We start from the raw sequence: 72,089 nt of genomic DNA, 5'->3' as shown, positions 1-72,089 counted from the left end.
TTTTCTAACTTAATAACTTTCTTTCTAATAGGATTTTTTGTTAAATTTATTATTTGAAATTTGACGAATCAGATTTGACTCAAGCATGACGATGGAGTCATCTACTCTACAAGAAAAAGAATATATTTCCCTATCGAGTAATTATAGTAATTCTAAATTTAAATGAATTATAAATAAACAAGGTACTTCGTCAAATCTATCGGTTTCATTAAAAGGTTCAAACAACCTTTATGAAGAAAATTTAGATTTATACAGAAATTCATGTTTTCATATTTTCATTTATCCGTAAAATAATATAAAGAATGTACACTTTCCACATATTTTACCGAATTTCAACTTCAAATTTGTAGGCACTTTCAAAGTAACTAATATATTATTCCGCTAGGATATTGAGGATTTGTAGCTTTATTAAAGTATCGTACAGAAAGGATACCTGTCCAACCTGTGAAATACACAACTTATGTAAAGGGTTAGCCAGTGAAACGGGAAGATTTAAATAAGTAACTAATTCTTTAAGAAAAATAATTTTATTATTTAATGGTTATAAATATAAAGAAAAAAGGTAGCCATTTACTGTACAATAAGTGAAAAATTATTTTTCGAATATATCACTCGTCATATGTCCTCCATTGCAATCTATGCACTGCTGCACCCGTGCCTGGGTGTCTCTTATGAAATTTTGCAGCATAAAAGACTGGTATTCCTTCGATTTCGTCCCGAATTCGTTGTTTTAGGGCTGGGATAGTTCTAGGTGGATCATTCTGCAAAACTCTTGTTTTTAAGTAACCCCATAGAAAAAAATCACAGGCTGTAAAATCTAGAGAGCGATGGGGCCAAGGGATATCCCCGTTTCGGGAAATGACGCCACCTGAAACAAAGCATTCATGGCAACTCTTGCAGTGTGGCTTGTTGCCCCATCTTATTGGAACATTGTGTGTTCATTCTCTGGAGTTGTGGCGTAAGAAAGGTCTGGATCATTGCAACGTAAAGCACAGAGTTAACAGCCACGGCACTTCCATTGATATCCTCAAAGAAAATAGGTCTATGATTCCTCTTGCTGCCATTGCGCACCAAACCGTCACTTTTAGCATAAAGAGGCGTTTCATGAAGTGCGCCAGGATTTTCCTCCGACCAGTATCTGAAGTTTTATTTATTAACAAAACCAGAGAGGTGGAAATGCGCCTCATTGCTCACCCACAAGTTGTTTACTTGGTCGACATTTTCTTCAAGTCTTCTGGCCATTTCCTCATAAAACTGTAATCGTTTCTGATGGTCAGTTGGTTTGAGAGATTGCACAATCTGTATTTTGCATGGGTGAAAATTTAAATCTTGATGAAGAATCCTTCTCACCGAAGTGTTACTTATTCCAAGGCGTAGAGCATGTTGTTTGGCAGATCGGCGTGGACTTCTAAACATTGCCTGTTGAACAGTAGCGATATTTTGATGGGTTCAAACGGTTTTTGCAATCCCACCTCGTTTTTTAGATGTTGATCCAGTTTGTTCAACGTTGTTTATCCACGAACAAATTGCGTTATCCGAATGAACAGGCCTGTTGCGCGGTTTGTTGAAATGGCCTCGAAAAGCATGTCGCGTTTTCACCAAACTCTCACCATTCATATAATACGCTTTAACCGCGTAGCTGTGATGTTCACCCGTCCAACGATCCATCTCAACTAAATGGCAGGACACGCAGGTAGAAAGGAGCCGGCCACTATTACCCCCACCACACACATTCCAACTGTCAAAGCCATATCCAATCTTCCCGTTTCACTGGCTAACCCTGTACATCACAATATTACTATTGAGCATAGCTGGATGAAATACAGGTTCACCTCAAGGCTTGATCATGCCACCGGACGTGGTACGTCACAACAAACGGGATCCTCAGAATTGTTATACATTAAGGGATATTTATCCTGGAATACATCGACATACGGCAAAGCAAACTGTTGACTGACCAAGTTGTGACGACAGCACTGTCTTACTTGGGGTTCGAAATATGTATCAACGATCTAGAAAATAGATTTCGTCCTTCGTACATGGATCTCTTGCTTTCGGAGGCTGATACTATTGATAGCCACCGATAGATACTGGGTAGAACGAAAGTAATTTACGCGAGAAAAAAATCCTCACTAACCTAAAATCCCGCATACAGATCTTAACAAGAACGATTAGGCCCAATGTAAGAGATCGGTGCACAGAGAAGACGATTGAATATAAGCGAGATTCGGTGGAAAGCGCGAGTAAAAGCAGTGGAGTAAAATTTTACTATTTATTATTATTATTATATTATTTTTATTTATTTTTATTTTTTTTTTTAATATTTGTTAAGCTAGATGTAGCTTAGTTGTTGAATACCGTAAAGTTTAGACGGTATAATTGTCCTTCAGGAAACAATAAATACAATGCCATCAGCCACATATTCCTACAGAAGGTAGAAGGTAGGTACGTGGAAGTTTTAGAAAATTATTATCCCAGATCGTTGGGTCATTGTTTATTTAAATAGTAGAGAGTATCTTATCTTAGTTTATTGTTCCTGGAATTTTATGTAACACTATCGTTTGATTTATTAAAAATTTCCATATTAATAAGTCTTCCGTGTTATTTATTACTATTTTTATTATTTTTTGTATGTAAAAATCACCTACTATATTTGTAGTTAGTTAACAGTAGTAGTTAACAAAGCCCAAACAAATTAAACTTACGTATATATCTTGGCTTTTGTTCATTAGCCATATCGGAATGCTATTTCATTCAATTTAATCGTAGAAATATCACAACTTCATTATTAATTACACTAATTTTTATAACATCATTTTTAACTTTACTTATCGTTTATTTTCTACCTCGAAATGCTTTTGAGGAGACGATGAAACATGTTAATTCGACGAAAGTAATTAATTATATTTCAGAGTAATTTAATTATATTTCATAATAATACTCATTACTTCTTACTGCTAGAGTTTGTAGGTTACACATGTGCACAGTAATTATATTGTAGACCATTAATTACGGATAAGTTAATAGAAATTGCTAAGGTTATTCGTTTAGCGTTACAAAACTGATCTATTGTTGAAATTTAAGACCCCTATAAATTATAAAAGACCAAGCATGAAATGTTAGAATTTAAAATTCTCATAACCAATGCCCCACATTATAATTCTTAAAAAACATTAACCTGCCAACACGGAGCTACACAAGAGCAATATAAATCGTTCTAATCGGCAAACACCACATAGTGCCAGGTTAAAACACATTAAATCCAGCTTATCCGCCCTTCACTTATCCGATCTTCGTTTATTCTGATTTTGCTTAATCGACAATCCGTGTTACCCGACGTATAAAAACAAAGGTGGGAGTTGCGTGGCAAGGGTTTAGTTTTTGTTCTCATCAACTGTTCCACAGTCCTGCTGTTCGATTTAGCTTTATTATTTGTCAGTTGTACCTTATTTTTGCCAGAGATTAAAATCTAAATTGTATTTTAAAATCCCAAACTATAATTGTTTATAAGTGTAGAATCTTTTAAAGACTATGTTTAATTTGATAATGTGTGCAATTAGAAACTTGTTTGCTTTTGGCCGGATATTTCAAAAATACATATAACACTGTTATTCAGATCTTCCTTATCGAACGTCACAGCTACATTTCTATGTTGAATAACTAATATTTACTGTAAACCTAAATGTCATGCCGAAAATATTGTTTATTGCCGTGAATCTGGCTAATGCCGAGTTTACTAAACTTCCAGTAGTAATTAAAACAGTCCGGAGCTACCAACAATGTGTTACGCCTTTGTGTTACCGAGATTCAGGCTCTGATAAAAAACAGCCTTCCCATTAGTTACTTACTTATCGCTCGTTGTTAATTATGCCTCTGTACTCTTAGGTCAAACGAAGCCGCTTCCTAAAGTCTGAAGGGTTTTGATTATAGCTAATTTATGTTAAAATGTTTCATCTAAGTATAAATAATCTGTTTTAATATATAGTAACTAATATATACCCGCAAATTGATATGCACCATTCCGTGTATTTAATTGACTAGATCCCACGATTTGAGTAACACTTTATCTATTTTACACCAATCTAAAGAAAATGCAAAGCCAAAGTTCACAGCTTTCTTATTTATATTAGAGATGTAGCCTCAAAAAAGTGTTTGATAAGTATGTATAACACAATATGAATAAACCTTTTAACACTTTTTTAAACTTTTAATTTTCATACTATGTTCATTTAGAATTCTGTAAATTAATCTTCAGGTACTAAGATTAGGTTAATTATGAAAATAAATAATTAAAACAAAATTTTCATGGGTTTTTCACTACCTTGGGTGGCTAAATTTGTTGTATGTAATTGTTACGTGTAATAAAATGTATATTGTTTAAATGATAAAGATTTTTTAACAAACAATTTATTATTCGATAGACTTTTAAACAATATTCGTTGATAACACATAAAATTAAATACAACAAATTTAGCCACCAAGTTAGTGAAAAAACACATGACAATTTGGTTTTAATTATTTATTTTCATAATTAACTTAACCTTAGTACCTGAAGATGGATTCCCAGAATTCTCAATGTACATAGTATGAAAAATAGAAGTAAAAAAGTGTTAAAAGGTTTTATACATATTATGTTTTACATATTTCTTATTTAATTCCGTATTTTTTTAAAACGGAATTAGTTATGTACAATATACTAATTTTTCATTGATCATGAATAAGAGGACCGATGTTGAGCAAAGCTGAGAGTAATTCTTATTTCAGGTTTTGACTCCTAGTTCAAATAAATTCCTATAATACCTATATATATATTATATATATATATATATATATATATATATATAATTTATTTATTTGTATATATTTTCATTTTTCAACACACATTGAACCACAAAAAGTACATGCTCCGCCGGGACTCGAAACCGGATCTCTCACTTGCCAGATGAATGTGCTACCATTACCAATTACACCACAGAGCACTTACTTTTTACGGTTCAATTTTTTGTATTTGGCCATATCTGTCACATTTATATTTGCCATTATTTATATTTGGCATATGCGTTTAATAACCAAATAAACATATGCTCTGAAGACCAAATACCTGTCAAACGACTTTTATTTACATGAATTAAATTGGCATATAAGTGGCAATAGACGAATTTAATTTTCAATAAACATTGAATCACAAAAAGTACTTTGCTCCGCTGGGACTCGAACCCGGATCTCTCACTTGTCGGGTGAATGTACTACCATTACACACTATAATAGAATCGTAAAAAAATAGGGCTCTGTGGTATAGGCCATTTCAAGAAACATAATAATAAGATTGCAAACACCAAATCCGTAATAAATTATTCGATTACAAATAAGTTTAATGAATTATACACGTTTTAAGATTTATATAGATTTTTAGAAATAATGTACAATTTTTCAATTTTGTTTTTCGGAGGAATGATTTCAATTGGTTTCTCCATAACCAAATTTGGAATTTTCCTTGAGTATATTAAACCATACTACTTCCTTGAAAATTTTATATAAAAAAGAACATCATAAGTATCCTTAGCAAAAACAATCTAAATTCAGATGTTCCACTGATTATTAGTAGTAAGAGCTACAGCTGAATTCGCCAGTATTACTAACATTCACCTCAAATTGTAGTTCCTAGAACTTGCCGTTTGATTCTGCAGTGAACATTATTCCGGTGGGACTTCTGTGTTTTCTGTTACTTGAATGTTATTTTGAAGAAAATTAGCCTTATTTTCAGACGAATATACCCTAGATATAATATTGTAATTATCAGAAACCTAAAGACAAAATATAAAATTTGAAAGCTTCATAATATTTGCGTTTTTGAAATAGGTGTATCGTTATGGCTCTTTGTCCAATAACCTAGGCTGCCGCCTGGGACGCAAGATTTTGAGGAACGTAAAATTTAGAGTTTCTAATTTTAGGATTTAAAAACATAAACTGAATACATTCGTTTAATTTTTCTGTACCTATATAGTCTAGGATAATAATAGTATAGGATAGTCTATATTGTAGACTCTTGGAGCAATTGGAAAATTCTTTAAATATTACTAACTGTTAATAAAAACACAACTTTTTCCAAATTGTTTATTTTTTGGAAACATTTTTGGAAAAAATTTTCCAAAATTGTTGTATTTACATTTTTACACCATATGTTATTTTAATATTAATTGTAACAAACAATGTGTAAATATTTATTTGTGGAGTTGGCTGAAGATGAAACCTTTGGTTTTGAAAGGCCTCGTCCAAAAAATAAACAATTTGGAAAAAGTTGTGTTTTTATTAACAGTTAGTAATAGTCTATATTACTAGATAATAAAAGCTGTGAAGGATGTTTTAATTTATTTAAGTTGTCTTACAAAATTAGAACGTACACTAAACAATAACGCTAAGTTTGGCAACCTCGCTGTGCGTAACGGAGTGCAAAGCGGCAACCTCGCACTTCACACCGACAAAGTCAAATTCGTGAATAGTTAGTCGTGACGGCGTTGATTTGTTTGCACTGGCAGTTCTGTTGTTGGTTCGATGATATAAATTTATTAAATACTCGTTTGTGTTTTAAAAGGTATCCTGTAATCTTACTGTTCGTTAGTAAAAAACTGTATATACTATTATTATAACACCTTTAAACCCCTATAACCAAATGTACAGCTGTGTTACGTACTTTCCCTAATACTAATTTATATTTTTAACTAGTAATATATACAAAGTCATTTTTAAAACTAGTTTTTCAACTATTATATAGCAATAGTATTAAATAATTTGTATTTTAAGTTGATTGTTTATATTTTCATCATCCAGTCACCACATGTAGTAAATTAAAATTATTTGGTACAAGATATTGATAAAAAAGTCTTTCCGAAGTTTCATACTCGACACAACTCATCGAAGGCGTTCATATCTAAGAACAACACTTTCATAAGGGCGCAAAATTTGTTTTCTCACACGGTGCCAAAAACAATAAAGCCAGTTCAGCGTTTTAACGTTTTGTATTTATTATGTCGTTCCATCTAGAACGTTTCCACATTATTTAAAAAATGTTTATCTGACTATATCTGTTATATTTTCCTAGACATAAAAAAATTATTATTTATTAACGTCCTTTTAAATGTTAAATTTTAATATTTAAATTACTTCTTGGCTTTTGTGGAGGTTTATCTATATATATAAAAATGAATGTTTGTATGTTTGTCCTTTATGGAATCGTGAACTATTGGACCGATCATGATGAAAATTTGTACGTATATGTATTTTTCCACGGAGAAGGTTTATAAGCTATGCCCATCCCCTTTCCCGATTCAGGATTCCGCCCCCACTGGTTACAGAAATACCCATAAGAAATGCATTGCAGCAAACATATGTTAACGTCTTTTCAAATTTTTAATCAGCTGTTCTTTGTAAACATATATTACACTTATAGTTTTTAAAGCATAGAGTAAGCTTAAGAGAAACGACAAATTTTGTTTTAAACTGTTTCTGCAATCACTGTTAAAACATAGACTTTACTATCCAGATAATACAATTCAAATTTGACGTAAAAATTCACCTTTAACTGCAATATTTATTTAATATAAACCATGCTCATGCTTGATCAGAAGAGCAATGCAGATATCATAATTACTATCTTACGTTGGCTACAAATATAAAGAATGTTATAAAATCAACCTTAGTTGTTTTTTTTTTGATAGAAGTATGGTTCTCAAAACTCCGTGTGTACATATTCTCTCGATCGAGACAACAAAGCAAGCTCAATCGTGGCATCGGAGATATAAAACTAATTTAATCTAAAATTTATTATAGTAAAAAAAAAAAATTTACTAAGTAATTATAAGGACTTTGGTTCTTAAGATTTGCGTGCGAAGCCGTGGGTAACAGCTAGATAGAGGCAGGAATATGGTACATACCTTCATAATACGCCCAAGAGGCTCACGATGGAACGACTATCAATTATCTCAGCAATGTTTAGAATGTGATAGAAAAAGAATAAGTGAATATAGTGTACTGTTTTCAACGGGAAATTGCGTGCGAAGCCGCGGGCAACTTTTGCAAAAAATTATTGAAATGCGCAGCAAAGCGCGCCGGGCCCGCTAGTGTTTTATAAAAGTACACCGTTTTCATCTCCATTAAATTTGGCAGAATTTTATTAGAAGCGGAGAATAAACGTGTATAGCAAAGAACTAATCGAGATGAAAACTGCAGGAAATATTTTACAACTAAAGCAGGAGATATCTTTTTATCCTGCCTTGTAAAGTCTCAGATACACAGAAGATTACCTTTTCTCTGGATCTAATAAAAAATAAAAAAATCAGTCTCTGATGCTCCAGTAAACTAATTAATTAGTTTCATAAACTTCACTGAGGACTTTTTCATTCCTTTATGACTGCATCGAGATTTTTCATAAAGAATTTCAATGTCAATAATATATTGTTTGGATTACCTTTGTTTTGCGGGTCGACCTTACTTTGCTATGAGATACCTTTCTCATTCCTGGGATCCGAGATTCAGCATTGTATATTCAAATTTATTACCTCCTATACCATTTCGTAGAATATTTATATTTTCAGTTGTACTTTTTATTGGATCCGTACATTCTTAAACACGAACCTTACTTATTCCATGCATGATCTCTTAGATTTCATACAAGATTCTGGACAGATATACAGTTATACGATGACTATAATGAGTTTCATTGTGTTGTTGTAGATTATTTGTGCCATCTATATTTTTATCTTTCAACACTGGATATCTATTTTGTATTGTTTTAAACTAAAGATATATTATTACAAGGTAGGAGTAAGCTACATCACGTGTGCAACACGTTAAAATCTATAGCTAATTTCATTTTTGGATTTCCTGCGGCCAGATATACAGAAAAGCAGTCACGCAGAGCATTTCCACATCCCAGCGGCGGAAAAATAAATATAAATTATGTCATCCTATTGAGAGATAGAGAGTTGAACATAGAATTGAGTTATATATTACGACGAATCAAGTTAAATGCATAATTTTAAACAGATGAAATCTTTCTTAAGATATTTTACACATTTATACTTTCACATTTTGGTTTTATAGCAGCGTTGAAATAAAAAAAGTTCCTGTGAGCTTAGAAGAGTGAGCTTATATTTAATCTTCTCACCGACTCTTAAAATTGACTTTCCATTTAATTTGTAGTTTTCTATTATACGACTATATCTCTCACATGTTAAAAATATTTAGGGCCATAATGGCAACTAAGAACACAACTTCATTCATGAAAATCTTAGTTCATTAAACATCGGATAAACTTGGAGAAAACTACAATCATAACCATTAGAGAAGCCATATAAATAGTAATAAATAGTTTTTAGTATGTTACTACTATAGACACCACTTTGCCTTACAATAACTATGACCTATGTAGTTTTCCAGGAAGAGGGTGAGTGATGTGCCAGAATGAGTGTGCGTAACTTGTGTAGTCTCGTATGCAGTGATTGACTGAGATTGTGTAGTCTACAGAGTTTGCAAACTAATTTAATGAATTCTAATAATTCCATGTCAGAATTTTCAGAAATTCATACATTCTTCGGAAATTATGACCCTCATTTTACAAAACCACCCTTATATATATATATATATATATATATATATATATATATATATATATATATATATATATATATAATACTTCAATCTCCTACTTCAGAGCCTGAAAAACATTATACAAGCATATAATATTAAAGACAACTGAAACAACAGTAAGGTTTGAAGAATGTTTTGTCTCACTTTACTCTGCTCTGAAATATCAACTCTTGCCTATGACACAAAACACTCCCCGTTGAGTTCTCACGACACACGAAACTACCACAGAGAATACTCCTGACGTAAAATAACGTTACTGTTTTCAACAACTTGTTTTACTGCTATAACATATCTTCCACAGTTTATATAACTTTATACACAGTTTATCTTTAAATATGGTACCACTCTTTCATAACCACTTTTTGGATTTTAATCCATGTGGTTAAATCGCGAAGTTTTCTATTACGACAACATTTAGTACTGGGTATGAAACATACATTATTAGTGGATTATTATTCAGAACATTGATTGATGAGGTTGCATTTATTTATGATTTTGTCCAAATATTTGATTTAATGTTCCATTTATTTATTATCAATTAACATTAACCTGTTACCGAGAGAAGTAATGTAGACCAATTTCAGTCTCCCAATAAGTATGGATAGATTTTAATCTTTTTTATTCTATAAATACTGTTTTAGAAGGTAGTATTCTACAAAACCCAAAACATCTGTTGAATTTTTAAGAGGCACTTAGGCCTGAAAAAATGTATATTTTTAACTGTTTCCTAAATAAAGTGAATGAGAGTTTACGTTTGTCTCTGATAAGTCCTAAGTTCACCCCCAATAAATTCATGTTTCATTCTATCTCCTACCCCACAGTCCAACCAAAAGTTATGGCATATACATAATATTTATAATGTATACTTTGTATTTATAAACTTCTGTTATAATGAAGCTTATGATGATGATGACGAATTACGAAATATTGGTAATTTTTTTTACAGCACAATACCGTTGCAATAGTGGTAAGGTTGCAATAATAGTACGATATAATTTAAAATTAGCAATGTAATATGGAAATAATTTCAATAAATACTTATAAGCAATAAGATCAATTTCCAAAAAAGTATTCGTTGTTCCAAGGGGAGAGTTACAGCTACATCACAGAGACTTCACTTTATGTGAAACAACATTTCTATTACGCTTGTATTTAAATAAGTACCTAACATGTAAGCAAATGTAAGCTTTAAAACTATATAATATTATAACATTTTAATTAATTATAATCTCAAATAATCTTGAGATTACCCAGAGATGAAATCATACTCCTCTAATGTGAGTATATTTTATCTACATAGTAACACTTGATTGCATTTTACTGTTAATTTTGATTTGATTTATTTATACTTATATTAAATAAATTGTCCCTCTAAGTCATTCTCTATATATACTAATATCATATAAGCACTTAGCATACGGTTTGGATATCCATTTTTAGTATTCCAAGTGTAACAAATTAAATGGTTATATTAATAAAGTACTTTTATCTATCGGAAGTATTTATTTCACGAATTAAATGCAATATGTGAAGAGTGAAGAAGGATGTAGAAAGAAATGAGACTGAAAATTTTGGCGCTAAATTATTTAGTACTTACGGTGAAGTTGGGTTACATTTTTATGAAGATAAGCTGGAGCAGAGTCAGTTCAATTAAATCTGTACGAGATCTGTTCTCTTGAGATTCATAACACTAACTGCCAGAATGACTGAAGTAGCAACAGTTAACATTGCATGGCTCATACTGTGATCTTTTTACAGTTCCACATTGCTTATACTATGGACTATTAACTCATAAACTGAAAATGTTGAAGTTTTACTTTTCTATCCATAAAGCACAACAATAGACTTAATAATAATTGCACAATCTACCTTAGACTTCCAGAAAGGCATTGTTACATCATTCTGTTAACCAATTTGTGCCAGTTAAAATAAGAACATTTTAAATAATTAGATGTAAATATTTTCTCACCTCAACTATACATAGATGCACATGTCATATTATGTTTAAAAACTGCTATGACATCTAACGCTATGATCTTAATATGTTTGTATCAGGTAGCAGTATATGTCAATAAGGATCACCTTCAGGCTTTAAATGTTTCATGAAAATTTATTTCCTCACGTACAAGAATAAGCTATTATAGTGTTTGTTCAAACATGGACTTTGGCTTAGTTTCATTTAAGCACTTAATAGGCTGACACACATTCTTGTTTTGCTAAGGGTATAAAAAGCGTAATAGAGTCTAATTGTCTTAATTGTTTATATTTCGTTATACTTGTAGATATTTAATAAACAACCCCTAAAATACCACATTTTTGCAATAATTTTAGAAGTCTTATTTTTACCTGTTAAAGATGAAATGAAGCATAAATAATGTTAAATGATTTATTTCGGAAATGTATTCATTTTCATTACCAGGAATTTTTATATAAACTTTAATCATACCTTACATGTTTTATATTAATTTTATAGCTTTTAAAATTTTACGAATGGACAATAACAACATTAAATTATATTGTCAGGTCTATACCAACTTTAGTAACGTAAATCAGTCACAGTGAGAGTAATATAAGATGTTGAAATTTTTGTAACATATATGTCAGTCTTTTTTATCAATTGAACATGGCACTATACAATATCCGTTGTTATTCCGCAGTGTAATGCAATCAATCTGTGTCCGACGATGTGAGACTTAATTAAAAATTGACCTGATATTCTGGGATGTAATCGTGTCCGTATTAATTTAATTGGTCATCTCATTGAGGAGTTATCTCGGTACAAGTTCTTCATCATAATCATTTTGATCAATCATATTTCTACTCAATCATATTTGTGCACATACATAATTATTTATTTTCATACACTACATGAACGTATATAATATAATAACACACAATGACATATATAATAATAGCTAAGTTTATAGTTACCTTAAATTTCAGCTTTTAAGAATTGTCATGCTTGAAAAGAAAGCTAGCAATGTGAGGGGGCGCCACCCCGTCGCGCCCAGTGACTGATGGCGCAGCCCCATGGGGTTATGACGTCATAAAACATTCTTCCAGCTGGTGTTACTAGATTGCCTCCCCTTTCTTATTCGTTCAGATGTAAGTAACTTATTCGGTATTTACTTACTGCTCGGTATTGATATTATACGAATTTAAGTGTTATTTAAGTTCTCTCAGTAGTAATATACTAGCATTGTAAGGTGAAATATATAATACCTTATACTGGCTAGTACGTGATAAATCTAATAATAATAATAAGCAATATATAATGTAAATACTGTTTTTTTTATTTTTTACCACTGTTAATTTATAACATGTTATAACTTAATTTGGAACTAAACATATTTTCTTGTCTTACCTATGTAGTTCAATAATGTGAACGGGTTAACATTTTCTGAATAAATTCTATTCATCTTGGGTTATGCTGCCTTTTATCACTCTAAACCATGTTTGCAGATTAATTGATCTTTTTTTACACGCTTAAGCTTATGATGCAAGATTGCTACACTATGATGCAGATCACACTCTCCGAAAGCTCGTGTTTTTGTTTACTCATAACCATTGTAAATGTGGGTGATATTTTTATTCTTCCATTTATTTATTTAACTAAGAACTTAATTAAAATGTGTTTCACAACTAAAAAAATAGGTTGTGATATTTTATAAGCGTATATCTATGGATTATTTTACGTTTTATTAAGCCTGTCATGAAAGCTTTTGTAGGGGGGGAGGTTGTATATTCCAAAATATTGTTTCTCAAAGAGCAGGGAAATAAAACGAAAGCCAGTTTAAAGCCCATTATGAGCTACGCTTTAAATGATCCATCCCCACTTTAAAAAGCAAACGAAACAAGATTTCATATATGGCAACTCATCATTTTGTAAATTACGAAAAGAATATTGAGTATATTGTTTCTATTTTATATTTATTTTCAGATTACGAATTTTCTATCTAATTTGGATTTTGTGTAGCATATACTGTATTAGGAGTTGAGTATACATAGAAGATGTGACGTGGTTTCATTTAAATGTTTGTTGGAGATAACTAATAGATGAATAGATTATTGTTGTCATACCCCTCCTCACCCACTGTTAAACAATAAACTGTAAATAAAACTGGGAAAGCACAATAGAGAGGTTATTTTTGACGATGGAAGGATTGAGAAGGAAACAGGATTTTTTCGGACATCGTGTTTTAGCCAGCCGTCACGATTGCCATTGGCTAGTCCCTCTGGTCAGTCGTAGGTGGTCAGTAGACGAGTGAAGACGCATGGTGACCTGTTTCCGTAGTTTACTTTTAATGATTAGTGTTTTGTATAGTTTTGTATAAGTGCATGTCTTTAGTGTTAGTGAAGTTGACAACAACATGTAGGTTGTGATTCCTGACTTAGGCGTGCCACAACGCTTTAGTAAGATTTGTTTATTTTAACTTAGTTTGTAATTATGTATTAGGTTAGTTCTTTACCTGAAGAAGAGATCAGATTGCAGATCTCGAAAACGTAGTGTTACTGTTTTCTTGTTTCACTGAACGATGGCAAATGTCCGAAAAAATCCTGTTTCCTTCACAATAGAGAGTTTACTAAATAGCGTACATAGCCGTTTGTGACGGAGATGTGAAATAATAAACACCGTTTTGTCACAACATTTACGGTTTAGTAAAGGGATCTTTTGATTAAACTTTATCTTCAATGTAACTAGGTAACGTTTTAGTTTCAGTATATTAAACAACACGTCAATAATATATAAAGGTTTAATGCATTAAGTTATTGAATTATTATATATAATAGATAAATAAATGACGAATGTATTAAATAAACGCCTATTGCAAGCCTTGTGCAAACTGCTTTTTACACATTAGCATATGTAACAGTACATTTTTAAATATTCAAAAATAAATTCGATTTATCAATGGTCATTTTTATAAAATAAATAAGTTAAAATTTATCCCTAACTATTATGACCGGATACTACTTATTTATGTGGAATTCTTATTTTTATGCTTTTAAATAGTAACTTGTTTTCGTCCAACGAGAAAATGCACCCAAAAAAAACCTTGCTAAAATAATTTTTTAAGTATTTTAACTGGATTTCCATTAGTTAATAGGAAATATTATTGATTTACTAGCAATCATATTCAATATAAACATTTTTGTTTTCTGAAGCGGAACTATTGCATTAGGATCAGCATGGACATATGTATAAAAGCAGCTACAACCTATATTTGAGCAATGTCTAATTTAAAATTTGAATCAGTAAACAGAAAAACGTGTAGTTTCAAAATACGTGAATGCAATTTATTGTCCTGATCCTATTAACATTTAGAGGAATTTTAAAATTGAAGTATCGAAAAAAGCATTATTACATAATCTTTTATAGATTATCCACCACCTCATCCTATTAAATACTCAATCGGTAATTTGCGGCTGAAATTTTAATTCAAAGACATTCAATAAAGTCAGATCTTTTTTCTTAGATGAAAATAAAATTTGGTCCGTAGTAAAAGTTCGAGATAAATAAGAGGTTGTGTTTTTAAACAGCAACAAATGTTTTATATATATATATATATATATATATATATATATATATATATATATATATATATAAAGAGTTATATAAGGAGTTACCAGTCTAGGTTCTTAAACCGGCGTGATATATCCGTTACTAGAGGGACTAAAATTCTTGTCTGTAAAGTATGACAGGAAACGCGGTATCTGATGTTTTCCGAATGTTGTGTCCTACCATAAGGAAAGGACTCGCACTCAGGAATCAATATAGATACATTTTTCAATCTTGAATAATTGTTCTAAAACGAATGAATATTTTAAATACAATACTTAAGCAAATTAATCAAATACTGAACTTAAAATTCTGTGCAGTTATCAAAAGGAAAATCATATTAACTATAACATGTTTGGATAGTTATATATGGGAGTTAATTATACCACCACGATAATTCATTTTTCTGTTACACTTTATCTTGAACAGTGTAATGCATTTAAACTTACAAAGTTATCTGCGCGGCTTCTGAGTGATAGGATATTCAGGTTTTGTAAGAGGGATTTATATGTTAAATAGCTACTGCCAGTCAAGAGTGTAAGGGGAGGGGAGTACTCCCTCACGTTGATGCTACTAAAACCTTTAACATCAAGCGAGTCACTTCCACTCAATAACCATTCTTCGCAGTAAATTAAACCTATAATTAAAATTATCAAACCAATGTATAGACACAGTTTGTGGTCACTCCTGGAACCTTTGAGTCGCACAGTTGTAAGTGGCAATATTGGCTTTTGTTGTACCAGTATAGGTTCTATAGGAAGTACAGACCTAACCTAAAGCGAACTTTTTTAGGTAAGCAAAAAGACCATATTAAATAAATCCTATATTTTTTGTTCAAACATCTTAGCTACGGATATTTGTAAATCTTTCATTTTTTAAATGGTAATATAATATCGCTAGCGAATAAAAGAATGTTTTATATGGGTCGTTCTTCCACGTTTAAAAACAATAGCCATCGAGAGCATTAGGAATTATTGCTATAAAAACAAAGTTTAGTGTTCATTTACACTAAAATATTGTTTTAATTTTAATACTAAAAAATAATTATACAATTGTTTTCATATCAAAAGTATTATTACCATACTTGGTTTCTTTTTTATTTCATACCTGTGGTACGTAAATAATTACGCTATTACAAACTCTAACGTTATATCCAAGAAGCTATTCATTGTTTTAAATTTATTGATGGTGCTTTTAACGTAAGGTGGAAAAATAATATCTACTTGAATTTTATTAGGATAGTCTTGTGAGAAATAGTTATTCAAACATCGGATAACCTCAATTATGACGAACATATGGAGTGAATAGCGCTGTAGTTTTTTTTTATTTATGAAAATTCATCTATATACAGAGTATTTTACAAAAAGTGTAATTATAAACTAGTTAGTAAAATAAGCAGAAAACCCCTTGAACTACAATCACTGATAGCTGCTAGGTAGTCTCAGGTTAACAATACAGGGTCTAGGGTTCTAATCCCGGTTTTGGTACCGCGTATTCGATCTTTACCAATAAATACTACGTATAAGCTTAAATTAAATGTTCCATGAATTTTATTTCTGTATAATCAACATCGAACTCGATAGCGTTTATATCACTCGAAGAGATTTGGCTGACCGGTAGCTATCACTTTTAAATTTTTTTCATGGGTAACATTAATGGCAACTATGAAATTGCAGAATAGACTAATTGTTAAATAAACTGTACAATCATATAACATTTTAACATTTTATATAGTGACGGAACATGTGGGCTTAGAAAATGAGGCAAAGACTCTTTTGCATACAACCACTGCAAACGACACGTGGTGTGTTCTTCTCTTACCTTGTTTAATATAGCTTTACAATTCGTAAACAATAATCAAGTATCAGATAATTCTGTATTCTGTATTCTGTATTCAGATTTATTGCAATATAATGAAAAATTGGTTAATGTAATTAAAGGGATAGACAATACCTACAACTTCCCAGGATTGTTTATTATTACCATAGTAACCAACATTATATAACCATTTAACCACTATTGTTGTGTACCTAATAGCTAACCTAAATTTTACTTTGAAATGAAATCGCACTTTCCTGACTTGATGGAAATTCTTTTCTATATTAATTGGAACACTACGAATTTATTTATTATACTTACAATTGGTACGGACACACTTCCCTGCTTTATTATACATACTCGCATTGATTTTATGGCAATTATTTTATATATTATTTGGAACACTACGAATTTATTTGTTATACTTACAATTGGTACGGGCACACTTCCCTGCTTTATTATACATACTCCCATTGACTTTATGGCAATTATTTTATATATTATTTGGAACACTACGAATTTATTTTTATACTTAACAATTGGTACGGACACACTTCCCTGCTTTATTATACATACACCCATTGACATGATGGCAATTATTTTCTATATTATTTGGATCACTACGAATTTATTTTTATATTTACAATTGGTACGGACTTGCTGCACTTCCCTGCTTTATTATACATACTCCCATTGACTTTATGGCAATTATTTTATATATTATTTGGAACACTACGAATTTATTTTTATACTTACAATTGGTACGGACACACTTCCCTGCTTTATTATACATACACCCATTGACTTTATGGCAATTATTTTATATATTATTTGCAACACTACGAATTTATTTGTTATACTTACAATTAATTGGTGCAGATACACCTACCACGATTTATTATACCCACTTTCACTGACTTGTTGGTCACTCTTTCTTATCCTACATTTCCCAATCAATAACGAAGAGTTTGACCTACTATGTATGAGTAGTGTATGCATAATTTTATAAATTATGTTTTAACAGTTGATAGCATTAATAATTACTAAATGAATAATTTATATACCATTCAGTGAAGCCATGTGATAAGTGCTATAATAATCTCAAAGAGGAGTGTGTAATAATTTTAAAAAGTCTTGCTATAAAACAAATAAACTGATCCAAACTAATCCTTTAGATGTCCGTCACACCTTGCGTGACAAAAAAGTGGACACTTTGCTAATGCTTCACTGTTAGAGTTTAGAAAAATACAATTTATTTCAAATACAACTTTTAACAGTGAAAAATAACCTAATTCATTTTTAAAGTTAAATGTTTCCTCTGAATAATACAATAGAATATTATTTTATTACAGATCCCTTTCTTCATGTGAACCAACCAACCGCATTGTCGACTATATCGATTGTAACCCCATTATAACAATTTTAATCTCAAACAATTTGGCATTCTTACTTTCGTACAGTTATGGCATTTTAAGATCTCATTTTACAGATATATCTAATACGCATTAAAGCGATATTAATTTTTGTACACCTTTTATTTTTATTCTAAACATTTGAACTGTAACTTTTTCTATTGTATTGCACACACACACACACACACACACACACACACACACACACACACACACACACACACACACACACACACACACACACACACACACACACACACACACACACACACACACACACACACACACACACACACACACACACACATACACACACACACACACACACACACCACACACACACACATATCAAACTATCTTCACATTATCTTCGTACTCAAAGATTACAAACTTTATAGTAAAATATAAAACTGGTTTGGGATCAATATTGATAAAATCTTTAAAACGAGACATTATCCACAATTCTCTAATACAAATGAAGAGATTCGGAATATTTCAGGATTAACGGTAACCGTGTGGGTTTAAATTCGAGGTCATGCCATAACAACCAACATCTTTTAAAATGGAATTTGTTATAGTTTTAAGGATATTGAATGTAAATATGTATATATATATATATATATATATATATATATATATCTGTATATTATGTGAGGTTAAGTGGTAGAGAGGGCTAAATAGCCCTAACTCCGCCTCTTGAATAAAGGTATATTTCATTTCATCTTTTGTTGTATAATTGGTTATAGTCGAAATAACTGAACTAATATGTAAAACAAAATACACTTATGACAAACTTATAAGTAAACAAATAGGTCAAAACTGTACATAGATGTGAACACTGTTCAGTTTTAAACCTGTTGAGGAGTAGCTAAAAATGCGTTCAAAAGATTATTGACGGTTACAGCCGTTTGATCCCAAAAGGGGAATGAGGGTTTTAACAGTCTATCACGGGCTTGTTCAAATAATCAATATTACGGCTGTTAACGTTATCCAGTAGCATTCTTAGTACTATTTTTGACAAGGAAACTATCAAAGTAATTATTACTGCAATGTGCTGGCTCCTAACGACAGTATAAATAATCACAACTTTACCACCAAATGTTCTGTAATGTTTTTGTAGGAACTGCTTTATAGGCAAAGTTTAGTTATTTTACTGGAATTAATATAACCGTTTTGTGAATACCGTGCTAAAATGACTAATGATCTGGACCAAAGCGAACTTGTATTAAAATCCTTCTCTATGGGTGAGTATATAAAAGAAAAGTAACTTAGGAGTGCATGATTGTAAATTTTCGTGTTTAAAAAAATGATCATGCATTGGACAAAATTCAATATATAATTTAGAGTTTTACCACATAGACGGCGCAAATGAGGCATTATTCTGATCTTTTAATAATGTTTAAATTTATTTTATATTAATACAGCTATTAAGTGTTCTTTACTATTTCCAGGGACTCCAGTCATTAATGATATTTTGGCCTACTATATTAGACCCTAGGTAGGTTGTCGGTTATAGCTGTCAGTACTCCTCAACAGGTTTAAAACCTTGAATATATTTCAAGAACTTACAACATAAAATGTGTTACCATTCAACATACGTACTAATGAAGTGGAATAACATTGTCTATTGGTAAAAATAACAATAATGCAATGTTATTTCACATTAAAAAGAAACGCACAAAACTAGTTATAAATTTAGTAAAATTTTTTGAACATATATAATTAACACCTTTAATATAAACCAGAGTTATTTTTTAAACTGCTTGATTATCCTTGTATAAAATAATAGTTTATGTTTAAAATAAACAGGCGAATTCTTTAATTCCGATTTGAATCAGGCCACACCCAATTTTATTTTTGATAATTACCTACAATTCAACACAAACACAACACTTTTAGATCGTTTAATGGTTGAGTTCTAGGTATACATATAACAAATCTATCAAATTTTATAATTACATACACTGGAGTGATTTAAACTTATCTTTAGTGTTATATTAAATTTTTTTAATTCAATGATCGATTTTTTTTCAAAGAGGTCAAAGGGTTTAAGCTTCTATTGTTAAAAAAAAGGCTCAAACAATTAGAAACATTTATTGTTCTGCGCATTAGTTTGAATTGAACCTTCAGCCTTAGCCTATGGTTCGCACTTTTTGGTATTAAAAATCACTTCCCAAACATCGTGAAGTGATTTTCGATGGGTTCCAATCAAACATATTCATTTTAATAAGTTCCCTAATTTATTACTAAGGCTCTTACACGAATACCAAAGCAAAGAAGACCTGCAGCATAAGTTAAAAAAACACACTATCTGCATCTGAGTGCTATTTCTTTAGGCGTCCAAGTAACAAATATAAGCTCTAAATTTCCTTAAAGAAATATATTTTCTATGTTTCCTCTAAAGTAAAGGTCGTTGCAGATCAGAAATTTATACTTAAGCACTTTGCTTTGAGCTGTAAACACTACTTTGCAGTTTTTTTTTTATTTTTAGCGCACAATAATATATTATCCTAATGACGAAATATTTAATAAACTATAATATAAAGGTTCCGTCGTTATAAATTTGGGATAACGATAGGCTTCATTTGAGCAACCCACCTTCCCAAGGTGTGGCGCTGCAGCGTCAGAAGTTGTAGTTTATGCAGATGCTACTCACATATTTACATACACAGAGGGCTGTATGTCTAAGTTCACGTTTATAATTGAACGAAGGTTGAAATTTTCATGCAAATTTGTGCTGAGTGAGTTTACAGCATAATAAGTACCAGTCATTTCACCATAAACCGTACACAGGTGAAATATCTTAATGTAAATTTGTTGCATATTTTAGTATGATGCAATTTAAGACTATAAGTTCTTTTATGATGTTCGGTTTGAATTTAATAAATGTTCTCCACCATAGTGTTCTTACGGTATTATAAACTGTTACAAAACAAAACATTTAATTGCTTTTTATTCGGAATACTCAGTGTTTAGTTGACAACTGTATCTTTAACAACAACGCGTGTTACGCGCACTCATATACCTTAGCCTGGGCTCACAGTTTGCTTCAAAATTAAAAAGAAATATATTTTATTCTTCGCATATTTTAATTTTTATTCCTGTACCAGGAGTTACCTTGCCCTCCTAGCCAAATTTATGTAAAAAGTCCATTCGTTTTTAATTCTACTAACGCATTTGAAAATTCTACTTGACTTCTCTTGGAGATGAAACTGCGACCTCTTGTTCAAGGAATCGTCGCCCCTCTTTGCCCATGCTACTAAGCAAACCAGATTCTATCTTTAGTATTTTAAAAAACTGGTATATGTTGCTTAAAATTATTTATTTTCAGTGGTGAATTGGTAGTTATGTGTTATTTCCATTTCCTTAAAATTTGCCACCGAGCTCACATATAGTATTTACCTCTAAGTCCATGATGCTTTATGCTACGCTGTGGATGTCTGGCCGTTTATTAGATTCTGGAAAGACTGGGGTACTTTCATGGAAAGTGGTTTAGCATTGATAAAGAAATTGATAAGCACAATGTAGTTCTTTGAAGACGTAACGATGAGGGTGTCATCGATTATTGGAGTCAGGTGGTACAAGTCACTGTGTATGTAAGCTGAGACAATTGTACGTCTCACAGCATGGTTACAATGTGAAAATGTAAATATAATCACAATACTAGGTTTGCAATAGTGTACTATTAATAGAATTAAGATGTTATCATGTTTATTATAATTGCTAGTATGCTATTTTACACTTTTAAAAATTCATATGAATACCAACTCAAAAAGACAAGTTATGGAAAAACATAAGCAAACTTTCTCAGTAGTTAGTAAAGATTGCTTATATACTATTTAAGTTTTCTGTGTGTTCTATAGTTTTACATTACTCCAGGTTTTTAAGATGGGGTTAAATGAAAGGAATATCAAGAACTGATTTATTAATGCTGTTATTTTAATTAATTTATAATTTTTTCTATAATTTAAATAAAACAGTTGCAAATTTTGCATTAATGAATAAGCTATCATCTTGTAAATGTTTAGTTGAAAAGATTGGCCAGAAAACACAGCGCATGGACATTCATATATTAAAGATTGATATTAAAATGTCGATATACTATCCAAAAACCCTGTTTCACCGGAAAGGATTGCAGGTCTAAAATTCCTGAGGAAATGTAATTTAAACTCTCAAAAGGTATTTTTGGTACTGATTAAAAAAAATAGGGGAATAATATTGTCTAATAATGGAAAACCTTGGAAAAAACAGCATATTTAAAAAACCTAAAGACACGTGAAATTTTATACAATAAAATGTGGAGATGTACTCTACCTGTCTACCGAAATAAGAGACACTCCTTACAAGATACGAACGTTTCATTATTGCATTACACTGTGCGACTGTGTGAAGGAGATACTACATTGTGTCGCAATAAATAATTCATTGCAATATTGCATGTGGAATAATATTTCGATCTTTTTCGATTTGATATAGTATACCTATAATAAAACTTTATTATATTCGGTATAGTATTTATATTATTTTGCATCTGCACGATATCATTATTGCAAAAGTTTAATTCTATATTTTATTAAATTTTCTGATGATTTCTTACCTTCAAGGATTATTTAACTGATTTTTCTTCTTTTAAACAGATAAAACCTCGATTAAATTCAAGACAAATAAAAACAATTGAAACAAATAGAGTTATAATAATAATCAATGGTTTATACAATTATGTATTCCAAAACGCATTATAAAGATGTCTAACTATGACCAATACAGATATGTTAAAGGTTTTTGAATTGTGCCTGTTGTAATAGTGTTTTTTAAAATTCTAAATGCATGTGTTTGAAGTGAATCAAGAGTGAGTCATGTGTGAATATAGGAGAAGAGGAATATATCAATAGGAATATAGATTGAATGTAAACGTATTGCGTTGACTTAATAACGATATTTTATAGTTTAATATGAAATAAAAATGGTTGTGGGATTGTATTGTAAAACCTGTTATATTTTTATTTAGTTTCTAGTGTGTAACTGTCACAATCAAGTATTCATCTTTTATACCTGTTTCAATCAGTAAAAGTGTGTTTGTAGTATGATACTTGACAGATTGCCCATAGAACATGTATTATCCTCTTGGACACTCCAAGCCGTACATAGCAGCAAGTTGGACACTTTCATCACACAAGGGTAGTGCTCCCTCCAAACCCCCACCCCACCTTCCTTTCACATTGATTACTCACCATTACAATAAGTTCACTGAGAGTTGCACAATAGTATATATCGTTAAACAATTAATTGGTTAGCTCAAACAATACAGGTAACACATCAAACTCTAATATACCTTTATAACATATAAAATTTATGTATTTAATTAACTTATTAATCTGTATGTAAGAATTCGATAATAAATTGTCTTTTAATATAATAATAGCTTTCAATATAAATTAAATCAATTTTGTAATTAGTAAACTCTGTAAAGACGTTATAACAAATTTATGTTAAAACTTTGGTTCTTATTTTAAGCATATGGAAATGTTTGACATAAAAAAGAATAATTTGCTTTTTTACTTTTCAAAACAACCAACCAAGACCCAACGTGATTCTGGTGTCAAAAGATAGAGATGTCTCAGAGAATAAGACTGATGTGTCAATATCTAGGTGTGATGTATGTTCGTAGGACGTGTCATCTCGTCATCTTTATTTTTATTTTATTACCATCATGTAGAAATAACATCATTAATCTGCCAAATTCCTCTCGGGATCTTGAACGCCTGGAATAAACCATTAACAGTTATTGCTTATAGAATTCGTAAAACATATAGGGAAACAATAACATTACAGTAGAGTGTGGCTCTGCATACATATGCTATAGCAACTCTATGTAACGGGTTATTAAGTTTTACACCTTCAACAGATAACGTGTAGATTTTCTTTACAAGATTGTGTCGAATATGCAATACGTTAGTAGCATGACTCCAATTTTGTTGTAATGAGTAAACGATGATTTTAGATAGTGAAGTAATGCACAAAAAGAGGTAAAAGTGACCAAATCAATATGATTTTATTTAATGAATGTGGAGATCTCAATATTTAAACTCTTAGTATCAATACATAACGTGGTAAGTTGACAAATATATACAAATATGTGTGCGGTGTTTTAGTATTTTTACATACATCATTGATCACCAGTACTTTGTCTCTTACAAAAGAGGCTAGTAACGCAATGTTCACAAAAAAACATTCCATTAAAGCCTGGAGAAAGCTTGTGAGCCTCCACAGCCACTCGATATCAGGTTTTATAAGGGGTTTACCGGCTGGGATACTTAGTTAGGTTTAAACTTGGCAATTAATTGTTTCCATTTTCAAAACGTTGTTGAATTACGAGGAAAATTTAACCCCTTGATAACATCCCATGACTGTCTACACGTGCTTTAATATCATCTTTGTATTACATGAGAAGAGTTGTTATGCAAATATTAGTGGGCACAGACATTCTCACTTTATAGATATTTGATTGCACAACTTGACTAAATTAACACAAAAATATTTTTATCAAGGATTCAATAAGCACTATATTTCAGAAGTGACGCTGGTCTAGGCAGGGTTGAAACGGAAATGTCCAGAATCATGCGTGTGTGATTTTTGGAAGAGTTTAAAAAAGAGAATTTAAACATGTTTGTTTAAATTTTGCGGCGCAAATAATTCAAGACACATCGGTTCATAGTTTGCCATTCGAAAATGATTGTAAATTAAACTATATCAACGTATATGTGATAACGCTAATCTATGGTAACGCTCAATAATCTCCATAGAAGATATCCATCATCAACGAACTCGTTCTCGTCCATTTAAAAATGAATGTTCATGCTGAATTTAAGTGTATAAATTAATTTATTTACCACCCAGCCTCATTCCATGCAAATACAAGCATTGCCGCCGTACTTAATGTTCCTTATATGGAAATTAAGATTCGTGCAAAATATATCTTTTTGACAGACTAAGAAGTACTATTTTCAGGTCTCAGTAATTAACTTCCCAATACAAAATATTTTTCATCTAAAAGTGACCAGTTTTACGTCGCATTATAATGATTATTCTTACTTATAGTTATTCGTACATACAGTTATCGTGCTATAACTAATTATTTGTTAACACATTAAAAAAGTTGCATAGGTTTGTTTAAGACGTGAATGAATTAATTGAGATTTGTTGCATCAAAAATATTATTTCATAATAAGTGATTTAAAAATAAAACTACAAAAGTATATTTTGAAGTCAATATAATGGGAAACAATTATATAGAAATTGGAACTAACAAATTTAGCAGAACAAAGGCAGTACCTTTATTTTCTGACTTATTTATTTTCAGGAATTTCAGGAATTTTCTTCAGCCAAACAGGATTTGGGATGTTGAAACGAGATCAAAGCCTGTTTACTTTTACGATGTATAGAGCACTTAGTGTCAAGTGTGTGACTACGGTATTTACCAGACGTTCACTTCACTGTTTGCGCTACCGATGTAAGTGATGCGGAGGTCATAGCGCAGAGTCGTGTCGACTCAATGAGGGAAAATTATTAGATGAAATTCACACAATAACGTTAATGAATTATATAGCGGTTTCTATGGCGTACTTTATTCGAAATATTAGAATTTTTACGTAATTTCCTACAACTTAAACGTTCGAGGATAATAGGTCCTTCAACCTCATCCCTTATCTATGACCCTACATGTAAACATGGAGAAAGGTTTTAAGTTTAGGTTCTTAACAAAGTATTATACAGGTTTTATAAAGGTAATTTACTCCTAAATAAAAATAAATAAAATAATGTCCAAAAAAACACAAGAATCTTAAATTAACAGAGATTTATCTATGACTAAGAACTTATAGGAATTAACAAAGTAAGTGAATTTTAAAGGAGTTCTCGTAGTTACTAACATATGTCACTACTGGTTTTTACTGAGACAAACCTTTTATGCCATAAATTTAGCACATGCTTTAAACTCTTAACGAATATAAAGGAAGGTATAGAATCTCTCAATAAAACCAGTTAACAACCAGTTTCAATTAGAATATGGGGAGCCTAAAATATATATTTATGATTACGAAACAGCATATTACTACAAACATATTTCCATCGTATGTTTTTAAGAATTTACTTCAACTTACTTAACATTTATTTTAAACACTGTGGTCTTTTAAATGAAATTTGTTAATATACGAGTATTATTGTTTTTATTAACTTGGAGCAGTAAAAATCCTAAATATAACCGCTTATATATGTATTTAATTGCGAAGAATAATAGATTGTTGAATCTAATATCTAGTATCGCTTAAATTGTATGTATATTTCCATCTATTGTAGATAAATTATGGTCTCATCGTTAAAGATAAAACCTTTTCAAATTACAACTCTTCAATTCCTTTATGTATATAAAACTGAAAAATTCAACATTTTGATACTTAAATTGTAATTGTAATAATTTTGTTAGAATAGGACCCGTGTAAACAAGATGAGACTATATACTCACAAAAGACAATCCTTGTTACATTGCAGCTGTGTTATTTAACCAGCTCTCACTGCTGTGTTAGTTAACCAGCTCTCACTGCTGTGTTAGTTAACCAGCTCTCACTGCTGTGTTAGTTAACACTCCTTCTGTTTGACTACTATAGGAGGCATTCCTCCTGGAATGACAGGAATTCTAAGCAGTGCTCTAACCTAGATAAAGTTTACGTGTCTAACATAGTTTTGTCGCAAGTATCAATGCTATTTTAAACATACTCTTCATAGGCTTGTTATTTTTCAAATATTTATTGTTTCAGAGGTTGAAAAAATTAAGTATATTATTATGCTTTTCAATAGAGCAAGTTTTTGGGACTATTAATTATTCTGAGACATACATGTTTTTTCATGAAAGAAAATGCGTGCAATATACATTTGTTCTATTACCATAATTATTATATGTTAGTTTTAATTTTATATCGTGTAAACATTAAACAGCCTAGACAGTCCAACATCGTGGTTTTTAGTCTGTGATACTAAACAGCCTGCACCGCGATAGGCTGATGACATTTAAGGCGTTGTTGCCATATCGCTGCTGACCACCAGCTGTTCTCGCTATGACGTGGCTATAGGTCATTACTCTTTATTTGATTTAAATGCTGTCTGCAAAACAGATGAATGGAAACAAACGTACGTATAGTTGTGTACGGTAACAAATTATGATGTTTGTTTATTGCAACAGAAGATGAGACTGATCAGTAATTTCTCATACACGTAAAACTGGCAACAGTGATGGGCGCGGGGTGTAGAGGGGGGATGGAGATGGGCTGCTCTAGTTGAAATACTCACTTTATAGAACATGTCACATTCTGCCTATATGTGGTCTTGAAACAAAGATAATGTTTTACTATCTCAAATCTGCTCTAGATATTGGATGGAAATCTAGGAAATTTACAGAGTTTCTATGCATTTAAAGGTTTAAAGATTTTGACCGTTTATCTCAGATATTGTATTAAATAAAATTAAAAACTAAATTTGATCAATCAAAACTCTATATACACATAAAGTACTATATTTTGTTATTTGAGTATGGAATCACGCTAACACATTACATTATTTCACCATCCAAACTGTATTAAGATATGAGTAATAATTTCATTGCTGGTTAGTAATTATTGAAAGAAAACTATAAGCTATACCTGGATTGAGTACTGACATTTGGCTTCATTATACTGTACAAAAACTTATATTATACTCTCCAAAAGCCAATACATGCATTCTTTTTATATTTATTGAACTGTTGGACATGATGGTAAGCCTGCATTACCGTTAGAAATAGAAAATAAATACGAGAAAAAATTTATAAAAGCCTGAAAGCCAACACCTATGGAGACGTCAGAAACATAAATAAAACGCCACAACACAACACAGGAACACTGTAGTAATCGATTATGCAAGCACCACAGAAAACTGAGAAGGAAATGCCAAGACGACAAATCGTCACTGCCAAGTTCACTGGTGTGGCCAAACCTTATTGTAATATAAAATACAGAGCTGCATAACATTGGAATGAGAGGGGAAATAAGCAAACGCAGCTGACCTTGAACTTTACTCCTGCTACTTACTCGAGACATCATAATTCTTTATATAAATCCGAATTTTATTGGAAGAGGAGTTACATTTCATATTTTAAATTTGTATATTTATTCTAGTTCATTCTTTCTATAACAATCGTAGTTAGAGTAAGCTGACTTCAGGAGAAGGTTTGCTTAGCTGTTTATCTCTACATTTTAGTTAAAAACCGTAAATTAGTTTGCGTTTGAAAACAATTTCTTTATAATGAATTGCAACTTATAATATGTGATAGTTTTTTAAACTACCAGTGCTGAACGATTTTATTTTCAAGCTCTAGGCTTCGTACGCTTCGAATTTTACATAATTCCTCCCTTGAATATTTTAGCTAAATAATTTCCTTCAGTTTTTATGTGCGGTGAATAAGGTACTAGAAAGAAGGATACTCTCTTAATGTCCCCCTATATTCCTGATACATAGAAGTTTGATCAAAAAACGGTCCCTTGTATTACAACTTCTTGTATACTTACTATTATTTTTAGTTAGGATTTAAATACCTTGAATAGATACTTATAACGATGAAAATGTTATTAGTAAACTCGTCATTCTTAATTTTTGTGTTTTAGATTGATTTTCGATTTATATGTCTACATGAGGTCATAGAATTGAGTTTAATAATATAATTTATTTTAAATTTATTTTAATTTATATTAAATTTTAAAATTGTACCTGGTCCTTTGTGAACTACTTTAGGGCTACGTAATTTTCTATAAAGATAAGCAGAAAGAACTCAGAATCCTGACGTAAAAAATACTAGTTGTTATCGGTGGCCTTGAGCGAAAAGGTAAGGTTTTATAATAACGAAGAGCAACGAAAATTTTCTTTCATAAGAAACTTGTCTGCAAACACTCGAAGACTTTTTGGACTGATTCGAGGATCGGTGAAATACTGGGTAGTGAGAGATTGTTTTGTCGTTATGGGTTGTGAAAGAAATATGAGTTTTAAGAATTTTAATTTTTCTAATAATAATGTTTGTACAAAAGTAAAAAAAAATTAATTTAGTGACAGTTATTTCAAACACGATCAAGAAAGTAATGCATAGTATCACAACAAAAGTCATAACAGATATTGACGGAATGTGTATCCAAATAGTTATTTTTACAATAACTATATCTTATTTGGTCAACCTATATGATTAGGCTGTTTTCCTACCAATTGGAAGCATAGTTCTATTATACCCATATCCAAAATAAAACATCCGCACTTGGTATTCCATTATAGCCCTATATCAATTTGAACATAATTATGTAAAATTCTCTATAAGGTGGCAGTTGATCAATTAAGGGCCCTTATCGATGCGGAAAAATGTACAAAATCACTCTGGTTTTAGAAAGGTTTTCAGTATTGCATCGACGTTATTGTACATAAGGATAGCTGTATATTGTAAGAGATGAGTCAAAGGAGTATCATGGTGACACTGGACTTCATAAGTTTAATTCAGTGATCATTCCATTGTTGTTATTAAATAAAAAGTCTATGAATTCACTGATGCGGTCTTTAATTGGTTTAGTCCTTATTTAAAAATGTAACAACAGACGAGTAAAATAATGGAATGTTACTCTAATGTGCTTTATTAAACAACAGGTGTTCCTCAAGGTTCGTGTCTGTGTCCAGTTATATTCGTCTTATGTAGCACTAACCTTGGAAATAAAATTGTCATAGTGTTTCCTTTACTCGTATTCAGGGGATACTCAACTTCTTTTGACGTACCTTTCATAAGTTGTCAATAACACTGTGCAATGTATTATTGAAGACTTTCTCAAAATTAATGAGCTGATCGAATGGACACGGGTTTGTATTAAATGTGGATAAATGTTCTGTTTAGCAATCGTGCTCATAGTATATTAAAACTTTATTGATTGCAGGCAGTATCGGTGCTGCTTTGAGCGGAAGCTGCTTGGAAATTCGTAAAAGATCTAGAAATCACAATTGAAACTGAGCTAATTTTAATAGAGCACTTTGAAAATATATCCAATACTGTAATAGATGTAATGATTAATTTCTTGGTATTTTCAACCATAAATTATGCTCTTCATATGTTTGGAAATTGTTTGACTTAGTAACTTCATACAATCCTTTCACGGAGGGAAAAGTCTCCACTAAGATTTTTAATAAATCCAAAAATTTGATTACATTGATCAAAATAGAAAGTAAGCCAATTTGCTCTCGGTGAGTTACATTTTAAGGCTCGGTAAAATGTAATTGATATAAGATATTGAAACTAAGGAACCCAACGTACCTGAAGATAAAGCTGTCGACACGATCGACGATTAGACAACGGCAGACAAGACGGAAGACATGCCACAGCAGCAGCATGTAAAGCTCGGGGCGACAAAGAAAGTTTACTCCAACTTTCTACCCCAGGAAGTACAATGCCCTTCCACCCACTAATAAGGGATTTACTTAAGATATTTAAAAACACGTTCAAATTTTATATACTATTTGACTTAATTAATGTATTGACCCAGCATGGATCACGTCTGGCTGGTTTATACCTTCCAGTTGAACCTACTATTGGTCATAGCAAAAAGTGATGTGTCACTTAAGTCTGGCAACACTATGGATGTCCAGGAGCAGCACATCACTAACCGCAAATGTCGAAATTCTGGGGTGCAAGGGCAATTCGATAGGTCTAGACTACTGCGGGAGATGACTGTTGGAGTTTCGTAGGGTTCGTTCCCTAACTATCAGAGGTTCTTGCTAATCCCAACAAGGGTGTGCCACCCCCTGCCTACTTTTACTGAGAGGCTGGTTCAGAGCTGGCCTTCCCTTCTTCCGGGGGCACATGTCTTTGAGATGCCCTAATTATTTCTCATGGATCTCGACAGGAGGTGGCCCCTACCCCCTATCTTTATCCATCCTGAATATCCTGTCACTCCGGAAGCAGCGCTAAGGTTCTTACAGGACTAAGAGAACAAAAAAGTAATGTCTTTATTTTAATTTAGACATACTTACCTAAATTCATATATAATTATATTTATTGCCCATGTGATGATTTAAAAATTTATGCAAACTGATAACTGCTCATAAATAAAGACCTCATTTATTTATCATATTTTTACTTACATTTTTCATTAGTTGCCTAAAAAGTTGCGAATTAAACAGTACTATTTACTTTAAAAACGAGTTGTTTTTTGGTTTTGTTCTATTTGATCATCAAAAGATTGAGACGAAAATGAAAATCTAATATTAGATGTTTTTTTAGAGTTGAAACTAACGTATGATCAAAATTGTACTAGAGAAACACCGATGTTTGAGATCAAAATCAGGAGACGTGTTGACTTGGTAACTTGGTTGATCAGCTGATGGAACGCTTCAACAAACATCCTCCACTCGCTGCCTACACTCTACCACTGAAACTGTGACCTGAAACATGATTTAGAAACTATATATTTTCGTAGAAATGCCTTTTTTCCAATACAATCAATGTTTATTTATCACTCAAATTATTATTATTGCCTAACATGTTCTCATCAAAAGCGTAGACAGCCAAAATTAGCCAATTGAAGTAGTTTTATGTCTTCTTCTCATTATTTTAATTACTCAGTACCCTAATTGTACCTTATTTGTTAAATGTCATATTAGCACCAGATACATTTAAAACTTTTAACTATAGCAAATGTTCAAAGACGTATTGTAGATCAAATATTTAGTATATATATCAAACGTTATCTGTCAATTTTAAATATTCTTAAATATCCTAATAAAATGATGACAAATAATAAAAACATATAAAACCAAAATTAATATACACTTATGCTATTTCTATACAGTGTTTAAATAATATATTATGGCATTATGACGATAATTCATAGACATTGCACGATATCCATTCAAAACACGTTCTAAATAAATTATTTTGAAGGAAACATTACTTTTCTGGATATTTTCCATAGTTCAGTGATGCAAAAACATCAGTAACACTACGTTTCTCTAAAATTAGTTTAGCCATTTTATATAAATTATTATAAATAATTTATACATAGAGTAAATCTTTAAATTTATATTAGTGAAACATGTTTTTGACTATGTAAACACAACTATGTAAACTGAATAGCTATTCAGTTTTTAGTATTTGTGACAAATATTTCTGAGATCACTAACTGTATTTGTAGTTAGTTATAACTAAACTGGAAATAATTAAGATGATAATGTGTGTATCTGAAAGGCTTTATTTATGTGTGGCTGTGTCATAATAATAATAATGTTTACCAAGTAAACGCGTTACATCAGACTGTTGTCAAGCAATTGTTGATACTTTGTTTTTGCTACTTAAACGGGAGGTAAATCATTCATATGGATACGGTGTGGTGAGGTCCTGGGGATTAATTCATTTAGTTCTGAGGTCCGACATTAAAGATGCAACATGACTCCCGTGAGCGCATATTCGGTCTCATGCCAGGATATAAGAGTTCAAAAAAACAACTGACCTCTTTCTTAATGGTTAATAAAGTGTCAGAGTGTGTATACAGAGTGACGGTGCTTCAGCTCTTAATTCCTCTTTCACCGACAGCAGCTGCGCTGCGATTGGAAAGCGGTTTATAGTTGTAACTCTAGTGAGCCAACCCCAACATCCGATGAACTCATAACTCGCTACCCCATCAACGTGAGAGAGACGATTAGTTCACTTCACGGCAGCCTGAGCGCGCCACATTACCGCTTGTTATACCACACAGAGCGTCCGAGCGTTCACCTTTGCCGTACCTCTATTTTTGGCATTAAATAGGTTATAGGGTTATATCATCTGTACCAAGTAAAAAGTCACTATTGAGATTTTACTGAGACTGCAATTTATTCTATGTTATACGATGATATAATTGTTTCCCAAATGACACGCTTCACCCATGTTTCATCACCAGGAACTATACGATCGAGAAGTGTGTTAAGATGTTTGTCCTATTCATCAAGAAAAGTTAACGATGCAGCAAGATTTTGCTTTTTGTGATCTTCTGTAAGGAACCCACCTGACACAAAATTTGCCTTACCTAGGCTTCTATAACAATTTCATAAAGGAAAACATCGTGAAATTTGTTGGAAATGTTGCGAGACTCGTTCTGATACAGCGATTTTCACGAACTTTGACATTGATCTTCAACTTCAAATCTTCAGTCACTAAGTTAGGCCGACCGTTACGACTATCGTCATGACCGTTGGTGCGGCTGTTTTTCGAGTTAATACACCATTGCCTAGCTCTACTTTCACTTATTATTCCATTTCCAAAAACTTCACACAGTTGGCGATAGATTTGGATTGGTTTATGTTTTTTTGCCAACAAAAAGACCTTCACAAGTGACGGGATCTTCAATTGTAGCACACATAGGTTGAACTGTAAGTCTTTAAATTTTACCTGATCATTTGACTATATTGATTAATAATATGAAAAATGTTATAGTATTTAGTAATAAGTCTGCACGGGCATTTTTATCAAACCAAATCAAAACTGTATTTACTATCGTAACATTAACAATTTAACATGCAGAATAAATAATTTACATTAAAGGATAAAACGGAGCATTCGATAGATACAATATAGTTTATGCATTCCCAATATTAAAAATGAACGAAACCTTGTAGCTAATGTATACAACATTTTAAACCACTAATAAAGTAAAATCATGCGTCAAAATGTACTAACAATATTTGCGAAGCGTTTCTTATTGATTTAATTTGCTGAAACTACTACTTAATATATTATCGACGGGAGGAAAGCGTCTCCTTCTAGGCATCGTTTATTTTATATTTGAAAAATACACAAGGTCTTAATGAAGTAAATAATAAAGCTGAAAGGCTCTACGTATATCAAACGCTACAGAGGTTTACCTACTCATAGCTACTATTGAGATCTTGCAGTGGACATATTGCAGTTACAAAGCTCGTTATCTCTCTAAGCTCCTTACTAAAGACTTTGTTCTGAAACCGCCTTTGACATAACTGAGTGTTATTATGATCTACATGGATTGAATGTACTTCCTACTCATTAACCTCACAATACGTTCAAAAGAACGTTCTTTAAAAGGGTGTTCGTTAAGTATTTACGTTTCTAAATAGATTATTTAATTTCTAGTCTATATTCCAGCATAAATATAGCATTTTTAGCCAGTCCCATTTACTAGAATATGTTAAACAAAATATGTTTGGAAATAAATATTTTGAGCTAAAAGTTTTACAAATAGTTGGATTGAAACCTAATATTCATATTGTATTTAAAGCAATTAGTTGAAAATAAACTATCACTGTGAATTTTTAATGATAAAGAAGCGGGGTCCCAGGACACGCTGAGCACAATTAAAATTGAAAAACTATAAATTCATTCAGCTCAAGCACGTTTAAGCAGTTGTATTTTTTAAATGATTTCAATGGTTGTGACCGAAATAATAAATTTATAGTACAATAACTTACTCAAAAACAAGACAAAACTGGCTTTTAGACTTGATTTATATAACAGCTCTGGCAAATAAGCTCGGAGCAAGCTTAATACGAGTTCATAGTACCGTCAAGAGAGTCTTAAAGTATTAATTGAAATAAAACCATTTTAAATTGAAGCGTTGTATTCAGAAATTCCAAATGCATGTAGGAACAAGAAATACAAGACTAAATGTGAAACAGAATTTATCATTCTTTCTCAAAAGATATTTCTCGTTCCATTACAGCAGTTTTTAGTTACCAGTCTACGTTGTTAGGTAAATGAGCTTACATCTGTATGTATTTTTTGTAGGACACTCCCATTATCTTGCATTCATGGCAATATTATACGGCCTGCAGGAACATGCATACATAATACATTTATATTAAAGACTCTAACATCTGAGTTCACATTGTAGTGTTTAATTTTAAGTATTATAATGTATATTCTACACTAAATTGACTTATTATACCTCAAAATAAATCTATGACTTTTAACTGTTTGCTATGATTAACTAAAATTTATAAATATTATGTATAAATATAGACATAGTAATACATAATTGAAACAAAATAAAGCTCATAATTATTTTTATATAATGTGTCCAAACCTCCACAAAATATTAAAAGAGTTAATTTACACCCTGGAATTTGAATAAACCAGTGACTCTGTTGTATGAATGGAAACAAAGTTTTGCTACAAACATTAGAGATTTAAACTTTTACAGATCATACTGTTATGTAATACACATTACCAGACGTTCTTCAGCCACTCTACCAACTGATATAGTGGATTTTCAAATTAATGCACCACCTCCTGGAGCTGTGATCAATTCAGTAGAGAAACGTGAACTGTTCGAATTTCCATAAAGTCAACGTGTTGAGCTTACTTCTCGTAGTTCTTTTTATTTCCAGTTATTCCAGAGGTTATTACACACTATAACTATACACGGGTTAAATGTTGATAAGTAGGTATGCATCACTCTCAACACTGGGTAAATGGACTACAGTTGACGACGTGTGAACCGGCCTGTCACTACGTCACGGCAGTGGAGGGCAGCGCATCACTCTTAATACTGGGTGAATGGACTACAGTTGACCGCATGTGAACCGGCCTGTCACTACGTCACGGCAGTGGAGGGCAGCGCATCACTCTTAATACTGGGTGAATGGACTACAGTTGACCGCATGTGAACCGGCCTGTCACTACGTCACGGCAGTGGAGGGCAGCGCATCACTCTTAATACTGGGTGAATGGACTACAGTTGACCGCATGTGATTCGGCCTGTCACTATGTAACGGCAGTGGAGGGCAGCGCATCACTCTTAATACTGGGTGAATGGACTACAGTTGACCGCATGTGAACCGGCCTGTCACTACGTCACGGCAGTGGAGGGCAGCGCATCACTCTTAATACTGGGTGAATGGACTACAGTTGACCGCATGTGATTCGGCCTGTGTAACGGCAGTGATGGGCGGCACATCACTCTCAACACTGGGTGAATGGACTACAGTTGACCGCATGTGAACCGGCCTGTCACTATGTAACGGCAGTGATGGGCGGCACATCACTCTCAACACTGGGTGAATGGACTATAGTTGACCTCATGTGAACCGGCCTGTCACTATGTCACAGCAGTGATGGGTGACACATCACTTTCAACACTGGGTGAATGGACTACAGTTGACCGCATGTGAACCGGCCTGTCACTATGTCACAGCAGTGATGGGCGGCACATCACTTTCAACACTGGGTGAATGGACTATAGTTGACGGCATGTGAACCAGCCTGTCACTACTTCACGGCAGTGGTGGGCGGCGCATCACTCTCAACATATTTGGTTACAGTTTGTACCTATCTTAACATGGTACATTATAAGAGTTGGTTAGTAAGTTTAATCAAGAACCTGTAAATTCTTCTTGAACTAACTCAATCATGTAAGCGCTAATGGACGCAGTAGCAACCAATATCAGGTATATTCTTGGAAATTTTATTTGGTGCACCGTAAATTGAGCTGAATACTTTGTTATTACCCTCGGCAGCAAAACCACGTGCCACTATTTCATCAATCAATACAAACAGTATTAAATACTCGCATATTTACAATGTAAGTACATAATTTATGTTATGTGCTTTTCCAAACAATAACTATAATATCGTGTGATTAACTGTGAGATACTGATCTACAATGAAGATATTTGTCCTAATAAAGAGCAATATGGATTATAGATTATATTTAAATTATTAAAGAGTATTTGGAACGTTTATAATATAGGTTTTTATTGTGGCAAGAAAATCGTTAGTCCACATATTATACCTCAAAAATGCAAGTTTTTACAACAGCTATTTAATATAAGGAAGGAGTATACACCACTCCACCTAACTTCTTCTTTGCTGAGGTTGCATGCAAAAATGAAATTTACCAAACCCCCTTCGCTAATGTTTAGCTAATGATTTGAATATAAAAGTATTTACTTACAAATAAATTTGTCGCTGTCACAGTCTAATTTCTTCTAATTTCAACTACAGAGTATTTTATTCAAAATGTATTATTATATGTAATGCACTGAGTAACAGGAAGAATGTGCGCACTTCTATGAAGATTAAGGGTGAGCGATAAATTACATTTATAACACTGTTACTGTTACTGACAATGTAGGATACGAGTTCCTACAAATGGCAAAGGGTTCATTAGTAAAACGAAATTATTTTTCAGTAATCTGTCCTTTCCACTTATTTGGTTGACAACCGAAACAGTCTGTGTATGTACAAGTCAACACAAGTAAAGTGGTACAGAAAATACAGAATTTCTATTTCAACACGGAAACTTTAACTTTGTGAATAAGAAATCAGTCCAATCAGCAATAAATTTCATTGGAAATATACAATCTTTATTAAAATGTATTTACTTTACAGTGCATTTAACAAATAGAATTCGAGGGACATTTCCAAATGTAAGTAAGGTTCAATCGAATTCCATTGTCCTGCATTACTGATCAACACTGCGCCCGTCAACTGATCCTGTCTGTGGTAACTCAATTTATTCAGTTTCCCTTCTGTATAAGGGGTACTCAAAGGGCCACCCCTTTAATCAGAGGTTTTTCCTGGATCGCTGATTTAATGAATATGGAGAGACATTAACCTCGTCAACACTGCCTTAGCCTTTGGTGTAAAATTAATTAGTAATATTTTGTACTTAAATAAAATTATAATGCAAGTTCTTTAGTTGAATAACTGAATAATATCAAAAACTACAATTACAATACGCGTCCAATAACTGCAACATTAGCATGAAAATGTATTAAAGAAGACTATACATTGAAATGTAACGTAAAACACGAAAGATTAGTGTCATATTATACTATACAATTACTTTATCATTTTAATAAATTTATACAAATTGATTGAATTTTTTATTTTAATTTCATCTCAATTCAATATTTGGTATATAAATGTCTACTAACATTTCAAAAATTTTTGCTGTAGCAAATTTAATTTCATACGATGTAATTAAATATTATAAAATATTAAGTTACGCATTTGACTTTATTGACCCACATTGAAATTTTTTTACTAACCTGGGGTGATGGGTTACATATGTTTCAGCGGATATTTTATAGGTATTACTTAGTTTGTTTCGTAATTGATATTAATAATATAATAGATTTAAGTGATTTATGAACGAAAAATTCGTATATAAATTCAAATATAATATATATATATATATACATAACATTTTAAAGTAAGAATCTGAAATTTTATTAAAACCATGTAACCCACATTAAATTAACCCTCTATGACTATTCTACACAAGCAAAATGCAGTACGTAAAAATTTTCACGTTATATCAAACAAAAAATGGGCTTTATTCAAATGTACATATTTTTTACTATGAGAATGGAGTTCTAGGTACGCCAGGGCAAATATACACTATTGTTTAGTTAGCAGAGTGTAATATAGTACTAAATATTAGGGTTGGTATCGGGCCAGGAAACATGACAATTGGAGTAAAAAGACTTAGGTACACATTTAATTAGTTTTAAGCAGAGTGTAATATAGTACTAAATATTAGGGTTGGTATCGGGCCAGGAAACATGACAATTGGAGTAAACAGACTTAGGTACACATTTCATTAGTTTTAAGCAGAGTATAATATAGTACTAAATATTAGGGTTGGTATCGGGCCAGGAAACATGACAATTGGAGTAAACAGACTTAGGTACACATTTAATTAGTTTTAAGCAGAGTGTAATATAGTACTAAATATTAGGGTTGGTATCGGGCCAGGAAACATGACAATTGGAGTAAACAGACTTAGGTACACATTTAATTAGTTTTAAGCAGAGTGTAATATAGTACTAAATATTAGGGTTGGTATCGGGCCAGGAAACATGACAATTGGAGTAAACAGACTTAGGTACACATTTAATTAGTTTTAAGCAGAGTGTAATATAGTACTAAATATTAGGGTTGGTATCGGGCCAGGAAACATGACAATTGGAGTAAACAGACTTAGGTACACATTTAATTAGTTTTAAGCAGAGTGTAATATAGTACTAAATATTAGGGTTGGTATCGGGCCAGGAAACATGACAATTGGAGTAAACAGACTTAGGTACACATTTAATTAGTTTTAAGCAGAGTATAATATAGTACTAAATATTAGGGTTGGTATCGGGCCAGGAAACATGACAATTGGAGTAAACAGACTTAGGTACACATTTAATTAGTTTTAAGCAGAGTGTAATATAGTACTAAATATTAGGGTTGGTATCGGGCCAGGAAACATGACAATTGGAGTAAACAGACTTAGGTACACATTTAATTAGTTTTAAGCAGAGTGTAATATAGTACTAAATATTAGGGTTGGTATCGGGTCAGTAAACATGACAATTGGAGTTAACAGACTTAGGTACACATTTAATTAGTTTTAAGCAGAGTGTAATATAGTACTAAATATTAGGGTTGGTATCGGGTCAGGAAACATGACAATTGGAGTAAAAAGACTTAGGTACATTTAATTAGTTTTAAGAAAAGTGTTGCACTACTATTAAACTACACATCAGAAAACTAGTTTCGAACTTGAACTTCAAGAAAAAGTGTAAAAGTTTTGTATTGATCATGTAATTATGTAAGGATTGTAAATACCATGTCCTTCTTAAGAACAGATGTATCAAGATAAATTTATTTTTTGGAATTTTAGTAAAGTAAATACGACTACCAACCAATACGATATAATAACGTAAAACTAAATTTTATGCACATTTTTAGTTTATTGCGAATCTGCATTTATGAGAGAAGTAGTAATTTGTGGTTTTTAAACTGTTTTATTGTTATGTTTTTAATATACGTATCTTCAAAATGAAGTAATTCGGGAATTGATAATTAAGGTTTTAAAAGCAGATTTATATTCCAATAAGCAACAACTCTCAATAACGGATAACTTCCATAATCCAGGAGTACATTTATAGGATGTTCCAGACCCTATGGTGATCTAAGTACCCCTAGATTTCTTAAGAGCAATGTTTCTAGAGTTAGGGTTACTGAGATAGGTTCCAAACCTGTAACCAGAAACAGGATGATGACTTGAAATCCAGGGGTTTATAAATAGCAGGTAACGTAACCTAAAACATAAATCTACCATGATATTGTTGTCTGTAAAGGTCTGATTACAATTGAAACTAAGAGAATTTATTCCGTTTTCTTTCGAAGGGTTTGTATTCGTAGTTTAATTTATTGAAATGGTTTAGTAATAAGTTTCCTTTTGAAGAGAATTTAATACATAACTTTCGAAAAAATAGAGAATTTCACAAAAACTTTCTTACTAAAACTTAAGTCAAATTAATAATTGTATTATTTTTACTCAAGTTTTGAAAGAAAAATCACCTAAACATTACTAGTAATATTAATCTACGTCATTTTCATAGCTGAGGTTATAGTATATCAATTCTTTTTTTAATTATCGTACATATTTAATTAGGTAAGTAAAGTAAGGTAGGGTTTAAACAATATATCACATTGTTGAGCGCAGGTAGTTAATGTAAATGTGAAGAACAATACTGAGTTGAATTGACAAAAATATTTTTACGAAAGAGAGTGACAACGTTGAAAGACGTCTTTGAAACATGAAATATGTAGCAGGAATACTTCGTGGATCTGTGGTCAGTTTTGCAACAGCCAGAAATATTTCATAATCAAATCCTGGACTGCATCCAATTAAAGTTAGTCGCCTGCATTTCCAATTTAAACTTGTTGCTTTATATTAAATCATATATCTATTGTATGTATATAAAAGACAAAGCCCTATTTCAATTACTCATCGCTTGTTCTTCAATGTCAAAGAAAGTATTTTACATTCTTTACTTTATTGCTTTCACTGACTTTATCCTTGCCTCAAACTTAAATGAGCACAATGCAATTCACAGTTATAAATGATGAATTGTTTATTTCACACACATTAGTAATTTTAACAAATTTTGCCAGAAGAAACTAGTTGTAATTATATGATTTGGTGTATTTGGTTTATTCTGAAAGACCAAATTCGGCCCAAGCCGTGGCCCCTGCGGTATGCCGTAGGAACTAGTCTATGGCATACTACAGACTAGTCATACACAAAGTCAGAAAGTAGGATGTGCTGTATTCAGATATTGACATGACCAATGCTTCGTATTCAGATATTGACGTGACCAATGCTTCGTATTCAGATATTGACATGTATTAGGTATGATATAGGAACTAGTCTATGGCATACTACAGACTAGTCATACACAAAGACTACAGTCAGAAAGTAGGATGTGATGTATTCAGATATTGACATGACCAATGCTTCGTATTCAGATATTGACGTGTATTAGGTATGCTATAGGAACTAGTCTATGGCATACTACAGACTAGTCATACACAAAGACTACAGTCAGAAAGTAGGATGTGCTGTATTCAGATATTGACGTGACCAATGCTTCGTATTCAGATATTGACGTGTATTAGGTATGCTATAGGAACTAGTCTATGGCATACTACAGACTAGTCATACACAAAGACTACAGTCAGAAAGTAGGATGTGATGTATTCAGATATTGACATGTATTGGGTATGGAGTCAATTATCTGTTTAATGTTGCACGACTAACTCAATTATGCACTTGCAGCAGTGATCTATATCACATTTATACTTGGAAATTGTATTTGGTGCAGCACAAATTGAGTATTATAAATTTATTATGAAATTTATTCATTTATTAAAAACAATTTGTATTATAATGTTATTCAGTCTATTGCAATCAATATCCAGTTCATTAATATAGCAAATACATAGTAATCTTTTACACTATGTAAATATTATTTCATTTTGAGGATTTCCGAGCATCAAATATAGATGTAATAACCTGCCACAAAATATGCAATATCGAACTACAAAACTAAGCAATTTACGAGACATTCAGTACTGATAGAAGTAAACAGCTCCTTTATTGAACGTCCGTTTCGAACGTTTAATAAACTTGTGTTCTGTTGTTGAGAAAGAGTGATATCTTGATTAACTGTGATCCTTCTCAATATAAAGACTCTTTTGTCACTTCTATATGATTTTTTCTCACATTCTAATTTGATTATTTCAAATTTTAAAGTTTCTTTATACATTTTATATTAGTCGATTAATGCTATAATACTATGCACTATTGTTTAAATATATGAATAACAATATTAAGTAGATGTATTATAGCTAAACGGATATTTTACAATAGTTAAACATGATGACACATTCAGATTGACTCTAGTCGGTCTCACTCAATAAAATGCCACAGTGAAGTTGTTAAAACCTATTAAATTCAAAGTGTTTTCTCAAATACACCATAAAGGAACTATGTGTTGGTTAAGACTGGCTAACGCTAACTAGCTAAGCAATATTTAAATTATATATTTGTATAAGTGTATTTCGAAACTATTTTATATTTTGATAAGCTAAGAAATCCATGGACGGATTTGGGGCATGGATAAAGATAGTGAAAAAATAAAGTAAAGAAATTCAATAAGGTTTGAATTTGTTATCTTTTGCAATCCTCCAAACAGTTGATCTGGACACCGCTGAATGAAAAACTAACCTTCTAACTAAATTGTAAAGATTCATCATAAAAGCTGCCAAAATTTCAATTGCTTTTTTTCATTCATAACAGGTCTTCCAATCTACGAACATGAATAAAACATGTGTAATCATATTTATGAATATACAAATTTATTTAAAATACATCAATTGCCTCATCAAGTGCACAATTGTGTGCACTACTATGTTTTTGATAAAGTACTATGTTTCGGAGTAACCGAAACTACTAAAAAACAATAGGTATTATGGGAAGGGTTGATTAAGTCTGAAGTTGAGTGTAGCTTTAGTTCACCCTCTGCTTAGTCAGAGTCTAAAGTCTGACGTCGTCACAGACTTGACTCCTAGAATCTGGAGTCCTGTCGGTCTGAAGATATCCAGAAAACGTCGGTGACGAAGGAGTCGCTTGGCATCGTTCCGACATCAGATACACCTAGACTAGACAATTTAAAGATGTGTGGTTATTTTCTCATGAGGTGGATAGTAATAATAAATTTTAGAAACGTTTTATAAGGAAAGTCTTGGATCTAAAGGCTTTTCTTACTTGTTTATTTCATAGGCCTTAAATTCTTTTTTCTTTTCTAGGGGGTATTTTAGATGAGAGTCACTAATTACTTTAATAGCAGTTTCAATGGGTCAAAAAGGTCTAGTTTACTGCTAAGTAATTTTAGCCAATAGGGGTACCTTTAGGGCGAGGCACCCTTAATGTTTTAGCCTAAATACCAGAGATTATTGTCTCCCTCCTTCTTCCCTGCCCATTTTGACAAGAAGAAGCTAGAAAAGAACCGTTCCCGTTTCCCCTTCTCTTGGGACACGACAGGATGCGGCCCTTTTCAGCAATATTGCCAATCATAAACGTCCTCCTGAAGCACCATAAAGGTCCTTTTTAGGTCTAAGTGCAATGTGGAGTTTGCCTAATCTTCCTGTCGTAAAAAATAAAAACTAATTCGTTTAGAAATTCATCAGTGATATTTAATTTGAAAGTTGATCTATTATTTCTATAGGCTCTTTTAAGATATGAATTTGGTGTAGAATTTTCAGTAATTAATATAAAGAGCTTGTCTGATACATGAGTAATATATATTACAATACTAATCGGTTCGTTTCCTTCAATTAAAAAAAAAACTCGCCCAGAGTTGATGAATTCTAAAGAAGTCCAACTAAGTAGTTTTCCAATATAAAAAGAGTAAGGGTGGGCACGACTCCATTTTCATCAATTACCATGTAATACCTAGCCAATCGACTGACCCTATCTGTTGTAATTCAATTTATTAGGTTTCCGTTCTATACGGCCAGACTCAAAGGACTGACCCTTTGATGACATGTCTTTCCTGGGCAGGTAACTTATTGAATATGCATGGAAGTGAAACACAGTTACATGTTTTATGCATACATACATAAATACATCAATAAATAAATAAATAAATATATATATATATATATATATATATATATATATATATATATATATAAAATGTTCCGTTTACAGTGTAAAACCTTGTCTTTTATACTTTGCCTAAATATTACAATGCTTGTTATAAGCTTAAGGGAATTTGGAAACGGTGTATATACTAGCATTAAATGAGTAAAAACCGTTTTACATGAAATATTGCATTCTATTTCGAGAACCCTGTTTTATTTTATTATACTCGTGAAGTCTGTTGACATATTTGCTAAACAAACAAATTTATAAATACAGATAAAGCATTACAATTATTCCAATCATAAGAAACGCTTTATATATTTCCCGTTTGGACATGGCAAATAATATACTTGTTCTATGAAAATGTATTACGAGTTGAACCGATACTGTGTGTGAAGTTCATTAAATATATGTCAAATTAATAACAGTCAGATCAACATTGATAAGTATTTATTTCTTATAGTTAGTTCTTTGCACCGAGGGCCAAACAGATCGCGTACATATAAAGTAGCACTCATATAGGAAATGGGTTGTGTAATACATTTTAGAGTATAAAACTAATTTGTAGCTAATTCGTAAATAAGGAATCCTTGAGCATAACGGAATTCAACGGTAGATAAAAATGTATTAAATAAGGTATATAAAATGAAAATATTAAATAAACAAATTGCATAACATTCAAATATAATTTATCACAAAATATATGTAAACTCGTACAGCATTGTTTTATTTGAAACTTAGTAGATACGTTAGTCTTAGCTCCTAGGTGGTCGCTAATAAACTGGGTTAAATATAATGCAGTCTAACCACGGAATCCGTAAAAATCCATAATAATTAATAGCAAATATTATCACATTGAGCATTGTTAAAACAATAAAAGTTCCTTTGGATACTCCTATTATGATGTTTTTGTCCGTTGTAATAATCAATCACGTGAAATGATGGACAACCGCGATATTACTAATACGAATTCTACTCTCCTCTTAGATAATGGATACAGAGGCTTGAGATAAATGTATTCTTTTGAATGGTTTGAATAAGGAAAACTGTTGTTTATAATAATGGGTAAATAATAATAGAGCTTGATAATATCCACATTTGAAACAGCGACCTTACGAGTCTCGGACATTGGGGAGAGTTATTCTATTAAACATCAAGATTTTAGTGTTGTTTGGGAACACGTCTACATCTGTTTGGATGCTAAACTAATGAAGAATTGATGTATCGTTAAGAAACATGCATTTGAAAGTGATGAATGTTGCTGCGTTTTGGAGAGGAACATTTACTTTTAAATTATACAACAATAATGGCAGTTGTTACAATTGGTATGTTCTTAGTTTATATCTGTTGGTGGTATATATAGTAAAATATTTAACTTAAAAGAGTTTTGCCACTGACCTGGAGGAGCGATTGACATTTAACTTGAGTAAAACATGGTAATTAGAAAAATCCCTTAGTTAATTAAACTGGTACAAAATTATTTTAAAAATGCTTCTTATCCTCTATTGCTTATCCACTATTCAAACGTGTTTATATTTAAACATGTATACATCACAACCCATACAGTATCTATTTTATGTTGAGATAGGTTAAATCTATTGAGAAGATCCCAAGAGTGGGAGCGTAATTTATACGATTTCACTTTTTACTTAGACTAGGCAAATAAGTTTATATTTAAACATGTGTACATCACAACCCATACAGTATCTATTTTAAGTTGAGATAGGTTAAATCTATTGAGAAGATCCCAAGAGTGGGAGCGTAATTTATACGATTTAAGTTTTTACTTGGACTAGGCAAATTAGTTTACATTTAAACTTGTGTACATCACAAACCATACTTATCTATTTTAAGTTGAGATAGGTTAAATCTATTGATAATATTCCAAGAGTGAGAGCGTAATTTATACGATTTAAGTTTTTACTTAGACTAGGCAAATTAGTTTATATTTAAACTTGTGTACATCACAACTCATACAGTATCTATTTAAAGTTGAGATAGGTTAAATCTATTGATAAGATTCCAAGAGTGAGAGCGTAATTTATACGATTTAAGTTTTTACTTAGACTAGGCAAATTAGTTTATATTTAAACTTGTGTACATCACAAACCGTACAGTATCTATTTTAAGTTGAGATAGGTTAAATCTATTGATAAGATTCCAAGAGTGAGAGCGTAGTTTATATACGATTTAAGTTTTTACTTAGACTAGGCAAATTAGTTTATATTTAAACTTGTGTACATCACAACTCATACAGTATCTATTTAAAGTTGAGATTGGTTAAATCTATTGAGAAGATCCCAAGAGTGAGAGCGTAATTTATACGATTTCAGTTTTTACTTAGACTAGGCAAATTAGTTTATATTTAAACTTGTGTACATCATAACCCATACAGTATCTATTTAAAGTTGAGATAGGTTAAATATATTGAGAAGATCCCAAGAGTGGGAGCGTAATTTATACGATTTCAGTTTTTACTTAGACTAGGCAAATTATTTTAAAATAATGTTGTGATTTTTATCCTATGTACTATTTAGTAGAGAAACCTCCTATGATAAATTTCTCAGAAAAACGGGGAAAAGAGCTTTCAACTAGGAACTCGGATAAACGAGTACAGCTACATTACTAGATTGCCACATAAAGCCGCATTAATACATGTTCCGCCAATCAATGAGAGAAGAAAGCTGGCCAGTTACATAACTGCCTCCATCCTTCCATCTTCCAACTTTATCCCATCCAGTCGTATTTGATTGAAAATAAATCCGAGATATTAAAAAAAAAACGTTTGAAGGCTGCTAATAATTTTGATCCTTTAAAACCAATTTTTCCAACATTTTTGCTGAGAGTAGACAAATACCAAGTTACACCTCCTTGGGTACTATGGAGCCGAACAAAGACCTTATAGTTTCCGTTTACAAGGAAAATGTCTGAAAAAATTATATATTTTTCAAAAATTATATATTTTTCAAAAATTAAATATTTTTATGTTATTGCAAGTATGTAACTAAAAAGGACAAACATACAATGTTCTAGTATAGTGCGCCAATGACAAAATAATAAATTAAAGTTTTAGCTGTAAAACGATATAAAATAATCAGATTTAATAATTAATACATTTGATTTACAATTGAACGTACCAAGACCTTAATAGGACAAAATATTCGTTTAAAAACAAGTAGAAATAATTCAAAATATGAGATGATTAAAATCTGTCTACCATATAATACATGAACACTCATTACATCCTAGACGCTGTATATTGATAATGCACTATAAAAGTTTGCGGAGTTGTTGAGAACTTTTTCTTAAAAGCGAGTATAACTAAACGGGCGGACTGTTATAGCTTTTTTTATGGTGTAAAACATTAAGATCAGATCTATTAGTTACATGAAGCTGATAGTTCTAGCTTCTAAAACATTTTTAAATGGAATATTTTGAGTTCTGACGTTTATTTTTATTTGTGAAGTTCATTTTAACGCTTTTTCGAATTTTAAAACTACTATCACTTAATACTTTATAAGGTTTATTTATATTTAATTTTTTAAACTTTTTATAACTAAGTTACTAATTTTCCTTACCCACAATTTAATTGAACAACTGGTATTTCCTTAATATTTTTGAGCTAAATTGAATTGGCATACACATTTTTCAAAGGCTTCAACGTCCAGTGTGTCCTAAGTGTGTCACGTAATTTCTAATTTATATATTGCGTGAGATATTATCAATATTTAAAGATATTTTGATAAATTAAAGTGCTTATAAATTTGTGCCTCCTGAGAAATAAAACATTTCACACCATGGCACATTTAAGTCGTTCACATTTTCTTCGGTAAATATATTACTGTTACCAGTAACGCTGTCACATTTTTATTTTATAATTTTTGCCTAAATTAAAATACATTTGTCTAAAATTTAACAGTTTAGCTACTTTCAATTCATAACCCACTTTTTAAACAGAATAATGTGAGAAATGTTACCAGAGACAACAGAATTAACTAGAGGCTCTGCGGGAACTACTTCACTCCCAACTTCATGGACAGGTTTCATTAGTGAAGAGGGTAAAATAGATTGTACTCAGCTTGGCTTCGTAAAACTTTTACATTGAATTAGTCTGGCCACTGCTGCTTTACTTTAACCCTAGAATAAATGTTTGTCACAAGTTTATTCCAGCCATGTTAGATGATTTATTTTTAACAGTAACTAATAGAATGATCATTTGTTAATGCTGAATGTACTAAAAAGGCTTAGGCTATGTTATGAAAACGTAACATTGAATTGAAATTATAAATTGAAATGGAATATTTGTTGCTTTGACATGGAAACTGCAACTTTCGTACTTACTGAGTATAAACCTATTGTACCTGTTATCATTGCGATAGTTGTTTCTTCCAAAAAGAACTGCTTTTCAACAGTCCCTTAGAGAAGGAAAATGGAAATGTATTTATTGTTCTGACACACACACACACACACACACACACACACACACACACACATATATATATATATATATATATATATATATTTATATATATATATATATATAAAATAAACGAGTTGTAAATAAGGTCCTGATACGCCTGGATATATTCCAAACGGATTGAAATATCGATTTACAATCTTTATCATAACTATAAAACACTGCTTCGGACTTTTGGAAGGATAAAAACCTTTCCCCACCCTTTTAAAAAGGGGGTAGAGTGGTGTCACTTTAAATTTTCAAAATGCAACCACTATTTTGTGACATGTCATTTTAAAGTTAAATTCTAAAGAAAACACAGTGACATGGACAAAACATGTCCGAACGATGCTAACAAACATTATGGGCAAACAGCTCCTTACATCTAAATGGGTCTAAATGAAGTCCTGATACGCCTAGACATTTTCCAAACGGATTGAGATATCAATTTACAACCTTCACCATACTTATTAAATACATTTTTTGGATTTTGTAGGGATAAAAATATTTCACACCCCTTTTAAAAAGGGTTGAAGGTGGTACCTTAAGTTTTAAAATTGCAACCCCTATCTTGTTTCATGTAATTTTAAAAGTCTATTTATGACAAGGTACATGGTACCAATAAACCGTGCTACATAGACAGTATTTGAACATTTCGCTACCTCTAACTCAGATCCAGAGTTCAAGCGATTTTCCAGTTCTCTTGGACATCGTATGTCCCATTGAACTACCTACAATAAACCATTCCAATAAACAAGCAAGGTCTCGGAATAAATCTTTTATTGACAATATGGAGATAATATTTTCACTATTGGTTCCGTTTTGTAAACCAATTACATTTCATCACATCTGATTATTAAATACGAGAACACTTTAAAATTGTCTTGGAAAATAAAGGTTGTGAATTAATGCTAGGAGCTATAACTGAATTCAGCGGTTACTGCTATTGAAGCGAGCTAAGCGAGTTTTGACAGTAGTTGATTTGGCAGGATTTTCAGTTATCGAAGCCAACAGTTTTGTATGCGGGGAACACATCGGGTTGAGGTTTGAGGGATTAAACTTGGCTTTACTGTTATTTTAGGTCATCCAAAGCTTACAATCCATTTCAACAACTCAATTATTCAGTTTTAGTTTTATGCGGTAAAATGTAAAACTAAAACTCAAATGCTAAAACCAGCTATCCACTTATATGGTGTTTATTGAACAATAGTTCCATATAGTTGTCAGAAAATGTAATTCATTCTCTATATGTTAATTTATATTTCAATGTAACTATTACAAGGTTGGGTATGCAACCCCACTTGTCGTGTAACAGGCTTCACTGAGGTTACGAAAATTCAAATCAATAGCTCATTGCATTTTCCAGATGTCCTTTGGACAGGCAGGTAGACACAAAAACATACAGAAAAGAAACTTTGTTCGGCTGACCAAAGAGACATTGAGTAGCATTGCACACCCTGTTATCTACGGGTATTGTAAAATTAACACTATTATCTTAAGATGTTTAAACATTAACCCTATTACTTAAAATTGTGTCAACATCACTATTATGAGCTGCAATTATAAAAGTGTCATCTCTGTCATCTGCAGGAGTATTAATATTAATCTTGTTATCTGCAGACATCAATCCTAATATCTGTGGTGTTTCATAATTCTATCCCGACGTTCTGAACAAAATACTAATTTCCACTTAAAACATAATTACTGTGTAATTTTACCCGCTTAATCCTTGAGGTAGACGAATGCATTTCATTCAATTTAGTTAATAATATCACAAATCTGATGGTAAAAAACCCTGAATCATTTATTTGATTTATTAATGAATTTGAGAGAAAATTTTATATTTGCAGGTAATTTAAATATATCTTTTAAATACAAAATATGCCTTTAAAAAAACGCTTTGATAGTATTTTTCAATTAATTTCTGACAACGGTTTACAATTTTAATTTTATTTCAAAGTTCTTTTACTTCTCTTAGCAAAATTAAGTTTCAAAACTATGGTTTTGCATAATTTTGTTCAACGTTATATTATTTCTGTTCTTATTGGGGTTAATAATCATCGGGTCATGGGCGTTTCCAAAAACATTAACAAACAAGATTACTTCATTCTATTTAATTAAATGAGAATTAGAAAATGGAACTAGTAAAATAAATAACATGGGACAAATATACAATCCTAAGCTTAGAATTGGATTCAAAGCAATCAGAGAGACCCTTGATGCAGTTTCAAAAGCTCGAATGTAAACAATCATTTAAGCTCCACAGACAGGAGACCTTAACTGAGAATATAAACCGATATCTCTCTGTCAATACTGTGAGCGATCAGGTCCCACTGTTAATGGAATGTTTACTGTACTGGAAATGTATATACTGTGTACAATAGAACAACTTTATTGTTTCCAACAATTATAAATAGATCACTACTCTTGCTCTCTGCCATTACATTTACAGCCCTGTTGTGTAATGCGCGTAACTTAGTAAATTTGTAATGCAATGTACATAATATTGTGACAGTACTTTTAACGAAATGAATGATTAGTAGAGATGTTTGGCTTGTAACAGAATAACTCTTTACGTAAACAAACAGGAGTAACACAGTCCAGAGGAAAAATAAGAAGTTCCCTTAAAAAAAAGGGAACTGTTCTTGTGAAAAATTATAAAATTTCCATAAATGTTAAAAAATTAAAGCAAAATATTAATTTCCGACAGTTTTGAGTCTATTAAACTATAAATAAATAATTATTCGCTTAGTTTTTTAATTTTATCTTTCTAAAATTTGGTGTTTATTCCTCGTGTAAGAGATAAAGTCAGTATGGGTTTCTCTAAGGACGCGTGGCTAGCTACAACATTACGGGCGTTACACATGATAAAATATGTTGATAAAAAAATTGTATAATTAAATGTTTTGCAAAATTAGAAACCATGGAATTGCACTTTATAATTAGTTATGTTTTAGTTTCTACCAAAATATTTCTTCTGGCGTTTGAAAGTATCTTATTATTTAGTTTTAAAAACAAAAATCTAATTTAACAATTACTATTTTTAAACATGTCTGTATTCCTGAACCTATGTAAGGTAATTTACACTGCTTATTGCTTAAAACACTTTTTATTTGGTAATACATTTTCAAAGATTGAATGAGGAGCATCCCTAAACTCGCCCTTTGTTTGGGAGTCATTTTACATCCATTCCCCTGCATAATACAGTAATAATAGTCGTCATTTGTTTAGCTTTTACGAAAATTCGGTGGAAGCTGCAAATGGCAAACTTTAGTTTTGAAAATCTCGAACAAACGTAAATTTTAATATACAAAATTATGAAGAAGTGATGAGAATTATAACCCCAGCTAACAATTCAATTTTGTTAGGTATATATATATATATATATATATATATATATATATATATATATATATATATGTAAATTGTAACATTTTTTTTGTGAACCTTAAATTTTATAACAGAGAGTAAGAGTTAGATTTTATTAACTTTGGCAGACAGGCCTGATCAACCTGGAAAATCCATATCAGCTGGCTATTAAACAGCTGCAGCTCCAGCTGGCCAAACAACAATTGACTCCTACTTCCTGTTGGACTTTGTTACTGACTGTTAGGCTTCACGAGGCTTATCCTCTCTCTCTCATGGCGATAGTTTGAAGATTGTTCAGTTGGAAATTGAGTCTCCACGAGGTTATCTATAATGTCTTTACCTACATTGCTCCCTTCCTGGCCCATTACTGGATTGTTGCCAAGGTGAGGTATTTTAATATTCTTTTAAGTCAAATAATGTGTGCTACCAAGAAATTATAAATAATTTTGAATACAGATACTTGGAATTAATTTTTCTTTTCTCAACCAACCAGAGTAAATATATTAGTGAAATTAAGAAGCAGAAATTACTTGAGCCTTTATTAATTTGTAAGTTGTACTCATAAATATAAATCCTTTCAGATTGTAAATATTATCATAGTGTTTTAATGGTTCATATTTTCTTAGATCCAAACATATGTTGTTGCAATGGTTAGAACTTTTATTTTTAAATAATGCACTTGAAATAACAACAAAATGTACTTTAGGTAATAAATAGTGTTGTGTGGCCTATAAGTTAAAAAATTATCTGTTAGTCTGTTTTATTTTTGCTGTTGTTTGTAAATTCAGGATAATAAAATGTTGGTAATTTATGCTACGTGCTTTGTCAAAATGTAAGTAAGAAAAGGCATTTGTAGAATAGGAAAACAAATATGAAAAGATTGTTTTCAAGTGAATTCTATTTAAAGCTTATTTTAGTTAATAATTTATTTTTGGAATTTAATTAACTATATCTCATTATATTGACTACTGTAGATTGAGTAATTGACTAATAGTTAATTTTTGGGGTTATTTACATTACAAACCGATTATATATCTCTCAAAATACTTCATGTTAAGATTATTTCACGGAGTATTTAGGTTTTCATTGTTATTATTGTTAACATAAAAATTTTAAACGTGCTATTCTGAAGCAATTATTATACATCTTTTAGTTGTCAAATATTTTTGTAGATTCTATTGTCTGAATTGTGCTCAGGGATTTGTTCGGGAGCGGTTTGTGTGCCTCCACATAGGTCTGCGTACCACTACCTACCAGTGCCCGTGCCATACCTGCTACTGTGACTTCCTTCCTCCCTGACCGTGAGCCCTTACGGAGGCGTATGGTTGTGATCTACGTAGTTGAATAGTTACTTATAAATATCTTTCTTTATTGGATAAATATTGATGTTTAATGTGCTTTGTGTAAATATGTGTCCTAGTTTATGTAAGTATTGTTTGATTGATATCTATGGGTAAAATACCAGAGTACTAGTGGCCGGCCAAGGTAATGTTGTTTTAGTGTATAATTACTGGTGTTTAGGGTATATTGTATTGATAAATCTAAGGGTTACCTGTACCCTCAGACTGTTGAGATCCAAATACAGAAATGTTAATCAAACCATTTTTTCCATGATATGAAATGTAAAATTACATAATTTTTAATAAATATTTCATTTGATAAATGTTTCTTGTGCAATAAAAAAAACAGGCTCTTAGAATTTTTCTAAACTTAATGATTACATTGAATGAGTTTAGCTTTCTTACATGTATTTCCTTTTCTTAAATTTACCTTGTATTTAACTCACTCTTACTTTGGTTGGTTATAAGGTCATTAATTTTACAAACATCATTCAGTAACGGGTCTTTTCCTTGTTCTGACTCCGTTCTCCTACCACACTACTACTGGAAACAAGGTGGCGCCCTCGGATAGTACCGTTAACAGTTAACTCTACTACGCCGTTAACTTGTGAAAAACCACACCTACCCTTCCCACCCCCTAGACTGAGCAAACTGGGACCGCTACAAAATAACGGATCGCTGATTTCATGTTTAGAAATTAAAATATCCTAATTTCTGTTAAGTGCAGCGGCTAAGAGCCAGATTTATATTTATCAGTTACTTCTATTTATATTTGTAAACAGATTAAGACAAGCTATGAATTACATTTTCAATCCTCTCAAATGTTAATACTCAACCCATATATAGATAACCCGCAGTACTGGCAGTAAGATGTCTGATCGGAGAAGATGCAGCCTAAAATGATAAAATCTCGAGTCGGAGATGAATTTGGGGTTGCGTTTAGCTCTAATACGATTTTAATTTAGATAAAACTCTTCCTGCTCGTATGTTATGTGCGTTCCTGTAACAAGCTGGAAGAGGCTTTTATTACTTTATCTGTGGGTATTTATAAAACGTGTGCTGTTTGATGAATATAAGTCAAATTAATTTATTTAAGATTGCTTCCAATTAACATTTATCGTATTCACATCAGTTTACTTAATTCTTTATTATTCAAAAGGTCATGTTGTAATATTAGAGAATAATACGATTATTTGTAATTAATCATTTTTAATACTAATATATGGTATTCTTGTTATTGCTAAATTACATAGTTTATTAGCTGTTAATATTAGTTCTCATTGCTTTTATATATTTATTATATTTTATTTATTCCTGTTATTGCACTTTTATATAGTTTATTATTGTTGGTATTTATTATTATATATTGTATTATATATAGAACACATCTTGCAGTTTCATTGTTTATGTTTCAATAGTTTATATTTTTGTTTACATCTTGTTGTTTATAAGCTTCATAATGTTATTGTATCGCATTCTCTCGATTTATACACTTATTCTTTTTTTGTATTTTTATTGCCTTATCGCTTGTATCAGCTATTGTGTAATTTATTGTAAAATGGTTTGTCCGTTAATAAATAAATAAATTTGAGTACACAATGGAAATGGATGCATTTAAAGCAATAAAATTTGAAAAATTTACAACCTTTTCAAAAAAAAAGTAGCATATGAGCCAGAACACTATCCTTAACCTAAAGTTAATCTAATACATGACGCAGATTTATAAAACGTGTTCAAAACATTACTTACAATTTATAATCAATAATTAAAGGTGCAATACAGAAAAAATAAGAAGAAAATAATTGGAAAAATACACTATAGGATATAAAATTATTTTCTAGCTTATTAGTTCCCATATCATTAATTAGCTGAGCAAAGCGAGTCATATCACTCAATGGGCTGAAAATGTCATTTCTGTTTGTTTGTGTGTCTATATGTCTGTCCATACAATGTATCGTAAACTAACTGGCCTATACACTTGAAATATTGCACAAAGCTTTAGTTTTTTATAGGTAACACTGAATACATGTCACTCCATAGGATTTGGCTGGGCTGTAGCAAATATTTCTACATGGGTTCTATCCTTAACCATGATGGTAACGAGAAAGCAGAAGATTAAGTCAATTTTTGAAAATAAATTCAATACCATGATATGGGAATTTAACATGTGAAAGTTTTGCTTATGGAGTAAAACACTAATTATAAAGTGGAGATTCAATGTTAACAGTTGGCGAGAATATTTGATTTCAGCTCATTATTCTAGCTCACATGCACTTTTTTATTATTTCAACCTAACTCAATGAATGAAAATGTGAATGTATCTTATGGCAAGATATATCGATAAAGATATTATTTTTAGCGTTTGGTATTGCATGAAACTTGTTTCTACATAGACAAGAATGGCTTCTATAGTGGTGCATGGAATGTGGCTGAGGCTCATTGAAGCCTATCCCTCAGTAGGCTGGCACAATTTCACTTTTTCTGCTGAGAAAATAGAAAACATTTCTTCTCTGTACATGTTTGTCTTTCTATTTGTCAGCAGAACACCTCGAGACAGGCATGAGCTATAGACGTGAGACTTACCATGCCTGTTACGTGACACGTTATGTGACGTACTCTAACCTAGGTTAGGTACATAGTACATTTTAAGCCACATTGGCTCCAGAGTGACTAGTAAATTAATAATTTTTAACTTCATGTCACAAAGATTAAATCTTTCATAGTGACATACAAACTAGTGGTTCAACTCTGTGGTACACCTAATATCTATCACCATATCTCCCATATCTATGTATGGGAGGTTTGGCACTCGTCCCAGAGTATACTGTATAAACAAAACTGAGATCGATAATGGATCACGTCATTCCAGTGAACTGTTCTGAGTGTTCCCTAAAATTTTTATATTGGTTTTAAGACTAACCATTATGGCAACGAGGAAATAGCAGACTAATAAATTTCTAAACAACCTGATAAAAGCGATAAAATTAACGTATGATATATATATATATATATATATATGTATATATATATATATATATATATATATATATATATATATATATATATATAGGTTATTCGTGCAATAGAAAAACAAATCCATCTTATAATTGACAAGATTTTATACCAGAGTAATCTTGCATTGTAGTACCTTTCCTATCTCGCCAAAAAATGTATTTTTTAAATGCCACTATGAAACCTAACTAAAAAATGTGAATGTATCATGTTTTAAGATGAAGACTTTTTCATTAAACCTCATATCTAAATAGAAAGAGCAAATATAAAAATAATGAGTTCTATGATGCTTAAACATCGAATGTACGCAGCCCAAAAGTTGCATTTGTGTAAAGTTTTGATCAATAGGTTAAATCAGGCAAACAACGTTCAATATAATAGGTTGTCTCTAAGACTCTTACATAAGAGGAAGATGTATCAATGTCGAGGACACGTCAATGTGTCCCAGGTATGTAGTTTATTCTATTCCATTAAAACAGGCAGGGAGAGAATATTGAGAGCAGGAAGCTTCTGACTAAACCCTGAGGACATCTTTATTGTGACATGGCAATACTTACAGGCGAGATTTACGAATTCAATAGATGTTCATCTCATCTATTGAATTTGTAAATGTAATATAATATATATAATTAATCAGAATAATAATACCAGAAATCCATTCGAAATCATTATTTATTACATAAACTTAAATTATTAATTAGTATATAATAAAGTGCATTATATACTAATCTTTAATGCGGTATAAACTAGATTAGTCGATAAAACAGTTTAAATTTCCTGTTATCATAACAAATATAGTTACATAAACGAGGGAAACAATGCAACAATGTTTTGGATATACCTAAGTTTGTAGTAAAACCTATTTAACAGTACGTATGGTATAGAATTAGGCTAATACTTTTCTTTCATAGATTTTATAATTGGTGAATAAACATATTTGGCATATTTTACCTTTGTAAACTGCGATTCAATACGTATTTTTATTAAATTTACATTTATTTACTTCAAAGCAAAACACTTATTTTGAAAATTCGACTGATTAATTTTTGATTTAATGAACTACTATCAGGTTGTAATCAGTTGACACTGATTGAACAGTTTATGATAGATAGAAGCCCTGTCACCAATCAGCTGATTATTTGGGGGAAGATTGACCCTTGAGGGTGCGGTCCTGATTGATAGGTTACAGAACTCTGCTGTAAGATTTGTGTACGGCCTGAGAAAATTTGATCACGTTAGCCAGTATCGCCGTACAGCAAGGATCCTCCCGATAAAGTACATTTTCAAACTCCAGGTGGCTTGCCTTGTTCACAAGGTGTTGCTGACGGGAAAACCCTCTTACCTCAGGGGGATGCTACAGACCCGGGCTGAGATTAGGGACTGTCACACTCGGCAGGACGCCATGCTGGAGGTGCCCAGGGTCAGGCTGGAGATGGGGAGGAATGGATTTCAATACTTTGGCCCCCAGATATACAACAGTGTCCCTCACAGTCTAAAGGCTTATGGATATTCCTCGTTTAAGGACAATCTGAGACTGGCTTTGGAGGAGGAGTGTTTCACCTCTAAATAGCTGTGTAATGTATTAGATTAGTTTAAGTTAGGTTAGATTAGTTTAATTTTATATTTCTCGGATGATGATATAGATTTGTATGTGCCTTGATTTAAAATGTATGACTTCAGTTATTTTGAAAAACAACAATGTAATGTTGAAAATCGCTGCAAATAAAGACGTTATTATTATTATTATTATTATAAGTCAGCTGACTTACAGCACTTACTAACAGATTTGGAGTTAACACGCCACGGAGAGAGTCAAGCAATAAGTAGCCGTAGGGTCTTCGTCACTATAATATCAGCTTCTAACTTATGAGTTAAATGTAGAACTTTTAAAGATTTTTCTTATTTTACAGAAATACTTTCCAAAAATAAAATATAGTTATAATTACAGTCCTTCAAACATAACTTCAAATGTAAATCTGAATAAACAAAAAATATAAATAAACTATGTATAAATTTTATAAATTGTATTCCTTTCATGTGCAAACCAAATATTAAATACTTATTATGGAACCAATTTATTCTAGTTTTGTACTTTATTCTAGATACAGTTTTAAATGTACAGTAATTAAGCATATATATATATATATATATATATATATATATATATATATATATATATATATATATTTATATTTACAAAGTAAGAATACTCCACACCAACTGCCACGTAACAGGCTTCACTGAGGCTGAATGCAAATGATCAAATGATCAAACTACAGCTACATGTGTTTCTAAGTCACTTGTTGATATGGGGAATGATTTTACTCAGTTTGTTACTAATGATTTAATCTGAGAGTTTCTCGCTGCCAACAAGATTACCCTAATACCAACATAAAAATTTTCGTTAGCGCTAAACAAATTTATGTAGAGTAATCTAAATAATAATGTTCTGTAAAGAAATGAAGCTTTATGAAAATTTTAAGTGCATAGATAAATTCATTTTGGATGAAAAGCCATACAGAAATTTATTTTTTCCAAACACTTTTGTATTAGGCATAGCGTTAGCTCAGGCAATACATATAAGTATTCTCTTACAATTGTAAGGAAAAGCATTTCACATTTAACCTATGTAATAAATTTACATATTTTGTTTCAGTTGCACTATGCAGCATATTAATCAATATAATAATTGAACACCGCATCATTATGAACAATACAATTCAATAATATCTATATTCCAAATCGTCAAAGGAATATACTAAAGACATGATTGTGTTGATAAATTTTATGTAAATTACAAAAACTACGATTTTAATCAATTTGCATAAAGTGAAATACACTACAATTTAAATAATAATTTCCTGTAAAGAAATAAGTTTCATTCAAAATTGTAAGTGCATAGATAATTGTATTTTGGAGGTAATACATTCGAAGTTTTCTTTTTAATTACAATAGGTTTCATAGCAGTTTTGAAATACTAACATTTCCGGTTATCTAGCCCTTACTACAACGCAAATAAATCGAATTGTAGTACAGCTTTTAGACACATACTTTTCATTCTATAATTTTTTATTTATGAATAAATAAATTTCCATACATGTTAATTAAATGCCATATGCTGAAATTTAGTTTGATTACAAATTTATTTAGTCTCCTACTACCCTAACGGTGACACACGAGACTAATGCAAAAACATTTGCTAACTTTGCCAAATCCCATGGAGCGACATGCACCATTATCTAAATTAGTGATTTTAATATATAAATGGAGCTTCATGCGAAAATTTAAAAGACTATAACTCTTTTAATTTTTGAGGTATCCTGCAGACATACATACAGAAAGGTAACCAAACAGTCAGAAAGATATAAATTGCATTTTTAAATTCCTACGAGTGATAGGCTTTGCTAACGCTCAGCCAATGCGGATTAAGGCAGAAAGACATTTTCAGGGGCTGTATAAACTACCGAATGATTGGACCGATCCCCATTTCTGATCGAATACAATTACTGTTATCTCGATCGCTTATTGCCTCTTGGTTGTAAAACAAAATACGTCGATCCTGCTTGAAGTTTTGTATTTCATATCATAATATATCACATATCATATATAAAATGTTTTGTATTGCATTTGGTTTAATGCAAAGTAGTTTATCAAAGTATTTAATTAAAAATTTGATATACTATCTAGTTTAAAAATGTTGAACTAATAGTGAGCTTATCACATTGTAACATAATGTATTATAATATTTTAAGAAAATATTTTACAGTAAACAAATTATCTTATTAACATAAATTAAATGATAGAAATTGTGCAAAGTTGATATCGGAAATACATATGAATCATGTTATTCAGTCTAATGTCTTACTTGTTATTTCTTCAACTACGTTCTTTGCAATACAAATGTTTTTCATTATCAAGAATGTGGTGTTGCCAATTTTGAAATAATAAAATACAGGATGAAACACTTTAACTGTCTTCTCAAAGTTAAATAATCATTTCATCCATAATTCCAATCCTTCACCCAATATTCAATATTGTTATGATCAACTTTGTTTGCATGATCATAATACATTTCCAGTCTCAAGGGCCGACAGAAATCAGAGCTTCATTCGGTAGTCGCTCTGGAGCTGATAACAACGTGTTGCCTGATGTACTATTTAATTTTAATTTAATTTGTTGAGTGGCCCTGTTCTTTCAATATGATATCAATGTCGAAGGATTTTTGCGAGGCTTCAATAGTTGGATAGCTTCAAACCAATATGCCTTTTTTGGCCTTTGTTCTATAAAACAGTATATATTTTATATCTTCTACTAAGATTTTTTTTGCTGCTTTGTAATTTTACACTGTATGATATGAAGCATCGTTCACGATCGAAACAGAGATTGGAGGGAGACTTGGGGGAGCTTTTGGGGAATTAATTTTTGTGTGATAGTGTCCATGTGTGGTGTTATCCTTGTAAATAAAGCGCTCTTCAGCTAAAAGTCCATCTTATGAGTTTATATCGGGAAAGTCAGCATCCGGCGTAAATATTTTCACTTTCAATTTATAATGTCCTCTCCTTCTACCACAATTTTACTCTTATGACAAACTTTCGTGCCATTGAATCCCATTTCCTTGAAAATGTCTTAGTGTCCAGTCGCCCAATTTATAATGTCCTCTCCTTCTACCACAATTTTACTCTTATGACAAACTTTCGTGCAATTGAATCTCATTTCCTTGAAAAACGTCTTAGTGTCCAGTCGCCCAATTTATAATGTCCTCTCCTTCTACCACAACTTTACTCTTATGACAAACTTTCGTGCCATTGAATCCCATTTCCTTGAAAAATGTCTTAGTGTCCAGTCGCCCAAGTTAAACCCTAATGTTTAAAGTAGTACTGGCACAAATTTCTTACAATTTGGAGCAACCGTTTTTTGATGTAAAAATCACACAAAAACAAATCTTCCTATTTTTATACAACCTTCCAATCATGTGAAACTGCGTTGCGATTATCTTGTCGCTTTTTATAATCTTACAAATGTTTTTATATGGTGAAAAGATTCGCTTCTCTCTGAGTCCTTTTTCAATTTTTTTCGGAAACTTTACAACACTTTTTGCCCATCGCAGTTCCATTTGAGATAGACCCAATAAAAATACGTATATTAGTACCCTTATTAGAATAGTAGCGGTTAAAAAAAGAAAAAAATTCAGTATGAGCATGAGAAAATCAACTACGTCAGCATAACAAAGGCACGTCAATTAAAGTTGCCTGAAAAATTAGCTTACACGGTTACCATTGAACAGGCCTAGTATAAACAAACCCTCTTATTTTAAATAAAGTTCAACTGTAAGCGTTTGTTTACAAATTGTTTATTTTATAATCTAGTCATTCATTATAGTTATTTAGTGTTTAATGATTTATTGTTCACTAACTGTAATAAATAACGATATACTGATTCTTGGTTGTTCTGAGTTGTTATAATCGACGACGTGAGATTTTAACCAAAATAATCAGAGCGTCTTATTGACTTAAGTACCTGCAAAATCAGGTAATAACGCTACAATACACAGCTGCGCCGTTTGGTGGGTCTGAGGTTGCCTTGTGACTCGCTTACAATAATAAAGGGAGTGCTGATACAACTTTGTCCGTATGACTACTCCAGGCCGTTACGGGTTAAAGTAAAGAGAGAAATCATACTGATTACAATGGTATCTAATAAAGAATCCCGAAAATAGTATAGTGAATCTATTTAACATTCATTTTCACTGATAAGTCCACAAAATGTTAACAATTAGTTAACGCAAAATATTTAGAATAAATTAAAACCTCATCATTTGGTTTTGAAACTTAGGACGTGTACTGTTTGCTATTTCAAGAATCAGGAAAATTAAGATGTATTTTTAATAATAACCAATCATAATAATAATAAAAAACAATTTCTTTAACAATTTAATAGCAGAGCCTGTTGATAATAAAACATTTTCAATTATTTGGGCATAAATTAATTCTTTGCTTTTGGAAATTAAACTTCAAGTTGTGTTTCACGGAGATACATAATCTGCTCAGAATTAACTAATATTAACAGAGTAAATACTGCGTATTTTAAAATTCCGGAGACGATGCAATCCCAAGAACTCCCCAAAATGTAATACAATTTAGTTGAAATTAAATCTAAGCATACATTATTTAGCATACATTATCTAAGCATGATTATCGTGGGTGTTGTAGGCTAGGAATGTCAAATTTTATTTAAGCTCCGCTCGTGCTTACAAAACATAAGGAAAGGCGAGACAACAGAGTTTGCCCACAATGATATCAACGAGTCTGAGCTTGGATTCATTAAATGAGGCTGCCTCGTGGAATACCACAACAGTTAAATGTCTCAACTCAAATACTTTGAGAGAGACAAATGAAAGATCTCAGTGAAGAACTTTCATCGTATAAGTTAATAATAGGGCAGCTCCTCTTGTTCACAATCGTTCCATCTCTGAAAATGCATTCTATCTTTGCATACTTCCTATATAAAACTTGTATAATTTATTAGTAAATTTGTTCTGTTGGCACCACATTATTAAAAGTAATTTAACATTCTCTTTTATTTCTCTTAATTTTCCATTAAATTTCCATAAAAGCTGAGACTAAGCAAAAATTTTGTAACAACGTAAATGACAATAACATTATGAAACTTGAAACAGTGTGTTGTACAATGAAATAGACTAATCACTTTGTAGTTAAAGAATCACAAGCACTGCTTGTTCCACGTAAGGGAAAGATTTATTGGCTGAAAGGTAGCAAATTCTATCACTCTGGGGACTGGAAAATGTAATTTCTTTCTCATATACGTCTGTCTTTCAGGTCCCAAGATATCTCGAACCCAACCGACATGTTTGCAAGACCCACTTCAAATATTGCAAGAACTTAAATTTTTATAAATTCATTTGCAAATTAAAGTTGTTAAACTAATCGTGTTTATATTTATTTCATTATTTAAGCATGAAATCAACTGTCTGGATAAAAAGTGTGTTTTGTGAACGTCACGGTGGAGAGTAAGTCATAAGTTACTGCCAATTGTTAGCCGTGACGATGTTCGTGCAGAGGCCGGAATGTTATGGAATTAAAAATATAAATATTGATTATTTTACCAAATTTACCAAAAAAAAATTATTACTGGTGCTATACATTCTAATACAATATCAGCTTGCTTTCCATCAGGCATTGGTTACATTCTAAGGGTATAAAGGATGCCGAACCTTGCTGTAGGCGCGTACAAGTAGATATTTATATGAGGTTTCTAGATCACTTTTCAATGAAACAAAGTACCAGAGAGTGTTATAAAAGGTATTATTTACATTTTTAGATAGATGGTACTTTGGAAAGGATTTTACGTTGGGTTTTTGTTGCCCCTAAAATTGGTCTGGGAAGCTCATACACATATCTACTTGTACTTGTGTACGCGACGTCACTACTCAGTTTTAGATATCAGTACAATCTAGAAGAAAGTTTAAATGGCGATCTGCCCTATATAAAAGGTCGATTAACCAAAATAAGTCCCATAAATTCTTATGATAGTGTCTCTTCAAATGAATTATGTTAAAAATCGTTCATCAGTATTAAGACATATAATAGTTATTACTGAGTGTGATAGAGGAGGCCACTATGTACTTCACTAGAACAGTCTGGGATACTGATAGTACGCATGTATAACTAACCTCTCATTACTACTATCAGTACACTTCACCTATTATGAAGACATAAAACTTCTCGATTGATTATTAATACATTTGTTCACATATCCTTAGTTGTTTGCAGATGAGCAGAGTCGTTGAGGCGTGATTTGAAAACAATTTGTCACCACCATCTCAACTGTTGCTGACATAGCGATGGTGACAGCAAGAGATTTCCTGCCTGTTCTGTGGATATCCGTCTCACTCGGAGCCAATACGTCAGATATGTGTCTGCCTTCTGAAACAGAGACAAGTGCAAAGCCTCTCAGCTGATTGGATTGTAGAATCTTCTTATCTTTGAAAGAAATACATGGGCTGTAACGTTTGTACGAACTATTTTTAAAATGACATATATTTACTATTTTTGGTAACGTAAAATGTTTTTTTATCATACAAATTAAAAAATTACTTTAAAGGTGTTATAAAACTGCGTTTCAACATTACGCCTACTATAATATTAGATGTATTTTAAACACATCGAAATTTCAGGTTATTAGTTCTATGTTTAATAAAATAAATTATAGGGTAAATACAGAGTGATTTATTTCAAACACTCTAACAGCCCATCATCAGTGCATTATATTTGAGTTACATTTGATCACTCATTGATAAACTCAAATTCAGATATTGATTTTTAAATGCGTAAGACAGTTTAGCATACAAGTATTATGTGTAGCCGTATTATGAAAGTAATATTCGCTACATGGCAGAAGCTACTTAGCAATATACGTCACATGACTTGAGTCACAGGTTCGGTTATGAATGAATGCAAAATTCCAAGTCATTTCATCACCCTACTTGTGTTACTGTCATATAGTTTTATCAGTTTATTTACTTAACTATTTATTCTACGATTTTCTCAGTGCCATCGTGGTTGTTCATAAGACCAATGTATATTCACAATATTCACTAAAGTTCACCCGCATACTCTGGAGCAATATGCGCTATCATAGAACTCAGTGTTGCCTATATATATATATATATATATATATATATATATATATATATATATATATATAGGCAAAACTGAGTTCTATATATATATATATATATATATATAGATAGATAAATCTTCACACAAAAGTGTGTAGGTAAATACGTTGTTGAGATATTGTGTGGGCAGACTAAAATACAGATACGTCAGTCGTTCCCAGTGCTATTTTGTCCCTTCCGGTATCTTCCTGTCGACGTCTATGTATGTCCTGTCGTCCTCAGTTACTTCAGTCAGTCCGTGACCGTCGATACAGCTGTGTCGTCGTACCATGAGTCCGTAGCCTTTGTGTTTGACCAGTGTTAGTGAGTGCAAGTGTTGTCCCGTATCTCACCTCCACAGCATTCCACATAAACAGAACATTCTCTCTTACTATGACATAAGTCCCCTTTGTCACCATTTATGTCGGAATTTCAGAGCTTGTCTCGTTTCGTTTTCAAAATATTTTTAATTTTATCTAACTCGAAGATTGCTCATTCTTTCCTTCATAAACTTAATTAAAATATTTAAGACCCTTTATTTAATTACTAACACGTTATTTACATTGGATTACAAGGGGGGTTGATCTAAATTTCTCTCTCTCATTCATTCTCTATAAGCAAATAACAACATGAAATTGGACACACAAGAAGGAATGTTAGTACATCAATAATATAATGTATTTATACTAATATCAGACAGTATAATGGTTGTAGACACTATTATTAAATACTACATTTCTTAATTTTTAAATTCCTGAGGCCATATAATTCTCCTCTTCATGTAATATTTATTTATATGTCATAAAAATCTTATTTTTCTTTTAATACCTGAAAGAAAACACAAAACCTTGACTTGGCCTATGGTATTATGACATTTTACTATGGGTTTTTTTATTTTATTCTGAAAGAAAAAATTGTTCAATTGTACTTAATTGTCCAAATTTTCCAATTAATTTTCACTTAAGCGGGTCTCAAATCTTGTAGATGCACTCTTTTCAAAATTTTTTACGTCCATGGTGTGCTGTATTATATAACTGTTCTCTGAGATAATAATCACATTCCTGTATGGTCCGTCAAATTTCCTATCCAATTTATTTCTGTGTCCAGGTATTTTAAAAAAACACTTCATCATTAATTTTAAACTTGCGGTGGTTTCTATTATAGGGCCTTAATTTCGAATTTTTAATAAACTGTTTATTTAAATTTTCCAACGCCTCGGCATATTTTTGACATTTTTCCTTTGGCACTAAATTTTTTTAAATTGATTTCAAGTTCCACTTTAAATCCAACTCATTGTTAGGTTCAAAATTAAACATTAAAGAATATATGCGCTATACCTGGTACTGTCGTTCACAGACGAGTTAACTGCTTGTTGAATTTTACTTAAATAAGAGTCCCAGTTCTTTTTGCAATCACTATACAAGAATGTCAAAATTTAATTTAAGTTTCTTAAATATCTTTCAGATTTGTTACCCTGGGGGTTGTACGGGATTGTAGTAATCAATTTCACACCCCATTTGAAAAGAGTTGCCCTTAATTCCTGAAGTAAGTAAAGTGAAGTAAGTGGCGTTGTCGCTTACAATAACTTCCGGCAAACCAAAGTTTAAAAAAATATTACTCTCTAAAGTTTACAACACCATACCTGAATTCACTTTCCTGAGAGGCACGACCCGATTGCACCTTGTGAAGTCGTCCACCATGATTAGGATGAATTAATCCCGCCTTGAAGATCTAGGGAGAGGTCCAAATACATCCATGTAGACTTCCTGTAGTGGACGTGCCAAATGCCTGCATGCATCTCACCACGGTCTCGTCAATTAGTAAGTTTACTCAATAGTTTTCTAAGTTTATGCACAGTGTCATCGTACTAGTTTATACACCACGGAACGAGAGTTCATAAATTAATTCGTCCTTACTTAAAAAGTCTAACTTGAGAGCCATTTTTGGTTAAATAAATTTAACTTAACTATCACAACTTAATTGTATACAACGCAAGTTCTTGCCAAAGTTTTCTAAAAAAGTTTATAACAGTTTGTATAACTTTGTTAAAGATTCACTGGATACTTTACAAGCAGAGTGGCGCAGTCAATATAACGACTTGGAGTATAGATATTAATATTCCTGAGTATTAATATTTAAATTATCAATGAGACATCCAAGACGACACAAAATATTTTTTGATTAGTAAGCTCTTAGTGAATATTCAGTACAATTTATTATTAATTTGTTATATATTATCTGGTTTGTCTCAAATAAAAATCACAGATATAAATAAAAATAATGGATTTATTTTAAATTGGCAAATTAATAAGTTCAACGTTTCAGAATTTTTATCACTCTATTTTCCACAAAGAATTGACAAACCATTTAGTAAATGTAAAAGTTGCTATGGGAAAAAATAGAAATATTAATCAAATATATCAAACTAAAATCAAAGCTCTCTTCTAAAATAAAATAATAAAGTTTTAAAATAAAAATCAAATACCACTTGGAAATAAATAAAATATAAATGTTCACTTCAAGTTCACTCAAAATTCAAAATAAAAATTTAAACTTCTCTTTCCACTAGTTGAACCTTAACCTTCAAGTCTCTGCAATTCAGATTACAACTCTCTCAAACAATTAATAAAGTTCAATTAATTACCAATTAATTATCACAATAAAACAGTTCCAGTTAAATATTATTAAATTACTATTTTTCCAAATATCAATTAAAGTTATTAACAAAGTTCAATTTTAATTCACCTTTCTTGCAAGTATGAACCAAATGTAACTTGAATGATTCTATTATGCTTTATTGTTCATCGAGGATCAATTATGCAGATTGCTCTGTAGTTTCTGAATTTAATTTTTTCCTATAAAAAGACAACAAAATTAATTTAATATCAGATCTGGAAGACTATTTCAATAAAACGTACAATAAATTTGGTGCTTACCTCAAAATCCCTCGCGGAAAAAACTTTAGAAACACGGCGCACTGTAATCAACTTAATACACGAAAATAACCAAAAGAAGGGCGATAATTATGAGTTGGCGCTTTTATACTCCCCTCCCTCCAAGCAACTTTGCAGGATATCCGCGGTGTTCTCTCATTGGTCACGCTGTACACAACAAGGAGAAACAATAGTCGCAAGTTCTAATCAATTCAAGGCAGTCAACCTGCCTTCCTAACAATTTCAAACTACCAGTACTAACTTGCCAAAGGATTACATGTTCGTTTTTTATCCTGACTTTTCACAATCTAATTTAAAATTAAATCCAAATATTTCGTTCTCAAAATTTTAATTCAATTTAAGTTTTAATAAAAAAAAAATATAAACCAATGTAGGTTTCAAAAACGCTACAGAGACTAAGAAAAATATCGTACATTTTACAAATTATCAATACTAATGTAACTATTTTTTAAATAGATAAATGGCTAAAAAGCTATTTCGTTTAAAAGTGGTGTATAGATACTTTTGTAATATTCTCAAGAAAATAAAATAAGAAAAACAACAAAAAACATACCATTAAGTAATCCAGAAATGCAATTTTAAATTCACTACACTGATTCACTAGTAACACAACACACATAGAACTTCATACAGTACTCACTCAACCACCACCCATACTGAGGCCCTCCCAAGTTTTGTTCAGTATACGTAACTCACAAACAACTTCAAGCCAAGAAGGAACAATATATATGACACAGCAATAACCCTCAATTTCAGGCTTTTACCTTATCATCAAAATCTTCAGTCCCAGACATTCCAAACAACCAAACAAAGGACACTCATAAGACTACACTGCCCCAGAGGCAACTTTCTCTTCCATACACAGACATTCTATAAATTCATTCATATTAGACTTCAAAACATGTGTCCAACCTTCCACATTCAAATATACCGATACATCAAAAAACAATAACAGTTCTATTTATATTTTTGAATTATTAATTTTTTATTAACTTTCTATACTTTTGTAAGACGATGAAATTTGTATACTATAGATTTAAGCTAATTCAATATACGAGTTTCATCATAATATTTACTATATACTCCATATTTATATTGATTTTAATTACTATGCATGTTGGTAAAGTGAATATTTATTGTAACTAATATAAATTGTATCTTTTGATCTATTCTTCTCCCTCGATTAGCAATGCTAGAGGGTTAGATGTAGTTATTTATACACTGCAATTGTAAATCATGTTGGTGAAATAAACGAATTTTGAATTGAATTGAAAAAATTTGAATTTTTATTTCTGAAGGCCATTTTTAAGATAAGGGTCATTTTGATATTTGAATAGAACGAATAAGAAAGAAACGAAAGCGAGGAGAATACAATGATCTCATGTGATATACCTCGGTCAAATGATAAGGTCGAGTACAACGTCCGTTTATTTTAGTAGTACTAGAACTCCAGTAGGAGCTGAGTGACAGATCGATTATGTTGTAAGGATTCATGTACAAAGTATTATAACGTACCTGTAATTTTAAACCCGCAGCAGTGCTATGATCCGATCTGGTATTCACTATACTATACTATAATATACCATACTCACTGTATCCATGGTTACTAATGGTTATCGCGTATGAACATACTATGGATATTTTCCCGTGTAATTACAAATGATTTGAGTAAAGAAAGAAAACTAAAATCATAATTAAAAAATTTTTTTTTATTGAGAAGTGTGACAATTATTAGAATTGGGAACCTCTGGCTCAAAATATACTTGCAATGCTTTAACAAATAAAGAGTTTGAGAGACGTGTCAAGAATGAATCAGTGCTTTTAAACTGGCAAAGTTGGAACTATTAGAAGTTTTTATCTTTAATCTGAAACAAGACGGTCAGTGATAGATTGATGGAAGTTTACACGTTTAAAAAGAAGTCAGTTGTTGATATTCACTAGATAACGTTTCTGTAAAAAGGTGGAATATAAATGCATAAATTTTGAAGCGTTGGACAAATACACGTATCAGTAAGTTCGATACATGACTAGTTAATAGAACCTAATACTAAACTGCTCCAATCCGATTAAAGGAGTGAATTAGTTCAATATTTGTATCCCATATCCACTTATTTTTCGTAAAAAAGACTTAGAAAATATAGTAAATTTTACGAATTACACTACCAATATATATAGGCTAACAATGTTTTAATAATTAAAATGTCTCTACTACATGAGTAAATATCGCCAGCACCTCGTTTAAATATAAAAGTGTATAAATATAAGGAGCAACCATACAATTGTATTTATTTGTCGCTAAGGCCTTCATCATCTTTGTCGAGCCAAATGGATATTTTAATTACGCTGAAAATGTCGATCATTAAGTCTTATGTCAATTTAGGGTGCATTTTTTCAAATACCACTGTTCAGCATTTCTGTGTTCTGTAGTTGCATCTACCGCCGGTTTAGATGGGCGTTTCTCTAATGTAAAAATACATAATACACAACCAAAATAATTAATATGTATATTGAAATATTACATGTATAATTAAAATTATAAGTATAATTATTGACATGTATTGTTTTTGTAAATTTAAATAAAATAACTCAGTCTTTTGTTGAAATAAACACTTCTCCAGTGCAATATAAGTTTCCATGGCCCCTCTCGCCCACAGTGGTTGAAAAATTGTCTGCTTATCTGGCCACGTGTGGACACGTCGACATGTGGCCGGATTAAGATAAACTCCTCTCGTATTTCACACCATTGTACACAAAAACAACACCATTAGATTTTAGTAACACAGTTGGTCGTAAAGTGAATTTCTATTATGATTCCAATTATATGAAAATTGTTTCCTCTTCCAGAATTTACATCATATTAATACTCAATCCCACAAAATTAAAGTCAATCATAAGAATCACGATGAAATAACATTGGGGTGTCAGGATTTATTTTAAAAATCAACATTTTAGTCTTGAGAGACAATGCTGAAACCGTAGCCGCGTGATGATCTTGGTTTTCAATTAATAGGGAAATGCTCTACAACATCTACTTTTGTGGATGCAGACTTTTCCAGATTGTCTTAGTTTTTGGTAAAAATTGTTCACATCAATTTATATTTTTACCTCTTACCTGTTCCACAGATTATCGAAAAATGACAACGTATAAGAATTCTGGTATACGTGAGTTGCAACAGTACTAGAAACAGGATATTTTACTAATTATTTCTTTTGAAGTAAAAAATTAGGTTAAAAATTACCTGGTGAATTCATGCTTCGTTATGATACTTTAAAACAATGTTTTCTTTCAAATTAAATGCAGTCTTCTTACTGTGACAAAAAGCACTTGTCCCAATTCAAATAATTTAAATACAATTGGATACTATTATTTACTCTACAAATAATTCCATTTCATAAATATTACAGAATGATAACTAGAGTAGGTGCCTGTAAGGAATGTAGACTGTAAGGTGCACACAATTCAGGTGAATCCAAAATATCCACACAAACCTAATGATTAAAAAAATATTTTGTTAACATCATTACAAAGTGTTTTAATTTAAAAATAACTACCTGCGTTTAAATAATTAAAAACAATTTGGGATTCAAAAAATGTCATCAAATACTTACTTATGGTATATAGAAGTTGTGAGGATAAAATTAAAAATATCGATTGCAGAGGTTGAGCATTTATAAAATTGATTGTTCAGTCATTTATCCTACTTCATAATATAACAAAATGTATAACATATTGCTTGTATACTGTAATACTTGAAATTATAATGCTTTCACACTGAATCGCACATATAATAATAATAATAA

Source organism: Homalodisca vitripennis, chromosome 7, assembly GCF_021130785.1.
Source record: "Homalodisca vitripennis isolate AUS2020 chromosome 7, UT_GWSS_2.1, whole genome shotgun sequence".
Lineage (NCBI taxonomy): Eukaryota > Metazoa > Arthropoda > Insecta > Hemiptera > Cicadellidae > Homalodisca > Homalodisca vitripennis.
Note: the sequence above shows the minus strand (reverse complement) of the source record.